This window comes from Rhinolophus hipposideros (assembly GCF_964194185.1).
Source record: "Rhinolophus hipposideros genome assembly, chromosome: 21".
Lineage (NCBI taxonomy): Eukaryota > Metazoa > Chordata > Mammalia > Chiroptera > Rhinolophidae > Rhinolophus > Rhinolophus hipposideros.
The window spans coordinates 45,883,908-45,955,789 of NC_138067.1; the positions used below are offsets into that span (position 1 = coordinate 45,883,908).

A 71,882-nucleotide genomic window follows, 5' to 3' on the forward strand; every position below is an offset into this window, starting at 1 on the left:
CACTCATTTTTGCTTGGTTTTTACATACAGTTTTAAGAAACATCACATGCAGTTTTGTGTAACCAACACCACAATAAAACTTCAGAATATTTTATCACAAACTCCCTCATGCTACCCCTTCATAATCTCATGCTTTCCCCTACACTAACCCTTGGCATCACAGATCTCTTTATATCTGTAATTTTGCCATTTATAGAATATTAGAAAAATAGAATTATTTAGCATGTACCCTCATGAGATTGGCTATTTGACCTTGTGAGAAAGAGAAAATATATATATTGGTCTCTGATCTTGGTTTCTGGAATAGAGCTCCTGAAATCCTTGTAAATTCCTAAGTGATGAGTAGTAGGAGCATCTTTTGTTCTATTAAGTGAGCTCTCAGTGGAATTTTCAGCTCTATCTACCACCATCCAGAGAGAGGAGAGGGGCTAGAAATAGAGTTAATGATTGATCATGCTGAAGCCTGTATAAAATCCTAATAGTCAAGGATTCAGAGAGCTTCCAGGTTAGTGAATATATCGAAGTATTGGGAAGGTGACACACCCTCACTCTATGGAGACAGAAACTCCTGCATGTGGGACCCTCCCAGACCTCACTCTATGTATATCTTCATCTGGCTGTTCATCTGTGCCCTTTATCATGTCCTTCAGTAAACTAGTAAATTTAAGTGTTTCCCTGAGTTCTGTGAGACAGTCTAGCAAACTAATCAAACCTGAGAAGGGGGTATATAGAACATTCACTTTGTAGCCACATCCGAAGTTGTAGGTAATCTGGAGGCCCACTACATGAGATTGGCATCTGAAGTTTGGGGGAGCATTTTGTGGCCCTGAGCCCTTAACTTGTGGGATCTGACACTATCTCCAGGTAGATAGTATCAGAATTGAGTTAAATTGTAGGACACCCAGCTGGTGTCATGGAGAATTGCTTGATGTGAGGAAAACCACACATTTGGTGACCAGAAGGGTTGTAAATGTGGCACTAGTGTGCGTAAAGGAGAAACAGGCAGAAGACTGAACTGTAGGTTTTTCCAATACAGACTTCAAGTAAATCCAACCTAAGCTCCAGCCCGAAGCTCTCTGAGTCTCCTCTGCCATACTGATTGGGCATCAGACTTCGTGCAAACTGGCTGCACCCAAGGTGTTCCTGCCTAATGACTCAGGGGCACTGTCAACTTTCTGTTTTGTCCAAACCAATGATTAGAATGCATCCCATGCCACATTGGCCTTGGATAAGTTCCAGCCTCTGAAAACTTAAGCAGTAGGTCTGAGCTTGTGACCATCTCTTGCAAAGAGAGGAAGGCACTAGGGTGCCCATAAGACATTTTCATTCCTTCCCACCAGCAGAGTCATGTCAGCCATTATGGCCACTCCCATTAGAAACTCCAGAATATACTCTATGAGGTAATGGTGCCTTGTTACCTCAAAGAACCTGTCCAAGGTCAGAACTCAGACTTCCAGAAATGACCCAGAGCTCTGGCCACACACTCCTTTCAGGCCCTTGGTGTCCTTATCGACAGCCAAGGAGGGGCTTGGGAGAGAGCACTGGAATTGGAAGTGGTTTTGTACTTGGGTTCAGCCTTCGGCAGCTGCCAGTGGAGTCTTCAGAGGCTCAAGATCTGGTGAGCCTAGTTCTGAGTGTGGATCCCAGGGAGAGGCCTATGGAGTTGGTGAAGCATGTATGCATGTGAATGTCCGTGTTTGGGGTTTTTATTTGTGCTCAATCACTGAGGAGTCTGTGCATTAGTGTGAGAACTTTGGTTAAGGCTTTGTCTGAAGAGATTAAGGACTGATGATCAGGGCTTAGGGTCTGTCAACTCTGCTAACTTGGTGATTGAAAACTGGGTGGAAGGTGTGTACCAATGAACCCTATTTCTGTCTAAGTAGCGATTTAATATGGGGCTTGTGACACAGAGGAACTGGGGGTTGGGGAAGTAGTGTCAATAGACAAGCGTTTTGGTAGTAAATTTCAGATTGATTTTGAGGTCACTTGGGGAGTGCAGTGTTTATCTACTTAGGAACATAGGAGTCTGGAATTTTTGAGACCCATAGCCCCAGGCTAGTGGGTGCTTTGAAGCTCAACCTTTGGATGCTGGAAACATTTCCTTTCAGTCTTCAAGTCCAAGTTCCTTTTCAAGGTTCCTATTAAAAATTTGTAAATAAATCCTCTCTTCATTGTCCCCACAAAATTCAGAATAGTTCACCATGATCAAGTACTGTGTCTACAAATAAAGATAGGATTTTTGTTCATCTATGGCAGAGTTTATGCTTGGATATTTTCCTTTCAGGCTTATTGGACACAAGTAAAAACCATTTTCATAAATTCTCTATAAGACAATTTTGTTAAAAAATTTTTAGACTAACTTTCTACAAATTGGGGTCATCTGTCTGTCTTCTATTATGGCTGTACTTCCTTGTATTGTCTGTGGCAAATAAGAGTTGCTGTTACTCCACCTTATTGCCAGAATTTCATATATTGTTTTTTTTTGTGGTTGTTTTTTGTTTTTCAGCAATTCTAGTAGCAGGGTATCTTTATTACATTGCAGTGTTAATTTGTAATTCCCTAATAAATCATGTTGATCATCTTTTCATATGCTTATTTGCCATCTGTTTATCTTTGATTGAATGTGTATCCAAGGTCGGCCCAATTCTGAAATTGGATTTTCTTATTACTGACTTTGAAGAATTCTATGTTCTAGATACCAGTCCTTTATTAGATATACGACTTGTGTTTGGATGTGTTGAGATTCGTTTTTACTTGTTTTTGCCTATGGACCTCTAAGTGCTCCAGCACCCTTTTTTGGAAAGTCTTTCCTTTCTCCATTGAATAGCCTTTGTACCTTTGTCAAACAGTTGAATGTATTTGATTTGTGTGGGTCTTTTAGGCGCTCTCTATTCTGTTCCATTGATCTATATGTTTATCTTTTCACCAATGCTATCAACACTACTATAGGTTTATAAGTCTTGAAATCATAAGTCTGAGCCCTGTATGATGGTTCTTACTGGTCAGAATTGTTTTTGCTATTTTCAGTGGCGAAACTTGGCAAACATTACCTTTACCAGGAAATAAACATTGTCATTTTGATATGCTGTACCCCTAGATACAATGTGATGGGAAAGTGCCTTGATTTCTGAGGTGTGTTTCCCAAACTGCATAACCCCTGTTTAATCAAAACAACCTAAACCAACCAAAAAGATGGATAATAGACACAATACCTGATGATCACCTCTTCAAAATAATTGAGGACCTGAAAAAGAGAAAAGACTGAGGAATGGTCACAGAGCAGAGAAAACCAAGGAACATGATGTCTAAATGCAATATCATATCCTGGGTTGAATACTGGGACACAAAAACGATACTGGCAGAAAAACTTGTGAAGTCCTGAGTAGAATCTGTAATTCAGTTGAGTATTATACCAATGTTAATTTTTCAATTTGACAAATGCACCATGCTTATATATAATGTTCACATGATGGAAAGTCGACTGAAGGTATTTGTGAATACTTTGTAGTACCTTCTGACTTTTGTGTAAATCTAAAGTTTGCCCAAAATAAAGTTTATTAAGAAATAGGTCTAATCCACAAGACACACAGAATAAGCCACCTGGAGACTGGTAGGAGGCAGAGACACAGAAAGGGCTGGTCCCACACCTGCATGTGACCACTAAAAATTGAGGGGAATATCTCAGCTGCAGAGGTGCCTCTGGAGGAACAAGGGGTCCCAGCCTTTCCCCAGTCTAGGGTTCCAGTGCCAAGGAGAGAAGTCCCCATAATTTCTCACTGTGGAAACCAGCAGAGATTATGGATGAGTGAGACAGAGGGTAACGAGTCCCAGTCGCTCCACTTAGAGGGACCTACCCACTGACAGAATCACTAGCTCTGAGCTCTAGCACTGGGGCAGCTGGAGAGGTGGCAGGGACATACAGGGGGGAACTGAGTTGTCTGGCTGCAGGATGTGGGCTGGAGGTGCAGCTTTTTCTTGGATGGAGGAGCTGGGGGAGGCCATTGTTCTTTATTGAGCCCTTCCCCTTCCCAAAGTGCAGACGCAGGTGGCAGCCATATCTGAGTCTCCATCAACTGGCTAATGCTGTTAGTTTGCCACACCCTGGTGATCCAAGGCCCACCCCACCTATCTTGCAGGCATACCCAAGCCACTTCCAGTGGCTCTTTTGTACAAACCACCTGCCTTGGCTCATGTTGCAGAATTTCCTAGGGTCTCTCAAAGGTTCACAGAACCCAGGCAAGCGGCATCTGGCTTGAGCATGTCTGGTACCTCTGGCTGAGCAGTCCTAAGCCTGGCACTAGTGGCAGCTAGCCATGGTGTGCACTTTGGCTTCTCCAGGCACTTCCAAGCATAGCATGAGCGGTGGCCCTCTGCGGATTTCTTTATGGCTTATGCTGGGTGGCCACGGGTGGGGAACAGGCTGTGGCTAAACTTGACCTGCAGCAGGGCTACCTGGGAGGAGACCTGGGGCTGGTGCCTCTAGTGGCCAGCGTCAAAAGGAGCTAGAGCATCACCCAGCTGTCTCCAAGGATGACACACCCAAGAGGCAGATTGGGCAGGTAACTGAGTCCTGCTGAGGTAGATCCTGCTTTGTACAATCAGCCTCTGCACCACAACTCCACTATAGTCAAGGCCAGTCATCAATTGATGAGCCTGAAAGTCAAACCCTCCCACTGAGGTGCACATAGCAACCAAGGCTTGACTACAAGAGGAGGGCACACACACCCACACAAGGGATACACCTGGAGTGCATGGCTCAAGTGACCAGGAAGATTGTGCCACTGAGCCCCACAGCACATCTACTACATAAGGTCACTCTGTTAAGACCAGGAGACATAGCAGCCCTACCTAATACATAGAAACAAACACAAGGAGGCAGCCAAAATGGGGAGAGAAAGAAACATGCCCAAATAAAATAATAGAACAAAGTTCCAGAAAAAGAACTAAACAAAATGGAGATGAGTAATCTACCAGATGCAGAATACCAAACACTGGTTGTAAGTATGTTCAATGATCTCAGGGAGAACTTCAACAAAGAGACAGGAAACATAAAACATAATTAAGAAACCAGTCAGAAATAATACAATAACAGAAATGAAGACTACATTACAAGGAATCTACAGTAGATTAGATGAAGCGGAGGATCAAATCAATGATTTAGAAGATAAGGTAGCAGAAAACACCCAATCAGAACAGCAAAAAGAAAAAAGAATCCAAAAAATTGAGAGTTTAATGGGCCTCCGGGATAACCTCAAGCATACCAACATTCGCAGGGGTACCAGAAGGAGAACGGAGAAAGCAAGGAATTGAAAACCTATTTGAAGAAACAATAACAGAAAACTTCCCTAACATGGTGAAAGAGATAGATATACAAGCACAGAGAGTCCCAAACAAGATGAACTGAAAGAGGCCCACACCAAGATACATCATAATTAAAATGCCAAAGGTTAAAGACAAAGAATCTGAAAAGCAGCAAGAGAAAAGCTGTTAGTTACCTAAAAGGGAGCTCCCATAAGACTCTCACCTGATTTCTCAACAGAAACTTTGCAGGCCAGAAGAAATTGGCACAAAATATTCATCATGATGAAAAGCAAGGATCTACAACCAAGATTACTCTACCCAGCAAAGGTATCATTTAGAATTGTAGGACAGATAAAGAACTTACCAGACAAGAAAAAGCTAAGGAGTTCATCATCACCAAACCAGTATTACAAGGAATCTTAGAGGGAATTTCTTTAAGACGATAAAAATCAAAAAATAAAAACTATGAATAACAAAATGGCAATAACTACATAGTTGTCAACAATTACTTTCAATGTGAATGGATTAAATTCTCCAATCAAAAGATAGGGGGCAAAATGGATAAGAAAACAAAACCCCTACATATGCTGCATACACAAGATGCCATTCATATCAAAAGACACACACAGACTGAAAGTAAAGGGATAGAAAAAGATATTTCATGAAAATGGAAACAAACAAACAAAAATGTTGGGGTAGCAATACTTATACCAGACAAAATAGACTTTAAAATAAAGACTATAACAAGAGACAAAGAAGGACCTAGTAATCCCATTTCTGGATATTTATACAAACAAACCCAAAATGCTACTTTAAGGGGATGTGCTCATCCATATGTTCATTGCAGCATAATTTACATAAGTCAAGATATGAAGGCAACCTGGGTATCCTTGAATGGATGAATGGATAAAGAAGAGGTGATACATATATACAAAGAAATATCCCTCAGCCATAAAAAAAAAATCTTGCCCTCTGCACATGGATGGACCTAAAGGGTACTGTGCTGAGTGTAGTAAGTCAGCAGCAAAAGACACCTTCATATGATTTCACTTATAAGTGGAATCTGAAGAACAAAATAAACAAACAAACCCAAAACTCATAGATACAGAGAACATTTTGATGGTTGCCAGATGGGAGAGGGGTTGGGGATAGGTGAAAAGTGGAAGGGATCAAGAAGTAAAAATTGGTTGTTACACAGTAGTCATGAGAATGTAGAGTATAGCATAAGGAATGTAGTCAATACTATTGTAATAAGTATGGATGGTATCAGATGAGTACTAGATCTATCATGTTGATAGATGGGAGGGGATAGGGTAAAAAAAGTGAAGGGATTAAGAAATATGGATTGGTAGTTACAAAATATTTCCAGGGATGTAAAGTATAGGGAATATAATCAATAATATGGTAATAATTATGTATAGTGCCAGGTGGAAACTAGTCAGGGGGATCACTTCCTTAATCATATAAATGTCTGACCACTACTGTATACCTGACACTAATATAAAATAATATTGAATGTCAACTCTAATTGAAAATTTTTTAAAGGGGGAAAAGATAAAGAAGAATAAAATGTTCAAATTCCAGATATAAAACAAATAAGTCTTGGAATGTAATATACAGCATATAAATATAGTCAATAATATTGTGATAGCATGGTACAGTGTCAGATGGTTGTTGGACTTCTCATGGTGATCACTTCTTTAGCATAGGGAATGTTATCAGTAATGTGGTAATAACTCTGTAATGCCTGGGGGTTACTACTGAATAACTATGACGTACACCTGGAACTAATATAATATTGTATGTTAGCTGTATTTTAATAAAAGTCTTAAAGAAATAGGTCTAATCTATATAAATTATATCTCAATAAAACTGGAAAAAAACAGGGATAATTTAATGTTATCACTTAGTTTCTCATTATAAACATTTCCATATTATGAAATGTTTACATATATAGAGGGTGCCCAAAAAAAGCATACACATTTTAAGAAAGGAAAACTATATTAAAATTGTAATACTCAATATATACTAATAACAAAAGATGAATACAAGTCACATTTGACTTCTGCAATTGCAAGAGGTGCTCAAGTGGTTACCGTCAGCATCCAGACACTTCTGATGATGGTGAATTACTGACTGCGCAATGTTGACTGTCATGCAGGGTGTCATGCAGGGTCTCTGGTCCCACTCCCCACATAGGGTGAGGCTAAAAAGGAACACCCATGGAGCTATAGATAGGGGAGTCAGACCACTATATTCTCTCTGGTGGCTGGGTGATACACATGAAGTAGGATCCACACAATCTGCAATCCGCCATTCACTTTTCTGCCTGCCAACCAGCCAACCAATCAACGTAGTCCCGGCAGTTACATCAGTAGCCAATTGGCTAACTGGTTACAGCTAATGGCCAACCAATCACAGCTGATGGTAATTCACCACCCAAGGCATCATCTCCTTATCCGAGGCTAAGAGCCTGGAAACTGCTCTCTGGGACTCTGTCCCCACACTCCACCCCTCCAGGGTCTCACCTCACAATCTACAAGACAAGCATCTTCCGTGAGGGGCCCTGTGCCGTTTTACCCTATTGGCACCTATGGGCGGAAAGAAATGGCAGTCTTAGTAACCAACAATGGCAAATCCCTTCCATCTGGAAGGATACATGCTAGCTTTTTGTCCTGGGAAAGGAGGGTCCCTACCTCTGGCACCTTTCCCGGTTTGTGGTACCAGACCTTTGTGGCAGTGCTTGGGGTCCCTTGCGTAGTTTCAACATGTAACAGAACAGGAGACCCCATGATAGGCCATAGTGAGAGCACATAGGTTCCCAGCAAAATCATCCCAGCATTGGAACCTCCATATACCACAGTCACTTGCGGTGGCCACTGGGCCACCACCCCTGGCATCACTTATAAATCATGGGTCAATCCAGCCTCCCATGGGGCTATCAGGCCCAACCACTGACAGTGGGGGCTTTTGACCCGCCACGGCCAAGTCTATTGCTGCTGTTCCCCTGCTTTCAAGCATGTGGGTGCTGGCAGCAAAATGTTTCCATTTCTGCCATAGCCTGGCCTTAACAGTCTCACTTGTGGTAACTTGTAATTGAATGGGAGTGGCTGTTCGATGTAGCAGAGCTTCTACTGGTGCGGGCCCTCATTTCTGTGTTCTCTCATTCAGGATTCTCAAGAAGTCCCACAAAGGCCAGACCCAGTTGCACATCGTGGGAGGGTGGTTTGACACCAGGAGGCCTTGTTTCAAAAGGGCGTTGTAGCGTTCAATCATGCCAGCCACTAATGGATTGTATGGGGTATGAAACAACCATTGTACGTTCATCCTGGTAATCCTGGGGTGTACTTATTGCCCCGTAAAATGGGTACCCCTGTCACTTTCAATGACTTGGGGGCACCCATAGAGGGCGCACAGCCGTGTAAGAGCGACCACTGTATGCCGCTGATCTGCAGCTGGACACAGCCAAGCAAACTTCAACCCCGTAGCAGTGTCCACTGCTGTGAACACATACATCGCATTGCGGGCCTTAGGCAGGGGTCCAGGGGTCCAATGTAATCCACTTGCCAGCGAGTGAGGGGCACCCTCCCTCAAATAACCTGCTGTGTCTCCCAGGGGAACCCCCGCCTTTGGAGGCTGTCCTGAGCACAGACGGCACAGTCATAGCAGGCATCTGCTACCTCCTGCCATTTCAAAGGCAGAGCCCAGCGTCTGCTCACCTGCCACATGGTTCGGCTTCCAGCGTGCTGCAATTTCCTATGCAGCCAATGGGCCACATCAGTGGCAAGGGCCCATGCTAAACATCGGAACCGTGCAAGGGCATCTGCTTCATTATTACCTGGAGACACTAAGGGAGAGTGACCTGTGACATGCATTAGGGTCACCTCCTTTTTCTGCCCTAAGTCTCAGAGGTCCTGCCACATGGTTTGACCCCACAGTGGATGGTGTCCTGCCAACCAGTTTTGGTGTTTCCACATGGGGAGCCACAGCATTAGGCCCCGGAACAATGCCCAGCTGTCTGTACAAATAACTAGGGGTCCAGGGTCGTGGCTGATTACCATCCACACAGCCCATAGCTCAATCCATTGGCTACTCTGGCCCGTCCCAGTATCAAACCAAATGGTGTCTGTTTCGGGCTGCACACCAATAATCGTCCAAACGGCTGCAGCTCCTCTGCTAGATCCATCAGTAAACCAGGCATCCTCAGGTACTGGGGGCTGTCCTTCTCTATAGGGCGAGGGCTCCAAGTCCTCCCCCTTTTGGCAGAGCGCTTGGCTCAGCCTGGGCTACAAGCTCCACATTCCCCAGGACCCGTTGTAGCTCTGTGCTCAAATGGCTTGAAATAAGGGTGCTACGTTGCTCCAAGTATGCACCCCACTTGGTGAGGGTGGTGGTCTGTTCTACCTCCATTTTGGGTCCCTTGGTCCAGGTATGGACCCACCCCTGGATGGGATAGGTTGTTCGAACCAACACTTGTGCCATTCCTGTGATAGCTTCTGAGGCCAGTAGGTCTGCGTACACAGTAGCCAGCTGTTTCTCTATTAGAGAGTAGCGGACTTCTGCTCCTTTCCACAATGGGGATCAAAATCCCACTGGCGACCGGAGACGCTCTTGCTGTTGCCAGAGGCCCCTACCGTACCCTTCTTGGGTTATTGTGAACATCAAGTTCAAATGGGCGGTCAGGGTCTACTACTTGCAGAAGCTGTGCCTGCTGCACTGCCCGTTTTGTGGCAACAAAGCCTTGCTCTATAGCCTCTGTCCCATCCCTTGAGGCCCCCTTTTTTATCATGTTATATAAGGGCCTTGCCATTTGTGCTAAATGGAGTACAAACGCCCGCCAATACCCCAGCAGACCCAAATACGTCTGCAGTTGGGAGACTTTGGTCAGCTGGGGAAAGACTTGTATTTTGTCAATAATCGCCTCAGGTATGACCTTTGTCTTACCTGACCACACAACACCCAAAACCTTGACAGATAAGCCAGGGTTTTGGAACTTTTCCTCATTCACCACCCAGCCACATGACTTCAGGTGGCAGACGAGAGAAGGAGCTGCTTGATCTAAATCTGAAAGTGAATCAGATATTAGTAAAATATCAACATAGTGAAACAAGGCCACAGAAGATGAGTGATCCCACTGTGCCAAGTCCTGGGTTACGAACTCGTGGCAGATAGTAGGGCTGTGCAAGTATCCTTATGGAAAGAGTTGAAAAGTCTACTGCCGCCTGTCCCAAGTAAAACAAACTGCTCTTGACACTCAGGTGCAATGTCAATGGAGAAAAAAAGCATTGGCCAAGTCCACTACATAGTGATACGTTCCCTGGCGGACAGTCAGAAGATCCATCAAATCGTGTATTGAAGGCACTGCAGCGTGCAAAGGTGATGCCACCTTATTTTACTCCCTATAATCCACAGTCATTCGCCAGGTTCCATCTGGCTTCTTGACAGGCCATACTGGGGAGTTAAAGGGACTGTACATCGGCCTCACAATATGTGCCTTCTCCAATTCCAAAATTGTATGACCAATCTCCTCCTGTCCTCCTGGCAGGCGGTACTGTCGCACTGTAACCACACGCTGGGTCTGCAACACTTGAGGCGGGTGGCGAGCATGCCCGCATGTCTCTGTTTTCACCACCCAGATCCGGAGACAGAACTCTCCACCCGACGTCTGTAAGCTGAGGCCATGTAGCACATCCACCCCTAGAATATACTCCGAACGGGGGAGACATAAACCTTGTAGGTACGAGGGGGAAGCCTTCCTATACCCAGTGGTAAGGAAACAGCTTTCACAGTCACAGTCTTTCTCCTGTAGCCATCAATGCAGATTGCTGGTCCGGGGAATAGTTCTGGGTTCCCATAAACAAGACTGCAGTCTGCGCCAGTGTCAACTAGGGCCAAAACCCTCTGCACATTAGAAGGGGACCAATGTATGGACAGTTCCACGTGGGGCCTCTGGTCCCCGCTTGTTACCCTCTGGTAACTGGGTACCTTGTCACCCCCGCCCCCTAATCAAGCTGAAAGGAGTTGGCCTTAAGCCCATGATGTCCTGGAGGGATATAGGTCGCAATTTCCTCGACTTCTCCTTTAGGCTTCACCGGAATTGCTGTACCAGACGCAACTGTTCCCAGAGTTCCAACAAGATTGCATTGGATTGTCGGTCTAGTTTTCCCCGATCAACCCCTGCTGCCACGAGATCACGCCACATCTGTATGCGTGTTACTCTCTGAGGCCCATGACCTCGCCCCCTTACATTTGACTTGGGTTTCCAGGCCTTAACTTCTCGGACCTCCTGTCTTAACTTCCCTTGCCGCCGGCTTTCAACATCCCCTAGGGTGGCCATGGCAAAGGTAACTTCCTGGATCTGCCGCCCCACATAGGGCGTAGAATGGCACCCAAGGATCCTAAAGCACTTGCAGGGGCAGTATCCAAAACCAGATCTCTCAGGCTGGTTGTAAAACGCTTGTCATCCGGCCTCATATATTATAGTTGAACATAGCATGTCTCATACCCATATCATGGATGATTTGAGTAAGTTCAGTATACGATTGCCATTTACTCACAGTGTCTTGCAGCTCGCCAGCCTCTCCCCATACTGTGTGTACCGCAGTGGTGAGCCACTCCGTTAGAGTGTGGTTGCCCTGGTCTTGAACCAACCTATGGCAGTTCTGTAACCTTTATCGCATGGACAGATACACCGTCACAGAGGCTAGCTTTTCCATCTTGCCTGGGGAGCAGAGAATGCTGTTTACCCCCTCATCCCATGAAAGTAGCAGCCAAGCTGAGATCAGCTCCCCAGGGCACTGTCGGTGCTGCCTCGAGTGTAAGGGATATAGATTGTGAACTCAGTCACAGCTGGGTTGCCGGCAGCAATACCCTTGGGGCCCAAAGGTTGCTCATGCTTTACCTTTTGCTTCAAGATTGGCGGGGCCTGGTGGTGGGAGCTACATTGTCTCCATTCGTGTCCTCCGCCTCTGCCTCAGAGTCTCCACTCCACTGTGCATCTCATCCTCTAACAAGCGGAGCCGAGCTTCCCACGCCCCCACCTGGACACCTGGTCCCACACCTGGGCTATTCCAGCAAGCGCTTCCTCAATGTTATGATGCATTGCGGTTAGAACCTCCTCCAACCGGCGGTCCAGAGCTTCCAGCGCCTCCCCCCGGGGCTGCTTTTCTGGCACCTGAGCTATTTCATTAAGCTTATCCTACATGTTACGACACAAGGCAGTGAGGAACATCCAGCCCACATGGCCAGCTGTACCCGTGGCCTCCTCTGACAACCGCTCAGCTAGAACCTGCAGGGCCCTCTCCACACAGGCCAGAGAGCCTTCCATGTCCTCCCACCCCTACTCGGGGGTCCAACTTCTGAGTACAGTGGCCACCGGACACCACACACTGTGTGGGGGCCACATGTCCTCCTGCCCAGTGTCAGACACCATTCCTAACTGGCCGGAACCCTGCTCTCTGCACCATTTGTCATGCAGGGTGTCATGCGGGGTCTCTGGTCCTGCTCCCCACATAAGAACGCAGGATATGGTGAGGCCAAAATGGAACACCCATAGAGCACATACATAGGGGAAGTCATATCACTATATTCTCGCTGGCGCTGGGTGAGTCACACGAAGTAGGATCCAAACAATCCGCACTCCGCCATTCACTTCTCTGCCTGCCAACCAGCCAACCAATCAACGCAATCCCAGCAGTTACTATTAGTAGCCAATTGGCTAACCGGTTACAGCTGACGGCCAACCAATCACAATCATGGTCATTCACCACCCAAGGCATCACCTCCCCACACGAGGCTGAGAGCCTGGAAACTTCTCTTTGGGACTCTGTCCCCACATTGACCAAAGTGTCCACTTGTATAATATATATATATATATATATATATATATATATATATATATATATATATACATATATATACATATACATATATATGTATATATATATATACTATATGAAGGATACGTATATCCTATATAAAAGATATATATATACTTTACTGTATATATATATATATATAATAGTTGATATTCAATATTATTCTACATCAGCTTCAGCTGTACAGTGCAGTGAGGCATCTGCACAATCTATGAAGTGATTCCTCCCAATAAGTCCAGTACCCATCTGACACCCTACATAATCTTTACAACATTATTGATTATATTCCCCATATTGTATTTCACATTTCCATGACTCTTTTGTGACTATCATTTTGCACTTTCTAATCCCTTTGCCTTCACCCCCATCCCTCAACACCCTCCATCTAGCAACTATCAGATTTTTCTCTGTATCTCTGATTCTATTTCTGTTTTGTTTACTTGTTTATTTTTTTAAGATTTTTTTATTGGGGAAGGGGAACTGGACTTTATTGGGGAACAGTGTGTTTTTTTCCAGGACCCATCAGCTCCAAGTCAAGTTGTCCTTTCAATTTTAGATGAGAAGGGTGCAGCTCACCTCCAATTCCAGTTGCCATTTTTCAATCTGGTTGCGGGGGGAGTGGCTCAATGGCCCATGTGGGAATTGAACCAGCAGCACTGTTGCTCAGAGCTTGTGCTCTAATCAACTGAGCTATCCAGCTGCCCTACTTGTTTATTCTGTTCTTTAGATTCCACATATAAGTGAGATCATATGGTATTTGTTTTTTTCAAACTGACTTATTTCACTTAGCATAATATTCTCTAGGTCCATCCATGTTGTTGCAAATTGTAAGATTTCATTCTTTTTTATGGCAGAGTAATACTCTTGTATAAATGTACCGGAGTTTCTTTATCCAATCATCTATTGATGGACATTTCAGGTGTTTCCATGTCTTGGCTATTGTGAATAGCACTGCAGTAAATATAGAGGTACATATATTTTTTTGAATTAGTGTCTTGGATTTCTCTGGATGGATACCTAAGAGTGGAATTGCAGGGTCATAAGGTATTTCCATTTCTAGTGTTTTGAGATACCTCCATACTGACATACTGATTTCCACAGTGGCTGCACCAATCTGCAATCCCACCAACACAGCTCAAGGGTTCCCTTTTCTTCATATCCTTGCCAACACTTTTTTGTTGATTTATTGATGATAGCTATTCTGACAGGACTGACGTGGTATCTCGTTGTGGTTTTTATTTGTATTTATCTGATGATCAGTGACGTTGAGAATCTTTTCATATGTCTATTGGCCATCTGTATGTCCTCTTTGGAGAAATGTTTATTCAGGTCCTCTGCCCATTTTGTAATTGGGTTGTTTGTTTTTTTGGTGTTGAGTTGTATGAATTTTTTATAATACTCTTCACTTTCTTAAGTGTTGTGCTTAGAAGTACAATTTTAATTAAGTCCAATTCATTATTTTTTCTTTTATGGCTCATCCTTTACTGTGTTGTTTCAGAATGCTTTGGCTAACTCAGGTTCAGAAAGAATCTCTCCTGTTTGCTTTTCTAAGTTTTATACTGTTAGCTCTTATATTTATGTCTGTGATACATTTTGAGTTCATTTTTGTTTGTGGTTAGAATTAAGGGTCTTACTTTATTTTTCTGCAAATAGATATACAATTATACCAGTACTTTTTGTTGAAAAGACTAACTCCATTGGATTATTTTGGGACAAAAGCTATTGATCTTAATATTTTTGGATTCTCAATTTTGGTAGTGCCTTTCTCATCATTTACTGGCCTCACTTTTAGTGGCCGTTCCCCGAGACCCCCATCCCATTGCCAATGGAGACTTGTCCCAGCAGCTCTTTCCCCCTAGTTGGTGACGACGGCTAGCCTCACACAGTACCAGTTCCTGAAAACCTTTTTCTGTTCTTATAAACCACCACTTCCTGCAAGAAATTTTCCGCCAGCCGTTTCCTGTGGGTGTCGTTTAGCAGACGTATGACCTTTTCTCTTTCCAGGAGTTCGTTCTCTGCTGCTATACTGACACCTGAATTCCTGCACGTTTCAAAACTTTTTCTTAAAATACAAAGTGTAAAATAAAGGCCGCGGCCATGTGACTTCTCTGCCCAGCCCGCCGAGCGAACACAATTTTGCTCGCTCCAAATTTGCCTCGCGGAGCTCGAGTCTCTGAAAATCTACTTATTTTCCACAAGAGTCGAAGTGCCAGGACACTAGATAATTTCAGTGGCTTCTCATCTTCCCGCTAGTCCTGGCTACTGGCACCAAACACGCCCCTTTGCCTTATGTTCGTCAGTCAGGTCTCCCAACATGGTGGCCCCCATGGCGCCACGGCAAGCTGGGCGCGGACATGTTGCCACCGGGGACAGTACGGTAATCCAGTTGGCGGTTCTTTAAATGCCTGAGAGCCTCCTCGGCCACCGTAGGCAGACGACATATCATGGCGACGATTCCAGAAGCAGAAGCAGTTCGCGGAAGTGTTACATTCGGACTCTCCTGGTGGGCGGGAGAAATCAGGTCAGTGTGTGCATTTGTCCTTTGAAGTTTCTAAAAAATTTTTTGTCTTACGGGAGGTTTGTCTCTCACAGGGTACATGACGTCACAGGGTGGAAGTGGTGTTGTTGGACCCGTTGAATTATCGATGGATCGGGTGGGAGGAGCGCCAAGGTAGTGGGGAGGAGCCAAGTGGGGTGTGACACGCCTGCTTATTGTTAGGATACCTTTGCGATCATTAGACGGTTAACGGTCTGTAGAGGTCAACGACCCTGTTCCAAATGTCAGGGTCTTCGCGGGTCACTCTGTACCGGATGTAGGTGGCATTTCGATTGATTGCGGTGTCAGGTTCAGTTTGGGGATTTAATATACCGCTCAGTGATGCCGGGATCGGGGTGGATGTCATCCTATGGGGGTATCTGGTCCAGGTTTGGGATAGATAAGGGTATGTATGATCAGTGTTGTGGTCCAACGAGAATTGTGAGGCGGAAGCCTCGGACACCTAGGACCCCGGGCTGGTGGTTGGGTTGAGGTTCCGACCTCGGCTGCTGCAGGCGGAGCGGAATCCATAGCATTCCACAGTTTGAGTGTACGGCAGTTTCCCCTACTGTTAATTATGCTTGTATTGTTTGCAGTTTGGATTGTTACGCATAATGCAGCTATGAAAATTCTTGTACATGTTTTCTGGTTCAAATGTGAGACAGATTTCACCCACATCCCCCTCATTTGTATATAGCTTACACGGTAACTTAGAAAAAGCGGTACAGGACTAGGCAGGTAGTTAGAAACCCTATGTTTTTTTAGCCTTTTATCCAGGGGTTGACTAACCGCAGACGGAGACACTAATTCAGGCACGCCCATCGGGTACCCATCTGTGGCTACTTTCGCAGCAAAGGCAGAACTGAGTCTCATGGACCTCAAAGTCGAAAATACATACTGTCTATCCCCTTGCGGAAAACGTTTGCCAATGCCTGCGCTCACCTGGTAATGTTACAGCGGCTGACACAGTTGCTTACCTGCCTGACACACATTCACACTTTCTTCTTTGCTAACAGAAACTCCATGTTTGTCAGCCATCCTTCTGGCAAGGTGACTGATATCCCAGTTTATTAGTAAGTCCTGGTCGATCTTAGCCAATCGTGGTTCCAGTTACAATTGCTAGTGTTTGAATTTCTGTGAAATCAGCTTAGGTGTGTGGTGCATTTCCATCCAGCTATGTCGTATGTGAAAATCTGTTAGTGGTTTCTGGGGGAGCGTTTTCCCTTAAAAAAAATTCGTTGAATCTCTTTTTCCGTGTGGATGATGATATTGTCTGAATATAACCTTAATTTTCTGTCCTACTTTCTAATGTTTATAATTTATTCTTATTTCAATGTTTTGGCTCAAATCTGCAATACAAAGTAGGAAAGTGGGGTGGTAGTGAACATCTCTGTCCTGTTGCCTACCTAGAACATTCACCTGTTCTGTTGTCTGGAGTGAACCGTGTCTGAGGGGGTAAGAACATCAAATTATGAATTCATCCAAGATTTCAAATTTAATGACATAAAAAGGTTCACAGTGTTCTTTAAGACTAAACAAGTCTATTTAATGGAATTTATCCCATTAATTCTTTATATACTTTATTTGCACGAGTTTTCTTTTGTTCTGTCTCACTACAAATGCGTATATTTTATTCGTCTTTTTAAAGGATAAGCTTTGGTATTGTTTAGCTCTTGTATTTATTTGTTAATTTCAAAGCTCTACAAGTTAATCAGTATGAAAGCAATATTTACATATATGTATATATGTACTGTTTACATATATTTTATATAAATATATAAATTACATATAAATACATATTTTTATATAATATATAATTTATACAAATAATATATAAAATAAATACATAAAAATATATAACAATATAAATATATAAAATGTTAAGTACATATTATAAATACATATACACAAAATTTCATACTGTTATATATGTAAATATATACATATCTATCTATGTATCTATGTATCTATGTATCTATCTATCTATCTATCTATCTATCTATCTATCTATTTTTATTGCCCCGGTCAAGAAACAACACTGCTAGCACCCCAATGGTGTTCTGTGAGCCCCATCCCAATTATATTACATCCTCACACTGAACGGTAATTACCATCCTTTGCTCTCAATACCAAGACCTTTAACGCTTGTCTGTACAGTTTTACCATGTAATTAATCATTGTTAATCTTTATTTAGTTGTGCCTATTTTTAACTGTGTAACATGCGTTTTTTTAATGTCAGTCTTCTTTTACTCGATGCTTGTAAATCATTGATATTTTTGCACATAAAAGGGTATTTCATTTGCTCTGTAACACACAAACCTATTTTATAATGTTTACACAGTAAATATTTTAGGAATTGCAGGCCACAGGGGGTCTCTCACATATGCTTCCCAAAAAGATGTTTTTGTTTCATCATCCTTTAAAAATGTAAAAAAGCATTCTTAGCTTGCAAGCTGGCCCAAGTTGTATTTTCCCTGTAGCATTCCATAGTCTGAGTGTATGGCAGTTTATCCTACTGTTAATTAAACTCATATTGTTTGCGGTTTGGATTGTTATGAATACTGCTGCTATGAAAATTCTTGTACATGTCTTCTGGTTCAAAGATGCCCTTTTTGGGGAGAGGCATATAGCTTGGATGTATACCTCAGAGTGAAATTGCTGTGTTTTAGGGAATGTGTAACTTCAGTCTAAATAGATGATGTCAAAATGTTTTCCAGAATGGTTGTATCATTTACAGTTCCTCCAGCACAATATAATTTGCTTTATAGTGTGCTTAACGTGGCCTGTTTAAAATATCTTTTCATACCTTAATATCATTGTGAGATTCTCTTGTATTTTCATCTTAAAGTTTTTGTTTTGTTTTTTAAAGATTTTATTGGGGAAGGGGAACAGGACTTTACTGGGGAACAGTGTGTACTTCTAGGACTTTTTCCAAATCAAGTTGTTGTTCTTTCAATCTTAGTTGTGGAGGGTGCAGCTAAGTTCCAGGTCCAGTTGCCATTGTTAGTTACAGGGGGCGCAGCCCACTATCTCTTGTAGGTGTCATGTAATCCAACTGGCAGTCTTGTGGTTGAGAGCCCACTGGCCCATGTGGGAATCAAACCAGCAGCCTTCTGCATTAGGAACACGGAGCTCCAATCGCCTGAGCCACTGGGCCGGCCCCATCTTAACGTTTTATTGATTTGCCTCTCCCTTTGAGATTGAGGGATTTCCCTCAAATAATTTTTGTGTATATTGTGGGTGGGGGTTCAACCTTATTCTCCCCTTCCCCCCATGCCCCAGCATGGATACCTGATTGTCCCAACACTATTTTTTAAACACATCCTTACCCTCTTCTCTGCTATCTGTGTTATCTGTGTCAAGTCGCTATATACCCATGAGTCTGTTTATAGGCATTTTATATTGTTCCTTTGGCCTATTTGTCTACTATTGTGCTACTATTACACTGTCATAATTAAAATAACTTTCAACCCTTGTAACTGATAGAGTAAGTCTTCCCAACTTTTTTTTAAGGTGCATATATAGCTGTTAGTTTAGAATTTCAATTGGATCTATATGTACATTTGGGAGATAAGACATCTTTAAAGTGCTTGGTTTTCTAAGTCATCTTCCTAGTCTGTCATTCCATTTAAGTCTGTTAAAATTTCTCTCAAGATTTTGTCCCACTTAACAAGTATTTTTGCTTTTCTTCAAAATGGTACTGCTTATAAACTTTATTTTGTTTGTTGATGGCCTATTCGGTCAGTTACTGCAAAAGGTGTGTTGAAATCTATTAGTCTGGATTTGTTTATTCTTGTTTTTTCGTCCATTTTTACTGTATACGTTTCAAGGCTTAGCTTGTTAGGTGCATAGAATTTGCAACATTTGTTTTAAAGATTTTTTTTAACTTTATTGGGGAAGGGGAACAGGACTTTTATTGGGGAACAGTGCAGGACTTTTTTCCAAGTCAAGTTGTTGTCCTTTCAATCCTAGTCGTGGAGGGTGCCGTTCAGCTTTAAGTTGTTGTCCTTTCAGTCTTAGTTGTGGAGGGCGCAGCTCAGCTCCAGGTCCAGTTGCTGTTGCTAGTTGAAGGGGGCGCTGCCCACCATCCCCTACGGGAGTCAAACTGGTAATCTTGTGGTTGAGAGGACGCGCTCCAACCAACTGAGCCATCCAGGAGCTCAGCGGCAGCTCAGCTCAAGGTGTCGTGTTCAATCTTTAGTTGCAGGGGGTGCTGCCCACCATCCCTTGTGGGACTCAAGGAATTGAACTGGCTACTTGTGGTTGACGGGACCCGCTCCAATCAACTGAGCCATCCAGGATTGCATTGTATTTACCCCACTGTTTTCTGAACCTTATTCTCTTTTTTTTGGCTTTGTTTTGGATGATTTTCTTATTACATTTCCTCTTTCCATTAGCATAGAAATTATGTACTTGAAGACAATTGTTAGTTTTCATCCTGACACTAGAGATCACATACAGCAAGGAACCTTTCTTTATTGAATTCTTATATTAATTAGTACTTTTACCCTCTTCTCCCACAATACAGGGGTCTTAGAGCACTTCAGCTTCATTTACCACTTTCCAAATTATTCACAATATCATTTGCTTTCTATATATTTAAAACCCTGTAAGATATCATTATTGTTTATAAGACAATGCTGATGATTTGCCCAGTGCATTGGTTTTCAGACTGAAATGGGTGCAGGTACGGGGTGTACAAAAGCATTTGAAGAGGCCCCTGAGCACACAAGGTTTAATGGAAAACGGTGCGCAGGTCGTCTCTTTCCAGGTCGTGTCTTGTGTGTGATTGATCTGCCTGAGGTTCACCTGCTCCTGAGGCATGGTGTGGGGATGGATTTATTTCCCAGGTCCCCTTTGACAGTCACTCCACTTAAACTCCACAGAACAAAGGAATACTCCCTCACAGTTAGAACCTAAGGCTTTTTGGACAGAAGAATAAATTCTTCCAGGACACCAAATAAAGGGACACTTAGCAATATTGTGTACAATGTGTGAAGGTGAGTGCCCAGGAGCAGTGTAGCATCTGGGCCCAGCAGAAATGTACCACTCAAATAGAATTTTCTCCTTAACCCACAGGTCCTGACTTCCTAGGAGCAAAATAATCAACTGAAAGAAGTTACAGGATTGGGTGTCAGCATTTCCTGGGACACACCTGACTGACGACAGATATCTAGATGGAAATTTGGAGTGGTTCCAGAAGGTACCAAGACAGAGCCTCCCCATTGCCAGCTGTTTTCAGAAAACAGAAGAAAATGCTTCAGGGCCAGGTGACTTTGGGTTTGTTTTATTCATTCCTTTGTTCCTTAATGGATTTGTAGAGGCCTATAAAAACCACTTCTGTTAATCTGAAAAGTATAAATTTTGAAAAGCTGGGTCTTGGGAAGAATAAACTTAGTGTTTTTTTTTTGTTTTTGTTTTTTTTTTTTAAGATTTTATTGGGGAATGGGAACAGGACTTTATTGGGGAACAGTGTGTACTTCCAGGACTTTTTTCCAAGTTGAGTTGTTGTCCTTTCAATCTTAGTTGTGGACGGTGCTGTTCAGCTTCAAGTTGTTGTCCTTTCAGTCTTAGTTGTGGAGGGCACAGCTCAGCTCCAGGTCCAGTTGCCGTTGCTAGTTGCAGGGGGCGCAGCCCACCATCCCTTGCAGGAGTCGAACCGGCAACCTTGTGGTTGAGAAGACGCGCTCCAACCAACTGAGCCATCCGGGAGCTCAGCTGCAGCTCAGCTCAAGGTGCTGTGTTCAATCTTAGTTGCAGGGGGCGCTGCCCACCATCCCTTGCAGGACTCAAGGAATCGAACTGGCAACCTTGTGGTTGAGAGCCCACTGGCCCATGTGGGAATCGAACCGGCAGCCTTCGGAGTTAGGAGCACGTAGCTCCAACCGCCTGAGCCACCGGGCCGGTCCATAAACTTAGTTTTTAACTCAACATCAGGCAAAGTAACATGAGGAGTATACTTCACAGGAGTCACACTAAGTTGCTGACAGTAGGAGATAATGCATGGCAGAAGGGTCCTGTAGGTTCTACTAGCTGTCAGCTGATACCCATATCTCTAACAGTCAGCCCCACAGAAAATCATTATCATCTACTGGTATGGACCAGTTTTGAGGAGAAAGCAGATGACTTCCTGGGATGATGCCTGTGTGTCAGGCCCTGTGGTCTCAGGAAATTTCTTTCACGGTTCTTCCTGGAGGTGATGTGGTGGATGGTGTCCTGACCTGCAGCCTCCTCATAAATGTAGAAGCAGATGTCCTCTGGCTGTTTCTGAAATGTTAGATACCTCATAGGCCCCGGTAGGAATAGACTCGTAGAACTCAGTGAAAACAGAACCAACACAAAGTGACTTGAACCTTGGGGTGGTCTGGTTTTATCCAGCAATACAGCCTGAACATCCTAGGAAAGTGGAAGGATTCTGCACTTTTAAACGGTTCTCAATGAACAGGTAGCTGAACTCGTGTTTGAATGAAGACTTGGAAATCAATTTGAAGGTACTGTTGTCTGGTAAGGACCTGAGTTGGTGGCATCTACAGGATTTGCTCCAGATCTTCCCCTCCTCCTAGAAAATGCAGAGTCCTTCCTCATTTTGTAGTGAAGACATGACCTTATGTAAAGAGAGATCTGGCTTTGGCCCTCAGCTAGTGGAGGGTGATCTCTAGGTCCTGGAATGCCCTGCCTGGTAGAAGTGTCTTTGTTTGCCTGGGTGCTATGACCACTGGACAGTCTAAAATGTGATGTATGATGGGGCTTTGGGCCATGTGGTATCACTTCCAATCTTTGGAGGAAATGCCAGCTACAGTTATTAACCGGCTTCTAGAAGGGACTGGAGACTAAAGGTCAGTCATGCGAGCAATAGCTGATCAAGCCCAGGAAAAAACTCTGCACAACCAAGGCTTGGTTAGCGTCCCTGGCTGGCAGTACTCTCTGCACATTGCACCTGCCAGGATTGGGAGGACACTCCACGGGAGAGGGTAACCGGAAGCTTTATCTTTGTACCCTCCTAGACTCTGCCGTATGACTGTCTCCCAATTGCCGGATTTTAATTTGTAACATTTTCTCTTCAATAAAATTATTATCGTAAGTGTTGCACTTTCCTTAGTTGTGGGAGCCGTTCTAGTTAATTATTGCACCTAAGGGTGTCATAGGGACCCTGGATTTTGTGGCCTGATCTTCTGAAGTAAAGGTGATCCTGGGGACCTCTGAACTTGCAGCTAGTGTCTGAAGTGACAGCAGATCTATGGGAATTGTTTCCTTAGACTTTGCAATATGACTAGCTCTCGGGATCCAAATTGAAGTCAAAATTCTTATCTACCTTTTCTTAGATTGCCTTTATTTTGGTTAATTATACAACTGACTTAAGGATATATTTAGAGACTGAAATTACAACAGAGTACACATATCAAAAATGAGTTTATTCTTCATACACTTTCTTCTTAATCCCCTTTTGTAAATGTTTGGTGATACTTATTTACTATCACTGTATGTGTGTGTGAATCTGTGTTAACAAAAGTATGAGTATATATGTATCTGTCTGTAGACCTAAATATATACATCTATTTTGTTATTTTTTGTTATATGAATGGAATCATATCCAAAAATATAGCTGCCAACTTTGGTATATTTTGAGCATTCAAGGACCTGTGACTACTTTGATATTGAAAAACATTAACAATATAAAATTGCAGTTTGTGGTGCTACTTGAAAAAAACAAATTGCATTTGACAGTATTGGAGGTTGGGAGAAAACCAAGTATTTAACTTTGAAAAATGATGATGGAACATAAGCAAACATCTGTTTTTCGTGGGGGTGTGGGGATGGTTGTCTGTAACTTTAAAAAATACATTCTCTATCTGTATAAGTTTGTCATCTGAGGAATGTTATGTAAATGGAATCACAGTTTGTAGTCTTGAGATTTAAGTGAAATGGTGGTTGCCAGGTGGATCGTGAGAGTAGGAAGAATATGGATGTGGTTGTAAAGGGTGCCATGGGAGACCCTTATAGTGGAACTGTTCTGTGTCTTGATAATGGCAACGGCCACATGAATCCACACATGTGATAAAATTGCATAGAGTTAAGTACACAGGCATTATATTATAGTAAAATAATACTGGGTCTTATGTTAATTTTTGCTCCAAAAAATGCATTAGAGCTGATTGTCTGGCTATGTCTTATTTTCGGGGAAACACGGTATGGTTATGCGAGGTTACCATTAGTGGAAGCTGTGTGAAGGGTACATGTGTTCTGTCTGCATTATTTCATATAACTGGATATGATAATCTATGGTGATCTAAAATGAAAATTAAAAAATATTATATATATATTTTTTCAATGTACAAAAACCTATAAGCATCATTAATAAAGTTTAACTCACCAATAAACTCATATGTGACCCTTCTTCCTGAAGAAACCAGGGTAATCAGTGTAATCTGAATCCTCCAGACCGTTTACAGTGTAGACATAATTTTTGTTGTCATTTTAAGACTCATACTGCTAATGTTTATTGTTCTTGTTTTGTCCCTTTAAAGTATCCTTGCATTTGTTGTATGTTAGTACATGCCAGTCTCCCTTCCTCGTTTTGACCTGCTGCAGTATCTTCTAACTGATGTGTGCAATAATTTGGCTATTCTCTTACTAATGAACATTTAGGTAATTTTATTATTGCAAACCATGCAGTGGTGGACATCCTTGTTTATGCCTTTTTATGAAGATGTTGCAGTATTTTTGGAGAGTGTGCCCATTTCACATTCATTTATTTTGTTTTTTAAATAACTTTTTTCAATTACAGTTGACATACAATATTTTGTTAGTTTCTAGTGCACAACATAGTGATTAGACATTTATATAATTTATGAAGTGATCACCCTGATAAATCTAGTTCATCTCACATTTAAATGGATATGTGTGATTGCCTTGCAGAATGACTATTCCAATTTATGGGCATTGTAACCAAATGTTGAAAAATGCTGGCTCTGGGGCCACTTGCTAGCTTTGTGACATTGCACACATCATTTAGCTTTTCTACACCTGAATTTTCTCATCTATAAAATGAAATTATGAGGAACTTACCTCCAAAAGTATTGTGTGGATAAAATGAGCTAATCTATATGATGTGTGACCAAACAATATGGTGAATGTTTAAATTAAAAAGAAAATTATTGCAGTAAAAGACACATTGCCATTAAGTCCCCTAAAAATATTCCCCCTCGCTTTGAACACACTTATCCTATCGTTCTTGCCACTTTCTGAAGCAGTTCTGGAAATCCTCTTTCATATCTTTAGTTGCATTATTGTAGCTGCCTTGATGATCTGAATTGATTCAAAATGTTAACCTCTCAGGGTCATTTTGACTTGGGGGAAGAGCCAGAAGTCGCATAGTGCCAGATCCAGTGAACAGGGTGGGTGAGGACACACCGTAATGTTTTTATTTGGCAGAAATTGCTGTCCCAGAAGCGATGTGTGATATGGAACCTTTTTTGTTGTGATAGAAAATTATGGTGAATGCTGATGGTCAAATCAAATCAAATGAATGGTCAAATGCCATCCAGTGGAAAGGCAGGGATCTTCAGTACAGGAAGCGGCGCGAACCTTAGTAACAGTATGTGACAAGTTTCAAATAGTTCGATGCAGTCGGTCAGGTGTGAGCTACAGTTGAGAGAAGGTGTGTTTTAAAGTGTGCTGTAAATCATCCTCCATTATGACAACGTTCTGTGTCACACATGGCTTTGGTATGGCAGTTTCTGTCAAATAAAAACATTACGGTGTGTACTCATCCACCTTATTGACTGGATCTGGCACTGTGCAACTTCTGGCTGTTCCCCAAAGTCAAAATAATTCAGGACATCGAGGCAGCCACAACAGGACAACTAAAGACACTCATGAAAGAGGACTTCTAGAACCGCTTCAGAAAGTGGCAACAACGATGGGATAAGTGTGTTCAAAGCGAGGGGGAAGAGTTTGAGGGAGATTAATGGCAATGTGTCTTTTAATGTAATACATTTTTTAATTTAAACATTCACTGTATTGTTTGATCACACCTCATAGATAGATCCAGCCTATAAAGTGAAAATGAACAGAAAAACTAACATTTGTTCCATATCATCAAAAGGACACCACCCTATTAAACAGCACGGTGTTGTTACAGGAGTCCCTGACATTTGACGATGTGGCTGTGGCCTTCACGTGGGAGGAGTGGCAGCTCCTGGTCCCCGAGCAGAAGGACCTGTACCGGGACGTCATGTTGGAGAACTACAGCAACCTGGTGTCAGCGGGTGAGGACGGCTCCCCTGTGTCACTCTGAGGGTCCCCAGTCAGTGGCCTTTCCAGTCTCAGCTTCTGGAAGGTCTGGAGTGTCTGTGATGCTCTGAAGTGGCATGAGTCTCAGTCCCCGCTCTGGCCCCAGAGAAAGGGGTATATTCTCCCTCCTCCTGAGAGAAAAGCCTTTGCTTTTTGTAGGTGTGAAAATTGTTTTGTCTTTAAATCTAGCATTCTGCAGTCTTCACAGAACCTCATGCCCAATTCAGTATGTCTAAGTCTTCTATCATTTCCCATGAACAGGGTATCAAGCCTGTAAACCAGACGTGCTCTCCAAGTTGGATCGAGGAGAATCACCGTGGACAATGGCAGATGAAGTCCACTGTTGGACACGTTCAGGTGAGTGAGGGAACCAGTAAAGGGATAGGTATAGAAATCACATTCTATTCGTTCAGAGAAGAGTCACAGGTGAGGGGGGTTGAGGATAGGTAAGCAGTGCCTCCATGCATGTCTCTCCTGACCGGAGACCTCTGTACCTTTGTAGGAGTGTAGAGAAAAATACGTCCATTTTTCTCTTTTATTTTGTTTGCATGTTGATTTTTTTGTTTGCATAGTTTTCTTCTTCGCAGGATTCTCATATCTTCCTTTCTTCATACTCTTCCACCTCTCTAGCTATGAGTTTCCACCATCCAAGGCCTGGCTCCAGGAGAAATTCCTGAATTCCTCACTGTCTTCTGACCACTCCTCTTCCTGCCCCGGTAATGTGACTTCCCCTCCTATCCACCCCGTCTTAGGTGCTGTGTCCCAAAGTAAACTGGTCTTCACTGTGCCTTTGTCTGTTTTTCTTTCTCTCTTAGATTGTCTTTTTTGCCACTCTGAGGTTCTTCAAAGACTTGTTTTTCATTTTGTCATCTGATCTCCAATCCCTTCAATGTTTTCTTGATTCCAGTAAACAAAGATTTTTCTGTTCCCAGCAGGCGACGCCCAAAATGCTGTCTCCCTGATGTGATCCACCACAGACTTTAATTGAGTAGAATTTACTCATCTTGATGGCAACTCTCAGGCTCCCAATGACTGCAAGGACCTACAATTATCTTCCCTCCAGGAAACCCCTTTAAATTCATGTTCTCCTTCACTCCTGTGCTTCTTACATCCGGGCCATCCAGGTGTTAACCTCATATGTTCCCTATCCACAGAGCTCTCTTCTCTAAAGGAGCCTGCTGTTCATGATGTATTGTATCTAGAAAAGATATTTTAATGTTCTGCATTCTCTGTTCCAGCCTAAACCATACCATAACTCTTGCCTACTTCCATTTAATTCCTTTGTGTGTTTACTAATTTTGAACTTTTTTCTTGTTCATCATAGATGTTACCACTGTTTTTGTTTCCTGAAACTTTCATTTTTCTTCCCATCATATTCTGAGGACATTCTCAGTCAACTCCATTACCCATCACTTGTGATTAAAATTCTTTTTCAGTGATCTCCATGATATGATATCGTCTTGCTCACAAAGAAATACATTTCCATCTTCTCTCTTAAACTCTCTCTAGTGTGTTCCATACATGGGGTTGCCTTCTTGATTTATTTCTTTAAAAATTGTTTTTTGATAGCTTCCTGTATGCTGGGGGTAGGGGTAACAGCTGTGTGAAAAAGCATGCAAATAGACTAAGAGCTTTCATTCTGAGAGGAGGAGTCAAAAAATGAATCAAAATTCACAAATAAATAATGTATCTAGGGGTTGAAAGGTGCAGTGATAAAACTTTAGTCAGGAAAATGGAACACTAGCGGCTGGGGCTGGGGCTACTCTTTTAGGAAGGAAACACCTCTCTGATAGGTGCCCTTGAGCCATGAGATGAAGGAAGTTAGTAACCTGCTGGGTTCAGAGAGTCAAGTAGAGAGGATGGCAGGTTGAAAAGTCCACAACAGGAATGTGTTTGAGAAACACGAAGGAGCTTACATGGACAGAGTGGAGCGTGCTGTTGGGAATTTGATACTAATGAGGCCACGTGGCAGCTGCAGCAAGAGGAGGGAAGCAAACGGCAGCTGATCACGTGGGGCCTTGTAATGCATTTCAAGGAATCATGATTTTCCTCCTAATGAGATGAGAAAACATGGAAAGTTCTTGAGTGCTGGAATGACATGGAATAATTCATGTTTTCAAAGGATCCCTTTGGCTACTGTGTAGAAAGTAGACAATAGTGGGCAGGGGTCAGGCAGGAAAGTCATGGAGGAGGCTGTTGCAAAACATGATGACCAAGGGAATGGTTTGCTTCGGCATGGGTAGAGAGGTGTGTGTTGCTCACACTCTGGAGCACTTATTATAGCAGGAAGGTAAAATTTGACATTTAATTGAATAGTGGCAAGAGAAGAACAAACAGATGAAGGTTGATGGGAAGGTTCTTAGGCTGAAAATGGCTATAAAGGAACATTGAGGCAGCACAAGGAATAGTGAGTGTTTGGCCTTGGCATTGATTTTAGGAATAAGATATCTCCTTTGTTAAGGTACACTTGAGCAGGTAGGTGAGGGACATGAGTAGGTTCCTTGGTTGAGGAATGTTCCAAAGTAATCTGGAAAGGTCAAAGGCCTGAGGTAGGAGTATGTCTGAAGAACCTTAGCAAGCCTGTTGAGATAGAGCAGAGAGGGCAAGACTGGAGATAAGGTCAACAGAGTAGTGGTTGGGGGTCAGGGTAGCAACTCACATAAGGGCCTTTCAAAGACATTTTAAGACCTTGATTTTATTCCTCAAGAGATCAGAAACCACTAGGGAGTATTGAGTAGAGGACGACTGATGTGGTATAATTTATGTTGAAAAGATCACTTGGGCTACTGTATAGAAAATAGTCGCTGGCAGGGGATGACCAGGAAGCCCAGGCAGGAGGCTCCAGCTGTAGCATGAGAGTGAGTGGCTGTGACTGGTGGAATAGGTGGGTGTTAGTCCAGCTTTGGGTATATTTATAAAGGAGGGCAGGTGGGATTTAATACTGAGGTAGATACTGTGTTAGAGAAAGAGAAAAAGAAGGATGATGCTGAGACATTTGGCCATGGTTAGAGCAGAGTAGACTTCTCATTTAGGATGATGGGGATGATATGTGAAAAATGACATTAGGGTTAGGAAATCAGCAGTTGTTTTGGAGGTTTACATTAGAGGTGCCAGGAGCTCTCTGCTGTGTCATTATCGCCTCCTGCCATTCCAACCACAACAGTGAATCTACCAGGGAGTGTTGGCTTCTTCCAAAATGTGGCCTGATTTCCTCTGTCCCTCTCCCTTTCCATTGTGTCTTCAACCCGCTTTCCCAACCTGCAGCTGTTTTCCTTGTGTGTCTTTGCCCTGTAAGTGGTTTTACCAAAGTGCTGTGTAGGTTCCGTGAACATGAGGATGACTGTGTTTTTTATCCCCATCCTAGCACCGTGCCTGTTACACAGGGTGGTCAGGAATGTGGAGTGAGTCTGTGTCACCCACTTGGATGAGGGGGCCCTCCCACCTGTGGTCCACTGCTACAGTAAATTGCTTATGTTTTACAGTCTCTGCACGTTTGACAAAGCCAATATTCAGAAAGTAGCCAAATTTGTGTTTATTCATTATTACTGTTTTTCCCAATGTACATGAAACATTAAGCATGGAGTTTTATTTACACTCGTATCATAGGGTCGTCACTGAAACAGCTCACACCAAAGTACTTTTTTGAATTTTCTTCCAAATCAAGATGATGAAAGAATTCACTGTTTTCTTTCCTAGAAATCTGGAAAGAGGATGATCATCTGCTGGAGCACTTGCAAAATGAAAGCATGGAGAACACCCTAGAGCAATGGCATGAATGTCACACATTTGAAAATTCTGTCCATCAGAGCAAAACTCATTTAACGTTAAGGCAAGATCATGATATATTTGACTCACATGGAAAATGCATGAAATCAGATTTAACTTTACTTAACCAGAGCAGAAGCTGTGAAATAAAGAACCCCGCTGAGCTTAGTGGAGATGGGAAATCCTTTCATCATGCTAACAGTGAACAATTTCAGACTGCAGTTAAATTCCCCGAAAGCCGAAAACTCGTCAGCACTAAGTCCCAACTCATCAAGCATCAGAAGACTCAGAAAATGGAGAGGCCTCATGTATGCAGTGAATGTGGGAAAGCGTTTGTGAAAAAGTCTTGGCTTACTGATCACCAGATTATTCATACAGGAGAGAAGCCCCATCGGTGTGGTCTGTGTGGGAAAGCCTTCTCCAGAAAGTTCATGCTCACGGAACACCAGAGAACACACACAGGAGAGAAACCTTACAAATGCTCTGAATGTGGCAAAGCGTTTCTCAAGAAATCGCGGCTCAATATACATCAGAAAACACACACAGGAGAGAAACCCTTTATATGCAGTGACTGTGGGAAAGGCTTCATCCAGAAAGGCAACCTAATTGTACACCAGCGAATTCATACAGGCGAGAAACCTTATATATGCAACGAATGTGGAAAAGGCTTCATCCAGAAGATGTGCCTCATAGCACATCAGAGATTTCACACAGGAAAGACACCCTTTGTGTGCAGTGAATGTGGAAAATCCTGTTCCCAGAAGTCAGGTCTCATTAAACATCTAAGAATTCACACAGGAGAGAAACCCTTTGAGTGCAGTGAATGTGGGAAAGCCTTTACCACAAAGCAGAAGCTCATTGTCCATCAAAGAACTCATACAGGAGAGCGACCCTATACCTGCAGTGAGTGCGGGAAAGCTTTTGCCTACATGTCTTGCCTTGTGAAACATAAGAGGATACACACAAGAGAGAAATGTGGAGATTCAGCCAAGATGGAAAACCCTCTCACAGAGAGCCACAGCTCATCACAGAACAGTGTTCTGCAGGAGAAAAACCTTGTTAATACGGTGACTGTGCAGGTGCCACCTATGTCCCCTCACACAGCATTAAACATCAGTGGGCTCCCAGCCAACAGGAATGTAGTCATAGTGGGCCAGCCTGTGGCCAGATGTGCACCCTCAGGAGGATTTGCACAGGACAGAAACCTGAATGCAGTGAGTGTGGTCACGCCTTCAGTGATCAATTACATCTTATTTTATGTCACAGCAAACCAGTAGGAAAAAACTCAGAGACATTCTGTGTGTAAAAGGCTTGAGCAAAAGTTTCTAGCTCACACTGTCTGAGAAGTCAATACTGAGAAAAAGTGTGAAATGCTGAGACTTGGAAAGCCTGATATCCTATTAAATACATGCACTGATATGGAAGCATAATCTGATGTTAACTCAAACACATACATCAGTTGCTCTGTTGTGTCAAAGGAATGAAAGAATTGAGTGGAAGAAATAAGTGAATGTTTAAAACATAATTTGTATCTGAAATGTTGCTATGAATGGCAAACCAGGAAAGGCTAATACTGGTGGGATGTGAACATGTATATATCAGTTCAGTTTCCCCAGGCCATGGTAAAGGGCCAAGTGAAAACTGGGAAGTCTACTGGAAGTCTCAGAAGTTTATATTATGCAGAGGGATTTAAGGAACAACAGGTTCAGACTGAGTCGACTCATTCATTTGACCAAGTATTGGTCAAATACTTCCTTTGTTCCTGTTTCTGTTCCAGGAGGTGAGGATATTGTGTTGATCAAAACAAATCTAGAGAGAGCAGTGAGGTAGACGGATTACTCCTAAGTGGTATCTCTGTACTCCAGCTGATCTAGTGAGAGGATGTGACATTGTCTTAGTCTATTCTGGTTGCTTTCAGAGAATACCATAACCTGGTAGCTTGTAAAAACAAATTTATTTCTCACAGCTCTGCAAGCTGCAGAACCCCAGATCAAGGCACCAGCAGATTCCGTGTCTGTTGAGGACTAGCTTCCTGGTTTGTTGAAGACAGTCATCTCACTGTGTCCTCACAAGGGGAAGGGGCAGTGGAACGCTCTGGGATGTCTTTTTTAAGGGCACCAATCCCATTCATGAGGTCTCCACCCTCATGACCTAATCAGCTCTCGAATGTCTCCACGTCTTAATACCATGACAATTGGGGTTAGGCTTCAAAGTGAATTTTGGCGGGGACACAAGTACTCACTCCATGGCAGGATATGGAGTAATTGGTTTAAGGAGTTAGGATCATTTCTTCTTTAAGGGATATATTATTCCAAGAGAAGGCGTGGACTCCTCTTAATGGACTTGAAGCACCTCAAGGTACAAGTAAGTTATTTAATATCCATATCTTATCTCCCCAAGTAGATTGAAAATTCCTTGGTAATGTTTTTTTTTTCTATTTAAAGTTTTAAAAACAAAATTGAAAAATCAGTTCCTTTGTTGCACTAAACCACATTTCAGGTGCTCAATAGCTGTACATGACTAGTGGCTATCTCATTGCACAGGACAGACAATGAGCAAAACTTTGTAGCTAACTATATGGCTGCAAAGTATGTACTGAGAGAAATCTCATAATTTCCACCATCCCAGAAAGTTCTATTGGAGAGCACTGGTTTATGTGACTTTATGTTTCCCAGCACAGAAAAACAAAAATTTTGATTTGGAGAGTGAATCAGTGAGCTAAATGACTAATCAGAGTATGTTGTCATTGAAGGGATTGAGCCATTGGGAGGCAGTTCTAAAGAACACAGTTGTCTCCTCCCAAATTTTATGTGATTAGACTCAATAACTGAATATAAACTGAGCAGAGCAGAAAAGAAAAAGGATCCTCAGAATAAACAGAATAAAAAGGAGGATGAGAATCTTAGTCTCTAAGAATGGAGGAGATTATAGGAGGTGGGAGGTACTGTCCTCAATGGATGCTGTAGAGAAGAGCGTTTGTATTTGTCTACAGGACTATCACCCTTGAGAGTTGCCACCATTTCAAAGATTCCTACCTCCCCCATTACCTGCTAAATTGAGATGTGTTTTCAGTTTTTCTTCTCCCTCTCCTGGGAGTGGGCCCTTGACCTCTCTCTATACAGAGTACTTTCCCTTAATCTCGTAATTGTCCCATAATTTTCCACCTACTCAAGTTACAAACAGTCTTGCTTATCGGAAAAGAAATGGAAATTTGCTTTGCCATGTTGTGGGTATTTCAGAATTCAATCTATTGGGCAGGTCATTGCCTTCAGATGTATTTTAAGGCACCAACACTCTACAAGGCACTGTACTACTCACAGGTTACATCAGTGACCAAAACAGGCAAAGTAACAGCCTTCATGGACCTTACAATCTAGTGAGGGAGACAGTAAATGGATTATATGATGTCAGGAAGTGATAATTCCTATGAGGAAAATTAAAGCCTAGTAATAGATAGTAATGATAGGTACCATGTTTCCCCGAAAATACTAAGACCTACCCCGAAAATAAGCCCCAGTTAAGATCTTCATCCAGACGGACCGATTTAGTACGTTATGACATTGCAGAAGATGACATGACTATATTTGAATAAATGTAGATTGTTGTACATGAAAAAGACATCCCCTGAAGATACGCCCTAATGTGTCTTTTGGAGCAAAAATTAATATATGACCCGGTCTTATTTCTGGGGAAATAGGGTATAAGGCCCGGTCTTATTTTCGGGGAAACATGGCAGTAATTTATAGTAATGTATAGGTAGTAATGGGGGAGGTTTTATTCCCATCCCCCACTCCCTGGTTTTTCTGGATATAATTTGAGCCAAGACTATAGTACTGAGGAGAGTCACCCACCATATTATTTGTAAGCAGATAACAAACATTCCAGGGCTGTTTTCCTTTTAAAAAAATGTTTTTCAGTTACAGTTGACATACAATATCATATTAGTTTCAGGTATATAGCATAGTGATTAGACATTTATATACCTTATGAAGTGGTCACCCAATGAGACCAGTAGAGGGCTGTTTCTTATGATTGACAGCCTTCATACCTCAAAAACTTGAATGCAAATTCCCCAGCCACATGCCACACTCCTAAATGAGAACCTCTGGAGCTGGGGCCCAGGACTCTGCATTTTTAACAACAGCCTGATACACACCTCATTTTGACATTCTCTGCCCTAAATCCTAGATTACTATCCCCACTACCGCCCTCACATTATAATGGGACGGTTTCAAGTTGTGCCCTTCCCATTGATACCAGACCTTTACTGGCCTCATCTTAGTGGCCTTTTCCTGAGTTCCCACCCCAATGACAACTTAGGCTCCGCCCAGCCGCTCTTTTCCCCTTGAACATGGTGATGTCCACACCCACACTGTACCAGTTTCTGAAAATCATTTTTCTGTCCGTAAAACCTGCTTCCTTAAAACTATTTTTCTGGCCAGAAACTTTCTGTGGTGTCTGTTTACCGGATGCATCTTGTCCCTTTCTAGGAGTACCTTGTCTGCTGCTACCTCCACATGCATTCCTAATTGTCCGTTTGGAAACTTTTTTTGTTTTGTTTACAAAGTGGAGAATGCCCTCCGCGACCATAGTGTTATACCTCTTTGTCCAGCCTGCCGAAAGCAACTTAGCTCGCATCATGTTTGCCTCGTGAAGCTCTGAAAAGTTACCCATTTTCTGCCAAAGTCGAAGTGCCAAGAAACGACATAATTTCAGTGGCTTCTCTCTCACTTTCCCGCCATCCCTGGCTACTGGCCCCAAACGCCTTTTTGCCTTCTGTACGTCAGGCAGGTCTTCCAACATGGCGTCCCCCATGGGGTCACGGCAAGCTGGGCGCGGACATATTGCCGCCGATGGAAATACCGGAAATCATGTTGTCGGCGTTTCTTCAAACGCCTCAGAGCCACGTCGGCCGCCGTAGACGGTGCAGGAGAGTTCCACAAGTAGAAACGGTTCTCGGAAGTAACAAGGTTTGTACTCTCCTTGTGGGTCTGGGGTAAATCAGGTCAGTTTGTAGTTTTGTCCCCGGAAGTTTTCTTTTTTTCTTTTTTTGGTGTTGGTGATGGATTTTTGTTTGTTTGTCACAGTAGAGGTTTTGTTTCACAGGGTGACGTGTGGACGTGGTGTAGTATGGACCGTGGAATTATCGCCGGGGTCCGTGGGGGAGGGTAGAAGCCCCGAGATGAAGAGAGTTAAGCGAAATCAGGTAGGAACTGGATTTAAGGTATTTGAGGGGAACTGGACTCGTCTGTCTGTGGTTGGGGTGTCCTCGGAGTCAGTACAGCAAGATTCTGTAGAGATCAGCGCCCTTGTCCCGATCGTCGGAGTGTGGGGCTCTGCATGTCATCACACTTGTAGCGGGTGCAGGTGGCATTTAGGATGATCGCTTTTTCTGGTTCTTGTTGGGGATTTAACATGGAGCTCAGTGATGTTTGGATAGCCAGCAAATGGAGGTGTTTGGCCCTGGTTTCCCACTGATGAGGAAGTATGTAGTGAATGTGGTCCAGAGAGGCTTGTGAGGGTGAATCTTTGGACGCCCAGAACCCCTCGTGTTTGGTTAAGGTTGAATGAAGCCTGCTGCGAATACCCCCAGAGTGGGGACTCAAGCCCTGGGTTAAGAAGGTTCTTGGCTTCTCATAAGAAAGAATTCAAACGTGAGCTGATACCGAGTTTAAAGTGAAAGTAAGTTTATTTAGCAGAGAGTAAGAAAGAAAAGTTCACCCCCAGAGGGAGTGGTGGTCTGTAATTGCTAATGGAAGAGAGAGGCCCCTCTGGCGGTCTGGGTAGGGCTTATATGTGTTGCTTGTTTCTATGGAAAATTTCTTGGTATGGGGAAAAGGAGGAAAGAACAATGGTAAGTTTATCTTTAACTTTTGCAAGTTACAAGAAGAATAGGGGCAGGTTTATATTAAACTTTTGTAAGGTACAGCCTGTGGCTAGTTTATAATAGGTTTAATTACGGGAATGGCCATTACAGTGGAATCTCTTTGCTCAGTAGGCTTTAGATGGTCTCTTCTGTATGATTAGTGTCTGCCTGAGTTCTGTCTGGTGGCACATGGGTAGCAGGCTTGGAATCCAACCTTCTAGTTCTTTCCTCTGTAAAAATAGTCCTTGTGCCCCTTCCCTATCTTAAGGCTACGACCGAATTGTTTTGAAACCAACTGTTTCTTAACCTTTAATCCAGTAGTTGAGTAACTACAGACTGAGGGACTAAACCAGCAACGCCTGCCTGGTATGTATCTTTTGTGGTTTGTTTCATGCTGCAAGGCAGAATTGGGTGGTGACAGACATTTTGGACTGCAAAGTCGAAAATGTTTATCTATCTCTGCAGAAACTTATTTGCCAATGCCTGCACTCACCTCTTAATATACAGCAGTGGACAAAGTAGCTTACTTGCCTAACATATATTTATACTTATTTTTTCTAACAATCTTCATCTTTAGTATCTACCCTCTGTCAGGGTGACCCATATTCTAGTTTTATTAGTAAATCTTTGTCTATCTTAGTCAGTCGTGGTAGTTTGAACTTCCATTGCTACTGATTGAAACAAGTAGGTGTATGGTGCGCTTCTGGCTACCTATAACGGTAAAACTCTGCTTAGTGCTTTGTGGTGAATGTTTTCTCTTAAATGAGTAATTCTTTGAATCTGAAGTGAATCAGATTTTGACACTCTAAAATATTCCTCTTTGGGATATTGATTATTTTAGGTTGGTTAATTTTAAGAAACAGCAGCCCTGGAGAAACTGAAAACTTAGAAATTTCCTTTGTAAAAGGTATTTATATTTTTGTAAGGACAATCCTCTGTATGGTTGTCTCCCTCACTGTACCTGGCCTGCCTTCACTATCAGTGGAGAATGTGGGGACTTAAATCTGCACAGCAATTTTTTTTTTTTACACACGTTTTTATATCTTTTATTGGTCTTAAATATGGAAAGCTACATTTTAAGAAGTTGATAGGGTTAGTTGGGTTAAAGTGGTGCAGTAGGCAGTGGAGGAAGGGCATGCCAGCAAGAAAGGGAAAGATAAAAATACTATATTAAAGGATATTATCATTCATGACAACGCAATTGTGCATTTATGTAAAATATGTTTCTACTTATGCAGAAGAAATTAGAAATTTTTTTTTAATTAATTTTATTGGGGTGACAATTGTTAGTAAATTTACATAGATTTCAGGTGTACAATTCTGTATTACATCGTCTATAAATCCCATTGTGTGTTCACCACCCAGAGTCAGTTCTCCTTCCATCACCATATATTTGATCCCCTTTACCCTCATCACCCACCCCCCACCCCCTTACCCTCTGGTAACCACTAAATTATTGTCTGTGTCTATGAGTTTTTGTTTCTCATTTGTTTGTCTTGTTCTTTTTGGTTTATATACCACATATCAGTGAAATCATAGGGTTCTCTGCTTTTTCTGTCTGACTTGTTTCACTTAGCATTATTCTCTCGAGATCCATCCATGTTGTCACAAATGTTCCTATATCATCTTTCCTTAACGCCGAATAGTATTCCATTGTGTATGTGTACCACAACTTCTTTATCCATTCATCTATCGAAGGACATTTTGGTTGTTTCCATGTCTTGGCCACCATAAACAAAGCTGCAATGAACATTGGCGTACACGTGTCTCTATAGAGAAATGCTTTTATATTTTTGGGGTAGATACCCAGGAGAGCGATTGCTGGGTCATATGGTAATTCTATTCGTAATTTCTTGAGGAACCTCCACACTGCCTTCCATAGCGGCTGCACCAGTCTGCATTCCCACCAACAGTGTATGAGAGTTCCTTTTTCTCCACAGCCTCTCCAACACTTGTTACTATTTGTTTTGTTGATGAAAGCCATTCTGACTGGGGTGAGGTGATATCTCATTGTGGTTTTCATTTGCATTTCTCTGATGATTAGCGATGTTGAGCATTTTTTCATATGTCTATTTGCCATTTGTATATCCTCTTTGGAGAAATGTCTCTTCAGGTCCTCTGTCCATTTTTCAATTGGGTTGTTTGTTTTTTTGTTGTTGAGTTTCATGAGTTCCTTGTATATTTTGGATATTAGCCCCTTATCAGAGGAACTGTTTGCGAAAATCTTCTCCCATTCAGTTTGCTGCCTCATTATTTTGTCAATAGTTTCTTTTGCTGTGCAGAAGCTTTTCAGTTTCATATAATCCCATTTGTTTATTTTAGTTTTTACTTCCATTGCCTTTGGAGTCAAATTCATAAAATGCTCTTTGAACCCAAGGTCCATAAGTTTAGTACCTATGTTTTCTTCAATGCAGTTTATTGTGTCAGGTCTTATGCTTAAGTCTTTGATCCATTTTGAATTAATTTTGGTACATGGTGACAGATAGCAGTCCAGTTTCATTCTTTTGCACGTAGCTATCCAATTCCTGCACAGCAATTTAACCCTTGTATCCCATCCTTTTCCTCATAACCTCCCATAACTGACTCTTCACTCCCACTCCCAACATCTTTGGTCGTTAGCTGTAGGTGGTATTTAAGTTCATGGCTTCTGCCATTTTGGCAAGTTACTCAGTTTTGCTGGGTCTCTTCCATGTCTACTGGAGATATGTTACAAAACTTTTGATTGTTTTTTTCCTATTAATCTGTTACACCTATTTAATTATTAGACCAGCCAAAGAACCTAGAAGGGAAGAAGGCAAAACTTATTCTGCCCCTACTATGTCATTTCCTTCATCTCCTATGATAGTCACTCGACTTAAACTCCACAGAATAAAGGAATACCTTCACGACATTTAGAACCTAAGGCTTTATGGCCATAAGAATAAATTCTTCCAGGACACCAAATAAAGGGACACTTAGCAATATTGTGTATAATATGTGAAGGTGAGTGCCCAGGAGCAGTGTAGCCTCTGGGCCCAGCAGAAATGTACCACTCAAATAGAATTTTCTCCTTAACCCACAGGTCCTGACTCCCTAGAGGCAAAATAATCAACTGAAAGAAGTTACAGGATTGGGTGTCAGCATTTCCTGGGACACACCTGACTGACGACAGATATCTAGTTGGAAATTTGGAGTGGTTCCAGAAGGTACCAAGACAGAGCCTCCCCATTGCCAGCTGTTTTCAGAAAACAGAAGAAAATGCTTCAGGGCCAGGTGACTTTGGGTTTGTTTTATTCATTCCTTTGTTCCTTAATGGATTTGTAGAGGCCTATAAAAACCACTTCTGTTAATCTGAAAGTTACACGTATATATTGTTTGTTTTATATATATATGAATGTGGTATTTCTAAGTTAATAAGAACATTTAACTTTTACACATTATAGAAACTTCTATTTGGATAAATGTATGGATGACTGAAAGCACAGTTACTGAATATATTATTAGCCATTTTTCAACTATAAAAATAAAACCCCATACAATATCTAGATCCAGCCTATAAAGTGAAAATGAGCAGAAAAACTAACATTTGTTCCATATCATCAAAAGGACACCACCCTATTAAACAGCACGGTGTTGTTACAGGAGTCCCTGACATTTGACGATGTGGCTGTGGACTTTACCTGGGAGGAGTGGCAGCTCCTGGTCCCCGAGCAGAAGGACCTGTACCGGGACGTGATGTTGGAGAACTACAGCAACCTAGTGTCAGCGGGTGAGGACGGCTCCCCTGTGTCACTCTGAGGTCCCCAGTCAGTGACCTTTCCAGTCTCAGCTTCTGAAAGGTCTGGAGTGTCTGTGATGCTCTGAAGTGGCATGAGTCTCAGTCCCCGCTCTGTCCCCAGAGAAAGGGGTATATTCTCCCTCCTCCTGAGAGAAAAGCCTTTGCTTTTTGTAGGTGTGAAAATTGTTTTGTCTTTAAATCTAGCATTCTGCAGTCTTCACAGAACCTCATGCCCAATTCAGTATGTCTAAGTCTTCTATCATTTCCCATGAACAGGGTATCAAGCCTGCAAACCAGACATTCTCTCGAAGTTGGATCGAGGAGAATCACCGTGGACAATGGCAGAAGTCCACTGTTGGACACGTTCAGGTGAATGAGGGAACCAGTAAAGGGATAGGTATAGAAATCACATTCTATTCGTTCAGAGAAGAGTCACAGGTGAGGGGGGTTGAGGATAGGTAAGCAGTGCCTCCATGCATGTCTCTCCTGACCGGAGACCTCTATACCTTTGTAGGAGTTTAGAGAAAAACGTATTCTTTTATCTCTATTTTGTTCACATCTTGTATTTTTGTTTGCATAGTTTTCTTCTTCGTAGGATTCTCAAATCTTTCACTTCTTAATACTCTTCCACTTCCCTGGCTATGAGTTTCCACCATCCAAGGCTTGGCTCCAGGAGAAATCCCTAAATTCCTCAGTCTTCTGACCACTCCTCTTCCTGCCCTGGTAATGTGACTTCCCCTCCTATCCACCCCGTCTTGGGTGCTGTGTCCCAGAGTAAACTGGTCTTCACTGTGCCTTTGTCTACTTTTTTTTCTCTCTTAGATCCTCTTTTTTGCCATTCTGAGGTTCTTCAAAGGCCTGTTTTCCATTTTTATCCTCTGATCTCCTATCCCTTCAATGTTTTCTTGATTTTGGTGAACAAAGATTTTTCTGTTCCCAGCAGGCAACGCCCAAATTGCTGTCTCCCTGATGTGATCCACCACAGACTTTAGTTGAGTAGAATTTACTCATCTTGATGACAACTCTCGGGCTCCCAATGACTGCAAGGACCTACAATCATCTTCCCTCCCAGGAAACCCCTATAAGTTCATGTTCTCCTTCATTCCTGTGCATCTTACATCCGGGCCATCCAGGCGTTACCTCACATGATCCCTACCTGTAGAGCTCTCTTCTTAAAGGAATCTGCAGGTCATGATGTGTTATAACTAGAAAAGATATTTTAATGTTCTTCATTCTCTGTTCCAGCCTAAACCAGACCGTAACTCTTGCCTAGTTCAATTCCTTTGTGTATTTATTAATCCTAATCTTTTTTATGGTTTATCATGGGTGTTGTTGTTATATTTACCTCCTGAACGCTTTTGTTTCATCTCAGCATAATCTCAGGATATTTAGTCACAGTTAATCACGTTACCTCTCACATGACATGAAACTCTTCTTAGTGTCACTGTGATACAGTATATATTGTTCACACAGAGATTTCTATGTTCTTTCCTAAGCTCCCTATTATGTTGCTTTTTTTTCGTCCTTTTATAAATTATTTTTGGATAGAGTAGTTTATGCTGGGGGATAACAGCAGTGTGAAAAACCAAGTGTACCAAGAGTTTCCATTCTAAGAGGAGGAGACAAAATCAAACTTTAAATAATATGTATATGGGGTGAAGCAGTCTGTGATAAAATTGTCAGCATAATGTCAAGTGCTGGAGCTGGGGTAAATTGTTTAGGAAAGAGAACACCTCTCTGAGGTGTAGGTTTTAAGTTAGAGGTGCTAGGAGCCCTCTGCTTTGTCATTATTCCTCCCACCATGCCAAAAACAGTGAATCCACCAAGAAGTCCTGGCTTCTTCCAAAATGTAGCCTGATTTTCTCTGTCCCTCTCCCTCTCTGTTGCGCCTTCCTACCAGCTTTCCCAACCTGTAGCTCTTTTCCTTGTGTCTGTCTTTGTCTTGTAAGTGGTTTTACCAAAGTGCAGTGTAGGTTCCGTGAACATGAGGGGAATTGTTTTCTTATCCCTGTTCTAGCACCGTGCCTGTTACACAGGGTGGTCAGGAACGTGGAGTGAGTCTGTCTCACCCACTTGGATGAGGGGGCCCACCCACCTGTGGTCTGCTGCTACAGCATATTGCTTGTGTTTTACAGTCTCTGCACTTTTGGCAAAGCCAATATTCAGAAAGTAGCCAAATTTGTGTTTATTCATTATTACTGTTTTTCCCAATGTACAGGAACATTAAGCATGGAGTTTTATTTACACTCGTATCATAGGGTCGTCACTAAAACAGCTCACATCGAAGTATTTTTTTGAATTTTCTTCCAAATCAAGATGATGAAAGAATTCACTGTTTTCTTTCCTAGAAATCTGGAAAGAGGATGATCATCTGCTGGAGCACTTGCAAAATGAAAGCATGGAGAATACCCTAGAGCAATGGCATGAATGTCACACATTTGAAAATTCTGTCCATCAGAGCAAAACTCATTTAACGTTAAGGCAAGATCATGATATGTTTGACTCACATGGAAAATGCATGAAATCAGATTTAACTTTACTTAACCAGAGCAGAAGCTGTGAAATAAAGAACCCCGCTGAGTTTAGTGGAGATGGGAAATCCTTTCATCATGCTAACAGTGAACAATTTCAGACTGCAGTTAAATTCCCCAAAAGCCGAAAACTCGTCAGCACTAAGTCCCAACTCATCAAGCATCAGAAGACTCAAAAAATAAGGAAACGTCATGTATGCAGTGAATGTGGGAAAGCTTTCATGAAGAAGTGTTTGCTCACTGATCACCAGAACCTTCATACAGGAGAGAAGCCCCATCAATGTAGTCTGTGTGGGAAAGCCTTCTCCAGAAAGGTCACACTTAATGAACATCGGAGATCGCACACAGGAGAGAAACCTTATGAATGCACTGAGTGTGGCAAAGCCTTTCTCAAGAAATCACGGCTCAATATACATTACAAGATACACACAGGAGAGAAACCCTTTATATGCAGTGACTGTGGGAGAGGCTTCATCCAGAAAGGCAACCTCATGGTACATCAGCGGACTCATACAGGTGAGAAACCTTATATATGCAACGAATGTGGAAAAGGCTTCAGCCAAAAAACATCGCTCACGACACATCAGAGATTTCACACAGGAAAGACACCCTTTGTGTGCAGTGAATGTGGAAAATCCTGTTCCCAGAAAACAGGTCTCATTAAACATGAAAGAATTCACACAGGAGAGAAACCCTTTGAGTGCAGTGACTGTGGGAAAGCCTTTATTGGGAAGCCACAGCTTGTTGTTCATCAGAGAATTCATACAGGAGAGCGACCCTACAGATGCAGTGAGTGTGGGAAAGCCTTCAGAGCGAAGTCGGTCCTCAATGAACATCAGAAAATTCACTCAGTCAAGGTGGAAAACTCTCTCACAGTGAGCCACAGCTCATCACAGAGCAGTGTTCTGCAGGAGAAAAACCTTGTTAATACGGTGACTGTGCAGGTGCCGCCTGTGGCCCCTCACACAGCATTAAACATCAGTGGGTTCCCAGCCAACAGGAATGTAGTCATAGTGGGCCAGCCTGTGGCCAGATGTGCACCCTCAGGAGGATTTGCACAGGACAGAAACCTGAATGCAGTGAGTGTGGTCACGCCTTCAGTGATCAATTATGTCTTATTTTATGTCACAGAAAACCAGTAGGAAAAAACTCAGAGACACTTTCTGTGTGTAAAAGGCTTGAGCAAAAGTTTCTAACTCACACTGTCTGAGAAGTCAATACTGAGAAAAAGTTTCTAACTCACACTGTCTGAGAAGTCAATACTGAGAAAAAGTGTGAAATGCTGAGACTTGGAAAGCCTGACATCCTATTGAATGCATGCATTGATACGGAAGCATAATCTGATGTTAACTCAAACACATACATCAGTTGCTCTGTTGTGGCCAATGAATGAAAGAATTGAGTGAAGGAAATAAATGAATGTTTAAAACATAATTTGTATCTGAAATGTTGCTATGAATGACAAACCAGGAAAGGCTAATACTGGTGGGATGTGAACATGTATATATCAGTTCAGTTTCCCCACGCCATGGTGAAGGGTCAAGTGAAAACTGGGAAGTCTACTGGAAGTCTCAGAAGTTTATATTATGCAGAGGGATTTAAGGAACAACAGGTTCAGATTAAGTCGACTCATTCATTTGACCAAGTGTTGGTCAAATACTTCCTTTGTCTCTGGTTCTGTTCCAGGAGGTGAGGATACAGTTGTGATTAAAACAAGCCTATTATAGGAGAGACCAGTGATGTAGGTGGATTATCTTTTAAGTGGTATCTCTACTCCAGTTAATATCCTGATAGGATGTAAATATCTTTATTAGGAGAAATGAACATGGAGTGATTGGTTCAAAAGGATATGGCAATTTATTGTTGGACCATATTATTTTGAGGGATTGGGGAAGAAAGAACTCTTTAGTGGTGAGCACCATAGAACACAAAATAATTTTGTGAAAGCTCATTTTATCCACAAGGAGTTTGTAAATTCCTTAATTTTAGTGATTTAAATTTTAATGTTTAAACAAATTTTCTAAAAAACTACAAACCAATAAATGAAAAATAAGTTTCTCCATTGCATTTGCCACATTTCATGTGCTCAACATTCGTGACAACTGGCTACCGCACAGTGAGACAATGAGAGAAATTACTATCATTTCCATTGTTGTAGAACGTTATACATTGGGGAGTGCTGGTTTCTCAATTTTATATTTCCCAGCACATTAAAGAAACAAGCGTAGCATCCTAGTTGTATATAGATTTGAAAAGTGAATGAATGGACTAATGGGCTAATCAAAGTGTATTTTGTCACTGATGGGACAGTTCTAAAGAACAGAACTGTTATCCCAAACTTTTCATGTGGGATCAGAGAGGCTTATTAACTGGTTATAAGGAGAGCAGAAAAGGAAAATGATTCCTAGAATGAATAGAACAAAAAACAGAAAGAACTTTAGTCTCTAAGAATGGTGGAGTGTATAGGATATAGAAGGTGACATCTTCTGGAATGTCTTGGTGATAAGTCCTTAAAATTTGTCCACAGGCCTGGTACCTGTGGAAAATATCCGGCTCCTCTGCGACTGCTGAATTGAGACGTGTGAGTTCTATTTTCCCTCATTCCTTCCCACTGTCCTGGAAGCAGGTTCTTCGACTTCTTCACCCAGAGTTCTTTTCTTTGATCTTATGAAGCTGCAATATCCTGGTTACACACACTGAATTATGTTAGAAAAGTAAACGAAAGTTTGGCATGCTGTCTCCGTCTCAATTCAATCGTAATTCTGAGTTTGGGTAATTTAGTCCTTCAGAAATATTTTAGAGTAGCATCACTGTGCAAAGGCATGGTTTTATGCACCTGATACACCAGTGAACAGGCAAAGGAACAGCCTTTATGGACCTTATAATCTAGTAAGGGAGAGCTAGTAAATGGATTATATAATCTCAGGACGAGATAAATCCTATGAAGAAAACGCTTAGTAAGAGATCATAATGGGGGAGATGTCCCCCTTCCCAATGGAAGGCTTTTGAGGATATAATTTGAGCCAATTCCAAAGTACTGAGGGGACTCACCATCCATCATAATATATAACCAGAGAACATTCCAGGACTGCTTCTTATGATTGTGTATCATAGGCCTCAGATTCTCTGAAAAACTGAAAAGAATGCAAATTCCTGAGTCATACCCCACATCTAAAGCAGAACCTCTGGGGCTGGAGTCCAGGACTCTGCATTTTCAACAAGGGCCTGATTCACTCATTTTGAACATCTCTACCCTAAATCCTGGATTATTGTCCTCATCACCACCCTCACAATATACCTCATAATGCGATGGGTTCAGTGTAGATGGTCTCCAGCAAAGAATCAGTCACGAGTGCTCCACCAACCAGACCCCTCAGATCCCTTCCAATTTGTCCTGTGAATCTCTAGATCCGGCCATGGCAAGGTCAGGTTTGTTTGCTCATGGACCTGAACAGTCAGGACCCAGGATGGGCTGTGAAGCTGATTTAATCCCTGAGGACCACGTGCTGAGTTCACTTCAGAGCTTGACATCCGCAGGTGAAGATGGCCTAGTACACACTTAAGCCTGCTACCACAACCAGATCCTCATGGTTCTAATAAAGTCCACCCATCACCTTGACTAGTCCTCAGGAGTGGGTCATGAAGTCACACTGCCTGATCTGAATCCTGCCCAAGCTGTGTGCCTTTAAGCAAGTTACTTAACTCACCTATGTCTGTTTACCTTTAAAATACCTGCTTTAGGTTTGTTGTGAGAAGTAGATGTAGTTAACACGTTACCTGCCAAACAGGCAATTAAAAGTAGTATTAGTCCTACTGAAGGCGGAATCCCTCTTTCCTTCCATTGTCTGGGTCATCATCAACATCTTCAGTAGAGCCAATTTTCCAGTGAAGGCTGTGGGCGTCGATTTTCACCGTTGGCTCTGCCCCTACAACCAACGCCATCCAAACCTGCCTTACTCCATGCCATCCCTGTTCCGCCCCATTCCCAAATATCACCTAGACTGGAAGTCCTGTGTTTCTGTCCACGAACTGACCGCTGCTTCCTAACGTCTAGGCTCCTTACAAACTTCGCTGGTCCTCCAAAGGCTCCAGGAGCCTTTAGCTCACTCGATCTTCTCTGACTTACCAAACTGCGCTTCCTGTAAGATGGTCGCCCCCGTAGTGCGACCGTAATGGTTCACGGGCGCCGCCATATTTCCGTTTTGCCTAAAAGCCTGAATAGAATACAGCCCGCGCTAAGTTGGCCTTGGATAGGCTCCAGCCTTTGAAAACGTATTCAGCACGGAATTGTTGACCCACATCAGGAGGGAAAGCACGGAGGTTGCCAAAAAGTAATTTCAATTTCTCCCTGCTCTGAGCCGCAGGCGCCATAACGGCCGCCTCGGCCCCTACGGCCTAGGTTGGCGTGACCACGTTACGTCACAGAGCAGCGCCTACGCCAGAGTTCAAACGTCCAGAGCCTTCCGAGATCCCAGACAGACCAGAAGCGTCGCTAGCAAACCCCAGAACGCTGGGAGGGGAGTCGTTGTGGAAGTGAGTTCAGCCTTTGGTACCTGTCCCTGGAGTCTTGAGAAGCTCAGCCTCAAGAGGGGCGGGGTCTGCACGGCTAGGGAGTGAGGGCCTGTGAGGCGACTGAACGGCCTTTCTGTGGACTTTTGGTTAGGCCACTGGGGTGTCTTTGCCTTAGTAGTCCGCCCTCTGGTGGTCAGTGTTATTAAGCGCATGAAGAGATTAACGACGGAAGTTCCGATTGTTCTGGTTTGTCGTCTGTGTGGGTAATGCTTGTTGGGCCCAGTGATTAAAAACTGGAGTGGTAAGTGTGTGCCTGTGCAGGGTTACGATTTATTGGGGGGCTGGGACGTGCAGAAGCCTGGAGGTGGGTGGGAGTGGGAAGGATGTTAATGAATTTATACTGGAGAGAAGCCCTATGGATGCAGTGAGTGTGGTAAAGCCTGCAGTCATAGTCATGTCTCATTGCACATCAGCGATTTCACACCGGAAACGCTCCCTGTGTAAGCAGTGAATGTGGAAAAGCCTACGTGCAGAAGTTAATACTTAGTAGACATCAGAGAATCCACACAAAAGAGAGACCCCATGGATGCAGCGGTTGTGGGAATGCCTTCTCACGTAGGCAATTGCTGTCCTTTCAGTTTCCTAGTCTTCTCATTGGTGAGCTGGAGGTGAGTGTAGATAACAGGCACACTAATTTAGCAGGTGGGAGTGAAGCCAGGTAGTAGAGGTGTGAAGGTCAGCACAACAGGACACCTGGCTGGATTTTGAAGAAAGGGTGGGATCACCAGGTGAAGGTGATTTCTGGCCTAGTAACTCCTCTCTGTTTCTGGCTGAAAAAATTAAGTCAGCTTCTTCACGTGAAACTGCACACAGGCAGGCAGGATTCTCCCAGCTGAAGTGTCATTTTCATTTTTTGACTCATTGTGTGATTTAGGCCGGTCCTTTACCTCTCTGAACCCTGTTTTCATAGGCTGTGTGAACAAAGGGAGCGGCTTGTCTTAGGGTGCTTCTTAGTCTGATATGTGGGAGTCACAGGATGGAACATAGGAAAAATGTATACCCCACTTCCCACCCCTCTCTTTGGATTTCTAATGCCACTATTTCCCCATCTTGGAGGCAGGAAAGGCATGCGTCTGCCACAAGCCCCCTCCCCCCGCAACATTGACTCTGTCCCTCCCACAGTCTCAAGGGCATTCTTCATCCTTTTTTAACTTAATTTTATATTTTTACCTTAGTCCAAAACACTGAACTAACGGATTATCTCCGTAGGCACACAAAACTATAGTATACGTCTTGTGTTTGTCACAGATGCCCACTCTGTTTTGCTAAGAAAGAAGTGTTTAATCATGTAACAGTTTCTTTCCCACAGAGGACTGCCATAAATGCCACCATAAGAACAGCTGCCAATCAGTATCTGTGAAATTACTTCATCTATCTTGGTCCAGGTACAACCGCTACCTCTACAGTCTGTGCCACCTCAATTCACCCTCCCCCCCCACTCTTTTGTATAACCTCAGCTCCTCCAGATTCTGTAGTGTTCTCTAAAGCTTTCTGTGCCAGAGACATTCCCAATTTCCACCCCTGCCAAGGATAAAAAATTCTTAGCCATAGGGACACTTACACATCTTTCAGGATGGCCATGCCCACATACAACAAAAGAGACTGGGTAGACACAGCCAACTTACAAGTAAGTCTTGGTTCCTTATACTGACATGGAAGAGGAGGGTGCTATTACTGGCACTTGAGGAGATGGAGGTCTCAGAGCTAAGATGTTCAGAGGGAGAGGCTGTCTTCTCTGTACGGCACACCTTTGAAAATGGCTGCTCCACAGGTGCCACCATATTTCCCACCCAAGGGCTCGAATGTTCAGAATCTGGGTCCCTGGAGGCTCCCCACTGACCAGTGGCTATTATTCACTCAAAGGTGCTACTGAGTCTGTGCAGAGGATGGGGGGTTGCCAGGTGACCAAAATAGCGTGTGGAAGCCTGTTGGTGGAGCGCAGTAAGTGAGGAGACTGGGTAATAGGGGAGATGTCTGTGGACATCATTGTTGGATATCAGTGATGAGAGTCTCTGAGCATCAGTGATGAGGGTCTGGGGATCAATGAAGGGGGTGTATTGGGCTGAGAGGTGGTTTGTATAGTGAATAAGCAGGGAGTCTGGAGATCGTTGGTCAGGGGAATCTGTGAAGTTAATTGGTGAATCTAGGTTAGCAGTAGAGGGAATGTGGTGTCAGCTGTAACATGGTGAATCTGAGTTCAAAACTAGAGGCTTGGGGGAGATTAAAAAAAAATGGCGGCGTGAGGTGAGCCTCTGTAGCGCTCCCCTGGAATTTACAACAAATTGGACAACAATAACTCCACAAAGGACTCCCTGCACAGCAGACAGGCAAGACGAAGAGGCCCACTACTGAATTCACCTCCAGGTGGGTGAATCGTGCGAGCGGGGGAGGAGGGAGAGGAGAAGTGCGGACACGGAGCTGCGTGGGCACAGGACGCAGACCTAGCTCAGTGCTCAGAGCTCGCTGCTCCCAAACTGCCGCAGCTGCGGGAGAGGGAAGGACTCGGACTGCTAGGGCTCCGCTTACGGCCCACAGGGCTGAGGGGGCAGCATATAACACGGCTGAACCCAACGCTCGCTCACGGCAGACCTCGGAGCAAAGACTGAGGGAAGAGGGCTGAAATCGGTGGTTTAAGCCCTCACTGCCGAGCGGAGAACAGAAGCCTTAGGCACGGAGACTAGCCGCCCCCTCCCTACCCTCCCAGAGCTCGCCCTGCCCCCACCTGCCCGGTGCTAGAAGCGATAAAGTAGCAGTATTAGATCAAAGGACAGAATATTTGCTGCTCTGAGAACTGTGGACCGCAGACACAGATTCGCAGCTCAACTAGTTTTGGCAAAGGGGAGGGAGCTGTGGAAGCAGGACTGACTGTGGTGGTAGTCGCCGCCATTGCTCTGGGCCACCTCTCACAACTCACCCCGCTCCTGGCCCCACCTATCTGGGCGGATCCCTGCAGGAGTAAACAGAACTGCTGAAACATTCGGGCTCTGAATCTGGTGCAGAAAGAGCTTTGGAACTTCAAAAGCTCTTCGCATACCTATCAACCTGTTGCAGAAGCCACTCCTGTAGATGTCTAGGAAGAGAAATAGCAAATCAGTGATTGCCATGAATAACCAAGGCAACAATATAGCTCAGAAAGAAAGTGAAAAGTCTCCAGAAAAGGAACTTAGAGATATGGAAATATGTGATTTAAATGACAGAGAATTCAAGATTGCAATTCTGTAAAAACTGAATGAGATGCAAGAAAACACAGAAAGGCAGTTTAATGAACTCAGAAACACAATCAAAGAACACCATGAGCATTTTACAAAAGAGATTGAAATTTTGAAAAAGAACCAAATAGAATTTCTGGAGATTAACAACTCAATAGAAGAAATTAACAATAAAATATCCAGCTTAGATAGTAGAGTTGACCAGATGGAGGAAAGAATCAGTAACATCGAAGATAGGAACCTGGAATTTACACAGATGGAAGAAGAAAGAGACTTGAGACTTAAAAGAAATGAAAGAACTCTACAAGAACTTTCTGACTCCATCAGAAAGAGCAATATAAGAATAATAGGCATACCAGAAGGAGAAAGAGGGAAGGGAACAGAGAATATATTCAACCAAATCGTGGATGAGAACTTCCCAAATTTGTGGAAAGAACTGGATCCTCGAATCCAAGAAGCAAATAGAACACCTAATTTCCTCAATCCAAACAGGCCTTCACCAAGGCACATTGTATTGAAGCTGTCTAAAATCAATGACAAAGAAAGAATTCGCAAGGCAGCCAGGGAAAAGACGGTAACTTACAAAGGAAAGCCCATTAGATTATCATCAGATTTTTCAGCAGAAACTCTACAAGCTAGGAGAGAATGGAACCAAATATTCAAACTATTGAAAGAGAGAAATCATGAGCAAAGAATAATATATCCAGCAAAGATCTCCTTTAGATATGAAGGAGGAATAAAGACCTTTCCAGACATCCAGAAGCTGAAGGAATTTTCTAATACACGACCTGTACTACAAGAAATACTAAAGGAGGCTATTAGACCACCATCAACAGGGACAACTTGTGGAAACCAAAACAAAAAAGGGGGAGAGTAAAGGCCTGAACTGGAATATGGGAATAGAGATAGTAAGCATGCTGAAGAAACTGGAATACTCTAAATATCAACCTTTCTTTTACATAAACTTAAGGGTAACCACTCAAAAAACATCCAGAACTGAACTATATACTATAATAAAAGAAGAAACAGAGGGAAACATCATAGAATACCACCACACAGAAATAATAGACAACAACAAAAAGGCAAAGAAACAATGGAGACACAGCCTTACCAGAAAACTAAAGATAGAATGACAGGAAATCCTCACATATCAATAATCACCCTAAATGTAAATGGACTGAACTCACCAATAAAGAGACACAGAGTAGCAGATTGGACCAAAAAACTAAACCCAACCATATGCTGTCTCCAAGAGACACATCTCAGCTACAAGGACAAGCATAGACTCAAAGTGAAAGGGTGGAAATTGACACTCCAAGCAAATGGTACCCAGAGAAAATCAGGTGTAGCCATAATGATTTCTGATGAAACAGACTTCAGGGTGAAAAAGATAACAAGAGACAAAGATGGATATTTCATAATAGTAAAGGGGACTATACAACAAGAAGACATAACAGTCATCAATATTTATGCCCCCAATCAGGGAGCACCGAAATATACCAAGCAACTACTAACAGAACTAGAGGGAGAAATTGACCAAAACACAATTATACTAGGGGACTTAAATACATCATTGACAGCTATGGAAAGATCATCCAAACAGAAAATAAATAACGAAATAGCAGCCCTAAATGACACATTAGATGAAATGGACGTAATTGACATTTATAGAGCACTTCATCCTGAAACATCAGACTATACATTCTTTTCGAGTGTACATGGAACATTCTCACATATAGACCATATATTGGGACATAAAATCAACCTCAGCAAATTTAAGAAGATTGAAATCATACCACGCATATTCTCTGATCACAAGGCATTGAAATTGGATATCAACTGCAAAAAGAAAGCAGCAAAAAACACAAATACATGGAGATTAAACAACATACTTTTAAAGAATGACTGGGTCAAAGAAGAAATTACAGGAGAGATCAAAAGACACATAGAAACAAATGACAATGAAAATACATCCTACCAAAATTTTTGGGATGCCGTGAAAGCAGTTTTAAGAGGGAAATTTATATCATTACAGGCCTATCACAAGAAACAAGAAAAATCGCAAATAAACAACCTCATGTTACACCTTAAAGAACTAGCAAAAGAAGAACAAGCGAAACCCAAGGTCAGCAGAAGAAAGGAGATAACAAAAATCAGAGCAGAACTAAATGAAATAGAGAACAAAAAGACAATAGAAAAAATTAATGTGACAGGGAACTGGTTCTTTGAAAAGATTAACAAAATTGACAAACCCTTGGCTAGACTCACTAAGATAAAAAGAAAGAAGACACTAATTAACAAAATCAGAAATGAAAAAGGGGAAGTTATCACGAACACCACAGAAATAGAAAGGATCATGCAAGAATACTATGAAGGACTATATGCCACCAAATTCAATGACTTAGAAGAAATGGACAAGTTCTTAGAAACATATAGCCTTCCAAGGCTGAATCATGAAGAACTGGAAAATCTAAACAGGCCAATCACCAGTAACGAAATTGAATCAGTCATCTAAAACCTTCCCAAAAGCAAAAGTCCTGGACCACATGGCTTCACTAGTGAATTCTACCAAACCTTCAAAGAGGATCTAATACCAATCCTGCTCAAACTCTTCCAAAAAATTGAAGAGTCAGTACTCCCTAACTCATTTTATGAGGCCAACAGTACCCTGATACCAAAACCTGGTAAGGACAACACAAAAAAAGAAAACTACAGACCAATATCTCTGATGAATACAGATGCAAAAATCCTAAACAAAATTCTAGCAAATCGAATACAACAATGCATTAAAAAGATTATTCATCACGACCAAGTGGGGTTCATCCCTGGGGCACAAGGATGGTTCAACATTCGCAAATCCATCAATGTGATACATCACATAAACAAAATAAAGGACAAAAATCATATGATTCTATCGATTGATGCAGAAAAAGCATTTGATAAGATACAACATCCATTTATGATTAAAACACTTAATAAAATTGGTATAGAAGGAAAATACCTCAACATAATAAAGGCCATATACGACGAGCCCTCAGCTAATCTCATAATTAATGGTGAAAAGCTGAAGCCCTTTGCTCTGCATTCAGGAACACGACAAGGTTGTCCCCTATCACCTCTGCTTTTCAAAATAGTGTTGGAAGTCCTTGCTAGAGCAATCAGGCAAGAGAAAGAAATAAAAGGCATCCAAATTGGGAATGAAGAAGTTAAATTGTCACTCTTTGCAGATGACATGATGCTATATATAGAAAACTCTAAAGACTCCACCAAAAAGCTGTTAGAGACAATCAATGAATACAGTAAAGTTGCTGGCTACAAAATCAACGTACAAAAGTCCATTGCATTCCTATATACTAACAATGAAATCTCAGAAAAAGAAATACAAAAAACAATTCCCTTTGCAATTGCAGCAAAAAGAATAAAATACCTAGGAATAAATTTAACCAAGGATGTGAAGGATTTATATGCTGAAAACTATAAGACATTTTTGAAAGAAATTGAAGATGACACAAAGAAATGGAAGGACATTCCGTGCTCATGGCTTGGAAGAATCAACATAGTTAAAATGGCCATATTACCCAAAGCAATATACAGATTTAATGCAATCCCCATCAAAATCCCAATGGCATTTTTTAAAGAAATAGAACAAAAAATCATCAGATTTGTTTGGAACCACAAAAGACCCCGAATAGCCAAAGCAATCTTAAGAAAAAAGAACAATATTGGAGGTATCACACTCCCTGACTTTAGCTTGTACTACAGGGCTACAATAATCAAAACAGCATGGTATTGGCGGAAAAACAGACACGTAGACCAATGGAATAGAATTGAGAACCCAGAAATAAAACCACATAAATATGGACAGATAATTTTTGACAAAGAAGCTAAAAACATACAATGGAGGAATGACAGCCTCTTCAATAAATGGTGCTGGCAGAATTGGATAGCCACGTGCAAAAGAATGAAACTGGACTGCTATCTGTCACCATGTACCAAAATTAATTCAAAATGGATCAAAGACTTAAGCATAAGACCTGACACAATAAACTACATAGAAGAAAACATAGGTACTAAACTTATGGACCTTGGGTTCAAAGAGCATTTTATGAATTTGACTCCAAAGGCAATGGGAGTAAAAGATAAAATAAACAAATGGGACTATATGAAACTTAAAAGTTTCTGCACAGCAAAAGAAACCATCGACAAAATAAAGAGGCTACCGACTGAATGGGAGAAGATTTTTGCAAATAGTTCCTCCGATAAGGGTCTAATATCCAAAATATACAAGGAACTCATGAAACTCAACAACAAAAAAACGAACAACCCAATTGAAAAATGGGCAGAGGACCTAAAGAGACATTTCTCTAAAGAAGACTTACAAATGGCAAATAGACATATGAAAAAATGCTCAACATCACTAATCATCAGAGAAATGCAAATAAAAACCACAATGAGATATCACCTCACCCCAGTCAGAATGGCTATCATCAACAAGACAAATAGCAACAAGTGTTGGAGAGGCTGTGGAGAAAAAGGAACCCTCATACACTGTTGGTGGGAATGCAGACTGGTGCAGCCGCTATGGAAGGCAGTGTGGAGGTTCCTCAAGAAATTACGAATAGAATTACCATATGACCCAGCAATCGCTCTCCTGGGTATCTACCCCAAAAATATAAAAGCATTTCTCTATAGAGACACGTGTACGCCAATGTTCATTGCAGCTTTGTTTACGGTGGCCAACACATGGAAACAACCAAAATGTCCTTCGATAGATGAATGGATAAAGAAGTTGTGGTACATATACACAATGGAATACTATTCGGCGTTAAGGAAAGATGATATAGGAACATTTGTGACAACATGGATGGATCTCGAGAGAATAATGCTAAGTGAAACAAGTCAGACAGAAAAAGCATTGAACCCTATGATTTCACTGATATGTGGTATATAAACCAAAAACAAGACAAACAAATGAGAAACAAGAACTCATAGACACAGACATAGTTTAGTGGTTACCAGAGGGTAAGGGGGGTGGGGGGAGGGAGATGAGGGTAAGGGGGATCAAATATAGGGTGATGGAAGGAGAACTGACTCTGGGTGGTGAACACACAATGGGATTTATTGATGATGTAATACGGAATTGTACACCTGAAATAATGTAATTTCATTAACAATTGTCACCCCAATAAATAAATTTATAAAAAAAAAAAAAATCTATTTTGTCTGATATAAGTATTGCTATTCCAGATTTTTTCTCATTTCCATTTGCATGAAATATCTTACTCCATCCCTTTACTTTCAGCCTGTGTCTTTTGATCTGAGGTGAATCTCTTTTATACAACATATGCATGGGTCTTCTTTTCTTATCCACTCAGCCACCATGTGTCTTTTGATTGGAGCATTTAATCCATTTATATTTAAAGTGATTATTGATAGGTGCATAATTGTTGCCATTTTGTTATTCGTATTTCTGGTCCATGTGAGTTAGTTTTCATCTTTCTTCTGCTTAAAAAGAAAGGCCTTTTTAACATTTCCTGCAATACTGGCTTAGTGGTAATGAATTCCTTTATCTTATTATTTTCTGGGAAGTCCTTTTATCTCTCCCTCAATTTTAAATGATAGCCTTGCTGGGTAGAGCAATCTAGGTTGTAGGCCTTTGTTTTTCATCACTTTAACTATTTCCTGCCACTCCCTTCTGGCCTGCAAAGTTTCTGTAGAAAAGTCTGCTGATGGTCTTATTGGAGCTCCCTTGTAAGTAACTCACTTTCTATCTCTTGCTGCTTTTAGGATTCTCTCTTTGTCTTTAAACTTTGCCATTTTAACTGTGATGTGTCTTGATGTGGGCCTGTTTGGGTTCATCTTGTTTTGGACTCTCTGTGCTTCCTGGGCTTGTATGCCAATTTCCTTCACCAGGTTAGGGAAGTTTTCAGTCATTATTTCTTCAAATATGTTTTCAATTCCTTGCTCCCCCTCTTCTTCTTCTGGTATTTCTATGATATGAATGTTTTTGCACTTGATGTAGTCTCACAGGTGTCTTAAAACTATTTTCATTGGTTTTTATTCTTTTTTCTTTTCACTGTTATGATTGGGTGAATTCTGCTACTTTGTCTCTAAATCGCTGATTCTATCCTCTGCGTCACCTAATCTGCTGGTGATTCCTTCAGTGCAGTTATTGTATTCTTTATTTCTGACTGTTTTTTTTTTTAATGGTTTCTATATCCTTCTTTATGCTTGCTATCTCTTTGTTGAAATTTTCACTAAGTTCCTTCATCATTCTCATCAACATTATTTTACACTCTGTATTTGGTAGGTTGACTGCTTCCATTTAATTTAGTCCCATTTCTGGAAGTTTCTTTGTTCTTTTATTTGGGATGTGTTTGTTTCCTCATTCTGGCTGTTGCTTTGTGTTTGTTTCTATATATTAGATAGATCACATATGTCTCAGTCTTTGCTGGGTGACCTTATGTACTATGTGACCTTTGTAGTCGACTTCCTCAGTTTCCTTAATCTCCGGTGCATGTGTTCCAGGGGTGTCCCTTGTGTTGTGATTGTTCTCCTGTTGTAGTCGAGCCTTGATTGCTTTTGGCTTGTCAGTGGCTGGTATTGGCTCCCAGGCTGAGTAGCTATGAGGATTGGTAATGTCCACAGTGCATGAGCTGCTGTGTGAGGGCTGACCCATAAACATTGGCTTGACCCCTGTGGGCTCTTGTGCCTTTTGAGACCCCCCTTTTGGGTGTGTCACTTGTAGGTCAAACCAGGAAGTGCTTTGATTTAGTCTGAAGATGGCCTCTGGGTGTGTTGATTCTGTGCCTCAGGTGGGGCTCTCTGGAAGGGCAATTTCAGAACAAAACAAACCATCAAGCACACACACAGAAAAACAACAAAATGCACTCACATATAAAAATAACTAACAACCAATACTCAATACAAACAAGAACACCAAAAATACAAAAACCAAACCAAACAAAAACAGCAAACAACAACAAAAAAAAACAGAAAAACAAAAAAAAAAAGAAGAAAAAAGTAGAGCAAGGAAAAGAAAAAAAAGACAAGTAGAGAAAGAGAAAGGGAAAAAAAGAAGAAAAAACATATATCTAAATATGATAATTAAAATAAAATAAAGTAAAAAATAGTGCCAGTCTTGGCTTAAGCTCACCAGCTATCCTGGGATTGTCCTCTGCTGTAGAAAATCTTCTCTGAGTCTTGTGGAGGTGCAGCCGGCCACCTGGCACACAGAGTGCCCCTGGCAATGTAGTTCTAGGTGGTCATGGCTATGAGGTCAGGTCAGTAGTTGTTATAGTCAGTGTAGTTTCTGCTCTCACCTGCACAAACCTGGGCTGAGAACACCACAGCTAGCCACTGGGAGGTGGGCTTCTTCTCTGTGAGCAGGTCGCCAGGGACGTGGGGCACTTCCTCAGTGGAGGTTGTGGAGGGATTGAAATTTCTGAGCTTCTGAAAGCCCAGAGCTGCCTCTTCAACTGGAGGGGGTGGGGGACTGGGTAGGTAGGTTCCTTTGGCTCCCTAGCCAGCCCAGCAGTATCAACTTGCCCTAGCCTATTCCTTAGGCTGCAGTTGTCAAACCGGTTTTTCTAGTTCTTGAGGGCCTGGCACAACTCCTTCCACTTTGGCACCTTCTTAAAACTGAGGAATGGCAGGGGTGGGGAGAGCTCTAGCAAAGAGCTCTTAGGCACCTTGCTTTCTCTGCTTTCTGCCTGACTGTGAGAACTTCAGCCCCAGTTCTCAGCTGGGGTCTCTACCTTGACTGCTGTGCACTGCCAGCCTATATGCTGATTCCTCGGCAGGACTGTGGGGCACAGGGAGCGAGCCCACAGCTGGGCCGTTGTGATCTCTAGTCTGTGTCTTGCGGGTCTCATGTCTCTGTAGCTGTGGGTCAAACCGCATCTCTGCACTTCCCCCTTCCCTCTTCCCCTGCTCCCCCGTTTGCTCCACCTTCAGGTAATCCTCATGCATGTCTCTTAGCTGTTCTGTGTGATGAGCAGAGAATCTGTTGATGAATTATATGTGTTGAATTTGTGGTAACTTCCAGGGGAGATCTCAAGAAGCCCACCTCAAGCCACCATTTCTCTGTCATCACCCCTCTTTCTTAATCTTTAGCTATAGTTTTGTGACAGGCAAGGCAGCCATGATTTTTTAATAATGGCTAACTTAATAATTGTAGCTGAAGGTATATTCGAGAGGTTTATTTTTGTTTTGTTTTGTTTTGTTTTGTGTGTTTGTTTTTTATCAGTTTCATCCTTAATACTGGATTCACCTTTAGGATCACCTATGGAATGTCAGGAAACACCATCACCTGTGCTCTCCCTGTCCCCCCACTTCCTTTCTCTCTTCTGCTTAGCCTTCAGACAGTGGAGCCCAACTGTGGCCCATGAGGTGGGAACAGGGGGATGTACTCTGTATGGGTTTTGTAGGGATCTTTGTCCAGTCACATTTGCAATGTTGTCACAGGATTTGGGCTTTTTCTAAGAGGGGAAACTCACATTGAGACATTCAGATGAGACCAGTTTGTCCTTGGTCCCTTTTGTGGTACAGCATATGACAACTCAGCCTTTTCTGCATTTTAAGGTCCTTCTGCCTGTGGGTAGAGAGGTGGCAAAGAAAGATGCATTCATTTGCTGTGGTTACCATAACAAGAACCGTGCTTGAACTTAGAGTCTTAAACACCACACAGTGATTATCTCCTAGTTCTGGAGACTGGAATGCTGAGGCCAAGGTGTCAGCAGGGTCATAATCCCTGTGAAGGTCATCTGTTCAAGAACGCTCTCCTAGTTTTTAGTTCCTGGGATTGCAGCATCATAATGCCAGTCTTCAGGGGGTGTTCTCCCTGTGTGCATGTTTGCCTCCAAATTTCCCCTTTTTATAAGGACACCAATCATTTGAATTAGAGGCCCACCCTACGCCAGTATGATTTCTCATTAACTAATTATATCTGCAATGACCCTATTTCCAAATAAGGACAAATTCTGGTTAAGACTTCAACATATAAATTTGAGGTGACACTTCAACCCATACCAGAAGGGCTATGTTGGTGCCATACTTGCAAAGTGGGGGTTTTCAAGATAATGAAGAAGAGGTCTAGAGAAGACAAATGAAAAGACAGCAAAATGTTTTTCTGAAGCAAATACTGACTCTCAGATCAAACTCTCTTCCTCCTGAAATGACGTTTTTGTAACTTGAAAACCTCTTCTGTACCTCTGAGATATTGAATCAAAATGAATGTTACTTGTGTGTGTGTGCGCGCGTGCGTGTGTGCATGCGTGTGTGTGTGTTAGTGTGTATATAATACACTTTCGTATTTGTTCTCAGACTACATTAGAAGTTGGATATACCTTGGTTACGAAAATTATTACATCTGAAGATCAAAATTGTTTCGTTTATGCTAAATTCATGAAGACTTTGACTTCATTTTATTGTTAAATATTTTACTCTTAAATTTGTTCCCATGTGTCTTACTATAATTTTACCGATATAACAAATTGCCACAAATTTAGCAGGCTGTCACAACACCTGTTTTCTGATATTTCTTTTTTAATTTATTTTTTTGTCTTATTTTATTTTTTCTTATATTTTTAACATTGGAAATAATGGGGACGTGACAGAGTCTTCTGATTAGGGGGTCACAAGCCTACATCAGTCAGCCTGGTCTCTATTCTCAAAACTCTAAGGAAGAAGCCACTTCCAGAATCTTCGAAATTCCTAGCAGTCTTCATTTCCTTTTATAGTTTCCTTTTGTGCCCACACATGTCCCATCTTTAAAGCCAAATCACGTGTGAAATCCTTCTCATGTTTCAAGTCTCTTCTCTTTTACCGCATCTCTCTGCCCTCTCTTTCTGCTTTAAGGGCTCTTGCAATATGTGAGATCCACGAGATAATCGAGGACAATCAAGTTCAGCTGATAAGTGACCTTAATTTTAACTGCAAAATTCCTGCACCATGTAATGTAGCATAACTCCCAGTTACGTCACACTCATGGTTGGAAGTTTGTCTGTAGTATTATATGACCAGTAAATTGTAAGTAATAAAAATATCTTATTTTTAAACTATCACTATATCTATAAAATTATTAACACAGTTTTTCCCTTATGATGGTTAAGAAATAAGACATGCTATGTCCTTAAAAATTTTAGTTGTCTCAGTATTTATTTTTATGGTAAATATTACACGTATAAGGTTAGAAGAGCACACAAAGGTTAAAACAAAGTCTTATATTTTAGAAATACCATCATAAAGAAGGATATTTTCATCATGTCAGTCTTGTTGACATAAAAACTTTTGTGGCACTAAAGTGTTTCATTATGTAAGCAGGCCTTTCAAAGGAATGGATTGGCAGTGCTTTCCAGCTCTGCACCGGGACACTAGTGAAAAACCTATCCTGTTGACCTCCCGTATTCTATCCAGCACATGGTATCCAGAAAGAAAAGAGAACATAATGTTGTGTTTTAGCTGCTTTGTGTACTGTCAATTTCAATTTAAGGCGCATTCAAGGGCATGGGATATGAGCAAGATTTTTGCCTCGAGCTGTAATTATAAACTAGAGGAAATGAAGCAGGTTATGGAAGAGATATGTGCACCGCCATGTACATTGCAGCATTATGCACAACAGACAAGACATGGAAACAACGTAGCTATCCACAGTGAATGAGTGGAGAAAGAAGATGTGATACATACAGAATGCTGTATTATTCAGCAATGAGAAAGAAGGAAATCCTGCCATTTGTAAGATCATGGATGGACTTTTAGGACATTATGCTAAGTGGGATAAGTCAGACCCAGAAAGACAAGTATCTGATATTTTATATGTGGAATCTAAAAATGCCAAAATGATAAAAAGAGAGTAAACTGCTGGTTACCAGGTGCAGGGGGTGACAGTATATGAGAGAGGTTGTTTAAGGGTACGAACTTGCAACTTGTAGATAGTTAGTTCCTGGTAATCTAATATACATTTATTTTCAGTTACAGTTGACATTCAATATTAATTTATATTAGTTCCGGGTGAATCCATACAAGACTGTCATTTGACCATAACTGAGAGAATAGATTAATGGGGGGATTCAAGTAGTGGCCTCTAGTTTCCCCTCTGCCACCACCATCACCCCAGAGTCATCCATCCTCTTTCTCTACCCGTAGTCTCTCTGCTACATCCTTCATGTGTCTACACTGCGTCCTTGAGGTAAACATTAAATCTCCACCTACTCTCTGACCTCAATCCAACCCCTTTAGACTTCAACATTCACTCTCCTTCTTCATTTTGTGACCCTTTTGACACCAATCCATCCATGACCACTGTTCTAGGGGCCTTAGTATAACTCTCCTCACCTTTTGTCATTTCTACAAAGTCTTACCATGAACTCCTTCCTCCTGCCTTCGAGCTATGTCCAATTCCAGTATCTCTTCCCATGCCCTGTGTCACCCGTGCTCAAGTCCTCATCTTCCAGGCATCAAGAATCCCACCCACACCCTGCACCCATTACACCCAACACTGAATCCCAGACCCTTTCTCCTGGGATCATACATCCCTACTTTCCTCTCTAGCCCTGTTTTGTCCTGTGCCTATTTTCCTCCTTTCCCTTGTTGTTATCTCACCTAGTTCCATGTCCTTTTCCCATACTCTATCTGACTTGGATAATTATTTTCTACCACAATCTGCCTACCCCTCTCAATTTACTCTCCCCCCACCATGTTTTGTGAACGTAACTCACCACTGACATTTCCCTCACTTTTCTTCACTAAATTCCCATTCCCATTAGACCTTTTTCTTGTTTTGTTTTAGAATAGTAAACACCTCTGTTACGTGAGCCAATATAGGAGGGCTTACTTGCATTTGCAGGAATTGATGTTCCTGATATAGAACTCTGGCTCCTTGCCCTCTAGCACACAGCCACCTGCTCAGCCACATCGGCCTACTCTTGAAGTGATGCGAGCAAAAAGCATGTCCTGCTGGGCCTGTAGCTCTAGAACACCAATCATTCTGGCACTCTTATCCTTTCATCATATTTCTTCAGAATTTTCTTGGATTATTTTTCCTTTAAAATCTCTTCTTCCGCAGGAGTCAGGTTGGCCCCCTTCTTGCGGCCCAGGGGCAGTGCATGGTGGGCCTCCTACTGCTGAAGGTACAGCGTACTCTCAGTGAGGACGGTGCTGTTTTTTCCTGGGTCTTGGTGGGATAGTTGGTTGTTGGATGCATTTAGGCAACATTGCCAATCCTTATTTTGCATACACAACACTCAGAGTTCCAGGAGAGGTTCCCAATGTCGAGTCTCAAAGCAGGGCATTTCTCATTACCTTCCTGCACACAGACTGTGTGTATGTAGTGGAGGCCAATCTTAGTGTTGGCAGGAGGGTGTCCCAACTCATATAGTGGCTTTTTGCCCCTAGTCTTGTGGCACTTGTGCCGCTTGTCCCTGCCCCAACAGATGCCGTTGGTTTGGCAACAGCTAGGAAGAGCTCCATTAGTACGTTTGTCACATGACTCTGCACCCATTACCTCCTCAGATCCCAGTATCCCCCCTACTTTAACTTCCTTGTATGCTCTGCCCACTTGTACTTTCACCCCCAGCATTGCACTTTAATATTTAACCAACATTACAAACCCTTTGCTTTTGCCTCTCTGCCCTGTCTCTTTCCCTGAACTCTTAACCCCATACCCCCAGGCTCTCTGCACCACCATCTTTTCCTCAGGTCTCCTGTTTCTTGTAGCCTATTCTCACTCCAACATATTGCGTGCCCACACACCATCAGTGTCCCCCAAACTCCAAGTTTCCCAGTATGTGTCTTGATGTAAGCAGGCAATGCACAGAGCATATTTTAAGTGCTTAGAGTTATAATAAATATTGCCCTGGTGATTGTTGCAGGGTTACAGGGACTATAAAGAGGGGACAGACCTCTCTTTTCAGGTATCCAGAAGTTTGGAGACAAGATTCTTCTGTATAAGATCATGTAATTAATTTAAACAGATGCATGGTGACTGTATATATGGAAGAGTGTAATAGTGAGCTTCGGTGAGTATGTGTCAGATGGGTGCATTAATGTTTGTGAGTGTGCAATTGAAAACTGAGCAAGCAGGTGCCTGATGCTCTGTATACATATGTGACTGTCTGGGACTGTATGTTTGAGTGTGCATGCATGTGTTTCTATCTTTGTAAAATCAGTTGTAGTTGCATGTAGATTGGGCTGTATGGATATGTCTCGTTCAACTGACTTGATCATTGGGTGTATTTTACTAGTGAACCTGGAACGATGAGTTTACTTGTGAGCAGGAAAATGTAAAGAATTGAATTCAACTTGTTATTCATATTTGTTTTTTCCCCTTGGTCCATCAGAAATATATTTCTTTTATTATTTTTAGAAGTATAATTTTGTATATTTAAGCATATATGGCCTAAGTGCTGAATTTTATCATAGATCACATATTCACATTTAATTATTGAGAATCTCAGAAACTTCTTTTTTATTATTTTTTCTTAAAGTTTATTGGGCTGACAATTCTTAGTAAAGTTACATAGGTTTCAGGTGTATAATTCTGTAATTCATCATCTATATATCACATTGTGTGTTCACCACCCACAGTCAGTTCTCCCTCCGTCACCATATATTTGATCCCTTTTGCCCTCATCTACCCCCCCCTCCCCTCTATCCTCTGGTAACCACTAATCTATTGTCTATGTAAATGATTTTTTGTTTCTTCATTTGTTTATCTTGTTCCTTTGTTGTTTTCAGTTTGATATACCACATATAAGTGAAATTATATGGTCCTTGACTTTTTCTGTCTGATTTACTTTGCTTACCGTAATAATCTCAAGATCCATCCATGTTGTCGCAAATGGCATTATTTTATCTGTTCTTATGGCAGAATAGTATTCCAGTGTGTATATGTACCACATCTTCTTTATCCAGTCATCTATCAAAGGACACTTTGGTTGTTTCCATGTCTTGGCCACCGTAAATAAAGCTGCAATGAACATCGGAGCACATATATCTTTACAGATAAATGTCCTCAGATTTTTTTGTGTAGGTACGCAGGAGAGGGAAGTCTGGGTCATATGGTAATCCTATTCTTAATTTTTTGAGGAACCTCCACACTGCCTTCCATAGCGGCTGCACCAATCTGCATTCCCACTAACAGTGTATGAGGGTTCCTTTTTCTCCACAGACCCTCCAACACTTCTTATTTGTCTTATTCATAACAGCCATTCTAACTGGTGTGAGGTGATGTCTCATTGTGATTTTTCTTTGCATTTCTCTGATGCTTAGTGACGTTGAACATTTTTTCTTTCATATGCCTATTGGCCATCTGTATGACCTCTTTGGAGAAGTCTCTATTCACGTCCTCTGCCCATTTTTTAATAGGATTATTTGTTATTTTGCTGTTGAGTTGTATAAGTTCCTTATATATTTTGGATATCAGCCCCTTATCGAAGGCATTGTTTGCAAAAATCTTCTCCCATTTGGTTGGTTGCCTCTTTATTTTGTTGATGGTTTCTTTTGCTGTGCAAAAGCTTTTTAGTTTTTTAGTTTGGTATAGTTCCATTCATTTATTTTAGCTTTTACTTCCCTTGCATTTGAAGTAAAGTTATAAAATTCTCTTTGAACCCAAGGTCCGTAAGTTTGGTACCTATGTTTTCTTCTATGCAGTTTATTGTTTCAGGTCTTATGTTTAGGTAGTTGATCCATTTTGAGTTAATTTTGGTGCACGGTAATCGATGGCAGTCTAGTTTCATTCTTTTGTATGAGGCTTTCCAATTCTCCCAGCACCATTTATTGAAGAGGCTGTCTTTTCTCCATTGTACGTTTTTGACTTCTTTGTCAAAATTTAACTGTCCATATTTATGGGGGTTTATTTCTGGGTTTTCAATTCTATTCCATTGGTCTGTGTGTCTGTGGTTTTTTTTTGCAATACCATGCTGTTTTGATTATTGTTACTCTGTAGTACAAGTGAAATCAAGGAGTGTGGTACCTCCAGCATTGTTCTTTTTTCTTAGGATTGCATTGGCTATTTGTATGGAGATTTGGCTCCATACAAATCTGATGATTTTTCATTCTATTTCTTTAAATAACGGCAGTCGGATTTTGATGGGGATTGCATTAAATCTGTATATTGCTTTGGGTAGCATAACCATTTTAACTATATTGATTCTTGCAATCCATGAACATGGAATATCTTTCCATTTCTTTGTGTCTTCTTCAATTTCTTTCAAAAATGTCTTATAGTTTTCAGCATATAGGTCCTTCACATCCTTGGTTAAGTTTATTCCTAGGTATTTTTTTTTCTTTTTGTTCCAAATGCAAAAGAAAATGTTTTTAAATTTCTGTTTCTGAGATTTCATTGTTAGTACATAGGAATGCAATGGACTTTTGTACATTGATTTTGTAGCCAGCAACTTTACTGTATTCATTTATTGTTTCTATAAGCTTTCTGGTGGAGTCTTTAGGGTTTTCTATATATAGCATCACATTATCTACAAAAAATGGCAATTGAACTTCTTCATTCCCAATTCACATGCCTTTTTTTTCTTTATCTTGCCTGATTGCTCTGGCTAGGACTTTCAATACTATGTTGAAAAGCACAGGTTGTAGGGGACAGCCCTCTCATGTTCCTGAATGGAGGGAGAAGGCCTTCAGTTTTCACCGTTAATTATGATATTAGCTGAGGGTTTGTCATATATGGCATTTATTATGTTAAGGTATTTTTCTTCTATACCAATTTTATTAAGTGTTTTGATCATAAATGGATATTGTATCTTTTCAAAGGCTTTTTGTGCACCTATTTATATAATCATATTATTTTGGTACTTTATATTCTGTATGTGGTGTATCACATTGCTTGATTTGCGTATGTTGAACCATCTTTGTGCCTCTGGGATGAACCCCACTTGGTAGTGATGAATAATCTTTTAAAAGTATTGTTGCATTCGATTTACTAGAATTTTGTTTAGGATTTTTGCATCTGTATTCATCAGAGTCTGTAATTTTCTTTTTTCGTGTTATCCTTACCAGGTTTTGGTATCAAGGTAATGGTGGCCTCATAAAATGAGTTAGGGAGTATTGTCTCTTCTCCAATTTTTTGGAAGAGTTTGAGTAGGACAGGTATTATATCCTCTTTGAATGTTTGGTAGAATTCACTACTAAAGTTGTCTGGTCCCAGACTTTTCCTTTGGGGAAGGTTTCGGGTGACTGATACAATTTCCTTACTGTTGATCAGTCAATTTAGATTTTCCAAATTCGTGATTCAGCCTTAGAAAGGCTATATGTTTCTAAAAACTTGTCCATTTCTTCTAGGTTATTGAATTTGGGGCATATCGTCCTTCATAGTATTCTTATATGATCCTTTGTATTTCTGTGACATCCTTGGTAACTTTCCCTCTTTCATTTCTGATTTTGTTTATTTGTGTCTTTTTTTTTTATCTTAGTGAGTCTAGCCAAGCGTTTGTCAATTTTATTAATCTTTCCAAAGAACTAGCTCTTTGTTGCATTAATTTTTTTCTATTGTCTTTTTGTTCCTATTTCATTTAGTTCTGCTCTGATTTTTATGATTTCCTTCCTTCTGCTGACTTTGGATTTCATTTATTCTTTTTCTAGTTCTTTAATGTGTAACGTGAGGTTATTTACCTGGGATCGTTCTTCTTTCTTGAGATAGGCCTGTCATAATGTAAATATCCCTCTTAAAACTGCTTTTGCTGCATCCCAAAATTTTGGTAGGATGTATTTTCATTCTCTTTTGTTTGTATATATCTTTTGATCTCTCCTCTTATTTCTTCTTTGACCCAGTCATTCTTTGAAAGCATGCTGTTTAATCTTCACATATTTGTGTTTTTTCCTGCTTTCTTTTTGCAGTTGATATCCAATTTCATAGCCTTGTGATCAGAGAATATGCTTGGTATGATTTCAATCTTCTTAAATTTGCTGAGGCTGATTTTATGTCCCAATATATGGTCTATACGTGAGAATGTTCCATGTACACTAGAAAAGAATGTATAGTCTGATGTTGTAGGATGAAGTGCTCTATCAATGTCAATTATGTCCATTTCATCTAATGTATCATTTAGGACTGATATTTATTTATTTTCTGTTTGGATTATCTATCCTTAGCTGGACTTAAATAATGTATTTAGGTCCGCTACTGTAATTGTGTTTTGGTCAATTCTCCCTTTACATCTGTTAGTAGTTGTTTTGTATACTTCGGTGCTTCCTGATTGGGGGCATAATTATTGATGACTGTTATGTCTTCTTGTTGTATAGTCCACTTTATTATTTCGAAATGTTCATCTTTGTCTCTTGTTATCTTTTCTATCCTGAAGTTTGTGTCATCTGATATCAGTATAGCCATACCTGCTTTTCTCTGAATACCACTTGCTTGGAGTGTCAATTTCCACCCTTTCACTTTGAGTCTATATTTGTCCTATTAGCTGAGTGTGTCTCTGGAAGCAGCATATGGTTGGGTTTAGTTGTTTTCTCCAATCCACTACCCTGTGTCTTTTTATTGGTGACTTCAGTTTATTTACATTCAGGGTGATTTTTCTTTCTTTTTTTTAGTTTCAGGTGTACAAAACAATGTAATAGTTAGACATTTATTATTTATACCCCTCAGAAAGTGATAACCCTCTCCCCCAATTTACTACCCCTCTGACATCGCATACAGCCATTACATTTCACTCTTTCTATTGCTGTACTCCACTTCTTGTGAATATATATATATATATATATATAATTATAGTTTTTTTAATTAAAGTTTATGAGGGTGACAATTGTCAGTAAAGTTAAATAGATTTCAGGTGTACAATTCTGTATTACATCATCTATAAATCACATTGTGTGTTCACCACCCAGAGTCAGTTCTCCTTCCATCACCATATATTTGATCCTCTTTACCCTCATCTATGGCCCCCCCTCCCCTTACTTCCTGGTAACCACTAAATTATTGTCGTCTGTGTTTATGAGTTTTTGTTTCTCATCTGTTTGTCTTGTTCTTTTGTTGTTTTTGGTTTATATACCACATATCAGTGAAATCATATGGCTCTCTGCTTTTTCTGTCTGACTTATTTCGCTTAGCGTTATAATCTCAAGATCCATCCATGTTGTCACAAATGCTCCATGCAGGGTGTCATGCGGGGTCTCAGCTCCCGTTCCCCACACAAGAACACAGGATATGGTGAGGCCAAAAAGGAACATCCACGGAGCCATAGGTAGGGGAGTCATACCACTATAGTCTCACTGGAGGCTGGATTCACATGACGTGCGACCTGCTTTCCACTTTTCTGCCAACTGACCGACTCTCCTCGACTCCACTCCCCAACGCAGCCACGGCCGTTATATTAGTGGCCAATGGCTCAAGGGTTACAGCTGACCGCCAACTAGCCACAGCTGATGGCTATCTACTACTCGAGCCAGTACCTTTCCACGTGAGGCTGAGAGCCTGAAAACTGCTTTCTGGGGCTCTGTCCCCACTGATCCTATTTCATCTTTTCTTTCAGCTGAATAGTACTCCATTGTGTATATATACCACAACTTCTTTATCCATTCATCTATCGAAGGACATTTTGGTTGTTTCCATGTCTTGGCTACCATACATAAATCTGTAATGAACATTGGAGCACACTTGTTTTTATGGATAAATGTTTTCAGATTTTTTTGGTAGATACCCAGGAGAGGGATTGCTGGGTCATATGGTAATTCTATTCAAAATTTTTTGAGGAACCATAAAATTATAGTTGACATTCATTATTCAGGTTCAGCTTCAGGTGTACAGAGCAGTGATCAGGCATCTACACCATCCCTGAAGTGGTCTCCCTAATAAGACAAGTGTCCATCGGATACCCTACAAAATCTTTCTAACATTACTGATTATATTCCCCAAACTGACTTTTATATCCCCATGGCAATCTTATGGTTATTGATTGTGTTTCTACTTCCCCCACCTTCTCCCTCATCCCCACCCCCCTCCCATGTAGCAACCCTCAGTTTTTCCTCTATATCTCCGAGACTGTTTCTGATTAGTTCATTCATTTATTCTTTTCTTTAGATTTTACATATAAGTGAGATCATATGGTATTTGTCTTTCTCTGTCTAACTCATTTCACTTAGCATAATGTTCTCTAGTTCCATCCATATTGTTGCAAATGATAAGATTTCATTCTTTATGACTGAGTCATACTCTATTGTATAAATGTACCACTGTTTCTTAATCCAGTCATCTACCGATGGGCATTTCAATTGTTTCCATGTCTTGGCTATTGTGTAGAGTGCTGCAATAAACATAGGAGTGCATAAAGATATTTGAATTGGAGTTTTGGATTTCTCCAGATAGATACCTAGGAATGGAATTGCTGGATCATAAGGTAGTTCCGTTTTCAGATTTTTGAGAAAATGGAGTTTTCTCCATATTGTTTTCCATAGTGGCTTAACCAATCTGCAGTCCCACCAACAGTGCACAAGGGATCCCTTTTCTCCACATCCACTCCGGCACTTGTTTTTTCTTGATTTATTGATGATAGCTATTTTGACTGGGGTGAGGTGGTATCTCACTGTTGTTTTTATTTGCATTTTTCTAATGATTAGTGAGGTTGAGCATTTTTTCATATGTCTGTTTGCCATCTGTATGTCCTCTTTAGAAAAATGTCTCTTCATGTCCTCTGCCCTTTTTTTTATGTTTTTTTTTGTTTTGTTTTCTGTTGTTTTTTAATTGCGTTGTTTGTTTTCTTGGAATTGAGTTGAATGAAGTTTTTATAAATTTTGATATATGAGGATTTCCTATCAATCTATCTTTGGTTTTCTGGTAGGAACAGTCCTACCATTGTGTCTCCATTATTTCTTTGTGTCTCCACTGTGTCTCCAATGGAACAAGTGTCTCCATTGTTTCTTTGCCTTTTTGTTGTGGTCTATTATTTCAGTGTGGTGGTATTCTATAATTTTTCCTCCTGTTTCTTGTGGGCTTTTATTTTATGTTATATATTTCAGTTCTGGATTTTTTTTTTGAGTTGTTACCATTATGTTTATGTAAAAGAAAGTTTCATATTTAGAGTATTCCATTTTCTTCAGCATGCTTTCTTTCTCCATTCTCTTGTGCCGGTTCAGACATGTACTCTCTCTCCTGTTTTTGTTGTCACAAATTATCCCTTCTTATGCTGTGAGTGGATTTCTGCACTGCAGTAACAAGTTGTCTTTTTCGTCTTTTTTGCTTAAGTGTCCTTTTTTTCATCTTTACCCTGTATCTTATGTTTAGCTGTATATAGTGTCTTATTTGGTGTAGGGATTGCCATTTCCTGCTTCTGTCTGTCTGTTTGTAATAGTACTCATGGTTTTGTATTCTTTTGCTTTTGTGTTTTGTCACACCCCGCGTAACAAGGGCAGTGAGGATGTAAGAAGGGGCGGTTTGGGTTAAGTTTTTAAGCAAGAAACAAACAGAGACTTAATGCAGTTAAATCTCTCCGGAAGGCCAGGGGTCTCTCAGTCTCAGAGGACTGGAGCCCAGAATAAAGCTGGCTGGAGGTTTTTATTGATAGGTCTACAACTACAAGAAAGCAACATTGTTTCTTACATGGTCTGTGAGGCTCCGACCTCATAACAGAAAATGTTTATTCCAATCACCATTTGTCTTTAAACAGCGGAAGCACAAGTTCCCAGGATGTTTTTACTTAAAGCATGTACCTTTTCAGGATCATATCTTTCACATTGTTACAACTCCGTTGAGAGAAGTGGAAATAGGTGCAAGGGGAAAGCCAGAGCCGGCAACTGACTTTCCCAAGCAGGGGGAAGGGGAGGCAAGGCCCCTTCCCATACCTGTCCAAGGCAGCTCATTTGGGGTCCCCACTAGGTTTCGCCTGGCTTAGGTTGTATCTCCCGTGAGATATCTTACCCGTCTTTGGCTGCAAACCATCTTTTGGGGATCAGACAGAGAGACATAAGGTGTAAACACAAGGATAGAACAGAGTCCCAGAAAGGCACAATCTCACAAACTCTTCCTTCCTTAACGAAAGACATGAAGGGACAGTTGGCTAGGCTATTGTGCAACTACAGTGTTTCAGTTCGAATAGCTTCCTTCAGTATTTCTTGTAGTGCAGGTTTTGTGTTAGAAAATTCCCTCAGCTTCTTTATGTCTAGAAATGTCTTTATTCTTTCTTCATATCTAAAGCATATCTTTGCTCGATATATTATTCTTGGCTCATAATTTCTCTCTTTGAATAGTTTGAGTATTTGGGTCCGCTCCCTCCTGGCTTGTAGAGTTTCTACTGACAAATCTGATGATAATCTAATGGGCTTTGTCACGCAGAGTGTCATGCAGGGTCTAAGCTCCCGCTCCCCATACAAGAACACAGGATAGGGTGAGGCCAAAAAGGAACACCCACGGAGCCATAGGGAGGGGAGTCATACCACTATAGTCTCACTGGAGGCTGGATTCAAATGACATGTGACCTGCTGTCCGCTTTTCTGCCAACCAACCAACTCTCTGAATTCCCTTGACTCTCCTCGACTCCCCAACATAGCTACAGCAGTTATATTAGTGGTCAATGGCTCAATGGTTACAGTTGACGACCAACTAGCCACAGCTGACGGCCATCTACTACCTGAGCAAGCACCCCTCCACGTGAGGCCAAGAGCCTGGAAACTGCTCTCTGGGGCTCTGTCCCCACAGGCTTTCCTTGTAGATTACTGTCTTCTTCTTTCTGGCTGCCTTGAGGATTCTTTCTGTGTCGTTAAATTTTTTTAAATTTACTGGGGTGACAATTGTTAGTAAAATTACATAGATTTCAGGTGTACAATTCTGTATTACATGATCTATAAATCCCATTGTGTGTTCACCACCCAGAGTCAGTTCTCCTTCCATCACCATATATTTGATCCCCCTTACCCTCATCTCCCACCGCCACACTCCTTACCCTCTGGTAAGCACTAAACTATTGTCTATGTCTATGAGTTTTTGTTTCTCATTTGTTTGTTTTGTTCTTTTGTTGTTTTTGGTTTATATACCACATATCAGTGAAATCATATGGTTCTCTGCTTTTTCTGTCTGACTTATTTCGCTTAGCATCATACTCTCAAGATCCATCCGTGTTGTCACAAATGTTCCTATATCATCTTTTCTTACCACCGAATACTATTCCGTTGTGTATATATACCACAACTTCTTTATCCATTCATCTATCGAAGGACATTTTGGTTGTTT

At 41.6% G+C, this 71,882-nt stretch overlaps 3 protein-coding genes across 12 annotated transcripts in view; all 3 read left to right on the top strand.

The window, feature by feature from the left end:
- The window catches only part of LOC308490060 (uncharacterized protein), a 17,318-nt gene extending 14,731 nt beyond the window's left edge, over window positions 1–2,587 (top strand). For both annotated transcript variants that reach the window (XM_081031799.1, XM_081031800.1), the window contains exon 4: window positions 1–2,587. This exon is cut by the window's left edge and continues 2,931 nt beyond it. The gene's annotated coding sequence lies outside the window, so the exon portion shown is untranslated.
- Window positions 2,588–15,606: 13,019 nt separating this feature from the next.
- Window positions 15,607–32,451, top strand: LOC308490061 (zinc finger protein 350-like). 2 transcript variants are annotated; one of them, XM_081031801.1, is made up of 5 exons: window positions 15,607–15,699; window positions 20,795–20,985; window positions 25,857–25,983; window positions 26,270–26,365; window positions 29,705–32,451. In XM_081031801.1, exons 2-5 carry the CDS (start codon window positions 20,893–20,895, stop codon window positions 31,048–31,050), a joined length of 1,662 nt encoding a protein of 553 aa, XP_080887927.1. In that variant the 5' UTR covers window positions 15,607–15,699; window positions 20,795–20,892; the 3' UTR covers window positions 31,051–32,451. The 2 variants fall into 2 exon arrangements, with proteins under 2 accessions (XP_080887927.1, XP_080887928.1); XM_081031802.1 differs by lacking the exon at window positions 15,607–15,699 and adding an exon at window positions 15,858–15,991 and having other exon boundaries at window positions 29,705–32,221.
- A 1,152-nt stretch (window positions 32,452–33,603) lies between these two features.
- LOC308490062 (zinc finger protein 350-like) lies at window positions 33,604–44,664 on the top strand. Of its 8 annotated transcripts, none has more exons than XM_081031803.1 (7): window positions 34,561–34,743; window positions 34,880–34,979; window positions 38,701–38,891; window positions 39,261–39,387; window positions 39,673–39,765; window positions 41,745–43,006; window positions 44,455–44,664. In XM_081031803.1, exons 3-7 carry the CDS (start codon window positions 38,877–38,879, stop codon window positions 44,596–44,598), a joined length of 1,641 nt encoding a protein of 546 aa, XP_080887929.1. In that variant the 5' UTR covers window positions 34,561–34,743; window positions 34,880–34,979; window positions 38,701–38,876; the 3' UTR covers window positions 44,599–44,664. The 8 variants fall into 8 exon arrangements, with proteins under 8 accessions (XP_080887932.1, XP_080887929.1, XP_080887930.1 ...); XM_081031808.1 differs by lacking the exon at window positions 44,455–44,664 and adding an exon at window positions 35,958–36,005 and having other exon boundaries at window positions 34,732–34,778; window positions 41,745–43,982; XM_081031805.1 differs by lacking the exon at window positions 34,561–34,743 and adding an exon at window positions 34,756–34,778 and having other exon boundaries at window positions 44,455–44,657.
- Window positions 44,665–71,882: the final 27,218 nt, after the last annotated feature.

Excerpts from the sequence above, each read along its gene's own strand:
- LOC308490061 (XM_081031801.1), top strand. The coding sequence starts at position 20,893 with ATGGAAATTTGGAGTGGTTCCAGAAGGTACCAAGACAGAGCCTCCCCA. Across the intron at positions 25,984-26,269 it reads CAGCAACCTGGTGTCAGCGG|GGTATCAAGCCTGTAAACCA; the intron begins GTGAGGACGGCT and ends TCCCATGAACAG. Across the intron at positions 26,366-29,704 it reads CCACTGTTGGACACGTTCAG|AAATCTGGAAAGAGGATGAT; the intron begins GTGAGTGAGGGA and ends TTTCTTTCCTAG.
- LOC308490062 (XM_081031803.1), top strand. Across the intron at positions 39,388-39,672 it reads CAGCAACCTAGTGTCAGCGG|GGTATCAAGCCTGCAAACCA; the intron begins GTGAGGACGGCT and ends TCCCATGAACAG. Across the intron at positions 43,007-44,454 it reads AGGACAGAAACCTGAATGCA|GCCTGGTACCTGTGGAAAAT; the intron begins GTGAGTGTGGTC and ends ATTTGTCCACAG.